Source organism: Callorhinchus milii, unplaced genomic scaffold, assembly GCF_018977255.1.
Source record: "Callorhinchus milii isolate IMCB2004 unplaced genomic scaffold, IMCB_Cmil_1.0 Scaffold169, whole genome shotgun sequence".
Taxonomy (NCBI): domain Eukaryota; kingdom Metazoa; phylum Chordata; class Chondrichthyes; order Chimaeriformes; family Callorhinchidae; genus Callorhinchus; species Callorhinchus milii.
The window spans coordinates 47807-110186 of NW_024704910.1; the positions used below are offsets into that span (position 1 = coordinate 47807).

At 42.8% G+C, this 62380-nt stretch overlaps 1 protein-coding gene across 1 annotated transcript; it reads left to right on the forward strand.

Moving 5' to 3' along the window:
* Positions 1 to 16778: 16778 nt before the first annotated feature.
* LOC121851864 (oxidation resistance protein 1-like) lies at positions 16779 to 57321 on the forward strand (the record flags this gene model as incomplete). The annotated part of the gene is given in 13 exon segments (XM_042345954.1): positions 16779 to 16851; positions 41676 to 41755; positions 42721 to 42828; positions 43648 to 43681; positions 43684 to 43760; positions 44110 to 44274; positions 45370 to 45573; positions 46775 to 47501; positions 47756 to 47975; positions 52806 to 52968; positions 54816 to 54896; positions 55648 to 55776; positions 57169 to 57321. Coding segments are annotated over 12 exon segments (2100 nt in total), but the record flags the coding sequence as incomplete, so codon positions are not given.
* Between the last annotated feature and the right edge of the window lie 5059 nt (positions 57322 to 62380).

Sequence of the window (62380 nt, forward strand, 5' to 3'; positions counted from 1 at the left end):
CTGACAGAGAGGGGAGTTGCAAGTATGCCAGTACTCGCAATCGTCCTTCAGGCTCTGTCTTCTATGATTACAGATTGGTTGGTGGATGGAGTCTGCATGATTTCTGCCTACCGTATAATGCTCGCTACTGCAGTCACGGCATACACGTTTTGGGAGTCTAACTGAAGAGGAGCGTCCCGAACCGCAAATTCTTAATGCACCTGGCTTCCGGTATAAAGCCAACAAGAAGCGAGGCTATGTAGAAGGGTATACGTAGCGAACTGCCCCTAGACCCACGCATACATGGCATCCATGGATTCAATAGTGGCAGATGCAGCCCACTCAGTCCCTGATCCACCGCCCACTGAGTCTCACATATTCTGACCCGGGATATTTAGTAGGCTAATAGCGCCGGACAACGCACGGCTAAATGGTCTATTATGCGGCACTCTATCAGAGAATGAGTAAGGACGCAATCAGCAAATCGGAAATCGGTTTCGGTCGTGGTAAGTGTGTATTTCGACGAATTTGATCGCAGCTGGTAATTGTTGGTCGGCCTCGTCTTAAGCGATCCGCTTCGTCAGTCCGTGCTGACCTTTAGGTATGCGATTGCCGCAAGTGTACTTGTCCAAGAGACCGGAGATCCGCGAACGGCCGATCTCCATTAAAGAAAGAGTTAATTCAATAGAAGTGAATTGATTCGAATCGTTGTGAGTTACCCAAAAGCGAAAGCAGGAAAAAGATTGTCAGATCAGGTCTGCACAAGTGGAACCTCCGGATCATTAGAACATAAGGCGGTTCTTACGGGGGGGCGATCATGAGTCGGGGCTAACTGGCTAAGTCAAACGATGCAACACCTTCAACAAGTCGTCGGGAATGGAATGTCAAATGAGCCCGGCGACATTTGCGCACGTCTCCACCTTCGCGCTCGGCTTACATTATAACAATTAGTGACCGTAGCGAGGAGTGCTCTGAGGCAGTATGGTCGAATGTGTGATACCCGGAGAGAAGGCCTATCGCTGAATTGACGCCCGTTACAGTTTCTTGAAATAATGACAGATTTGGTATGAGCACTTAGTGTGTCGGGTTCCAAAGAGTTTCCACTGGTGGTCACCAACGTTGTGTCGCAAATGAAATCCCGTCCAGCATGAAGATATCGAGTACATGTGATTTCTGGTTTGGCCCAATCAAGTGCCCGCCATGTAACTGGACCAGAAGAAGCAGTGTGTGACGGGAGGAGGTGCGTTTAAGTCGGTGGCCCAGGTGCTAATGAACTACTTGTGACGGGTAGCGTAGTCACGCCTCAGACCACGGCCCTGAATTGTTCATAGACCAGATGCGCGTGGGGTAGTTAGAAATTGGTGCTCGTTGCTAACCGTATGGGCTCGGGGAAGGGAACGCCCCAATCGCAGGCTCTGTATGGCGTTGCAAGTATCTAATCATAGTCAACACCCTATGCGTCCAGCCGCTCAGGGCAGGCAAATGGAACTGGATGACTTTGGTGGTCCCATCCACGAAGCAATGGCTGCAGACGCTTAGTCTAGTGTTGCTCAAAGGTAACCAACTTAGATGTAACTACTAATGGCGTCCTGGCCGAGCAATCGGGTATAAGAAGAAGGCCACCCGTGAGTCGATGTCGGCCGAACCGATATTTGAGACTCACCTAGAATGTTTCAACGGTGGCTTCTGACCTAAGTATCGAGGCGTAACAAGTTCACGGGGATCATCAGGAAGTGCAGGCTCCCGCTGCCAACAGCTAGGCCCACTGACTATGTCAGGCGATCATTGTCATATATGTAATACTTATTTTAACTTGACGATTTGTGGAGCTTTTATCTGGGATCTCAAAACCCCAGGCTTCATTTGACCCTTTTTGCTTCTTGTGGAAGCAGCACCCACAGGCCATCCGACAGCCGTTACGACGAATCCTCTCCGACATGCCTCACGGTGGTAGGTGTGATGTGACTATGGGTTTCGGATCCACGCGAGACCTGCTTAGGGGACCAACTCGGTAGAAACTGACTGTGGGATTATGCGGCGGGCAAGCTCACTTCGGCCTGGATCTCATCAAATCGTCTCGAACCACATCCACTCCGTCATAAAGTAGTGAATAATTATACATAGTCCTCAGGCACCAATCACGATTTGAGTACCTAACAACGCACGCGTACGACTCTGCTGGCGAGGACGTATCCGTTAGTCTGCCAGAACTCTGCAGCAATGTAGCGAAATTCTAAAATAGTCTAAAAATCGCCACTAGGTCCCTTCCTTTCTGAACGTGGCTTGCCACCCTCAGAGGAAGAGAAAGAGACACCTCGACGGAAATGCAAAATGCCAGTATAACTAAGTGTAAGGGACTTTCGTTTATGTTGCAAGGGCGATTTGGCGGCAGCAGAACGCATGTGTTGTCCAATTTGTATTTCGCCAGGACGGACGACTTATTCGACTTCCATCCTACCTCTTCTAAAAGCATACAACTAGGTTTTGATCACCCTCGCCGTATTTCCAGACCCATTACGTAAGATTGGTATCCTTTAGGAACACACTTACAGTAGACTGTCGGCGGCTAGATGCCGTTGTCGCAGGTCGATATGTCCCAATGCTGAGGTTGCAGACTATTCTCGGTGCAACATTAGGTATCGTCACAGTAATATTTGCGCTCTGATCGTCTGTTGCGTTACGGCAGGCTAAACGACAGCTGTCCTGCCGTACCCTTCGAGTCGTAATACCATAGTAAATAGATTCGACCCAGACTCTAACTATAGACCACATCGGGAATGGGGTGTTCCTTGAGTACAACCCCCGTAGGTTCCATGCAAGTAGTAACAAGAAAACTCCTTTATTCAGAACGACGCGAGACGGCATTGATTACGGAATTCAACAGGGCGAAAGGCAATTTCATCTAGACATTGCCTAGACTTCCTCTAATATAGAGTGTTGCGAGAGACGTCTTGATCACGTCGGTTGGCTTCTGCTGGCCCAGTCGGAATTTGGAGAAAATACTTCCCAGTCCAACCGACATTTGTCGAATCTATGAGTAGTCGTAATCTTGTCCCTAAACGATAAAAGCCACTCTGAGTCTAATGTGCACGCGCTTATCCCGATCCAATACCCCAAATGGAGAAGGTTCGAGCCGGGCGGCCGACGCCTTCGACTTCGGTCGCACCGGGCCTAATATTGCATGATAGCCCATGCGGTGCTACACACCAATGGGGCGCTGCCTCATGACCGTTCAGAAAAAGTCCACGCGCTGAGGGAAACGTCTAGCGTCGCAACTGTGCTATGGACACGAACAAGGCACTTATCTGCGGGTGAATCCGGCACAGTATACTTCCTACGTAAGTCGCAGCCCTCGAGCGAGGTATTGTAACAAACCTAGCCATCCACTGTATTGAAAGCGAGCCAAGCATTATCCTATGTGTACATCCACGGTTATTTAGGTACAAATTAACACTCGGTAACAGTCAGGACGGAACACAGAATGATATTATACTGCGTATATTCTCTATAGCATAGTTAAATTGCCGTGCGAATCAGACTAGAATACCAATGACTGCAGTGACAGAATCTAATAATGCGAAAGAGCGATGGGAACAGTATACATTCGGTAGCGGTGTATAGTAAACCATCAAGCCAAGTCAAAACGTGGACCACGTAACGATACTCTCCACAAGGCTGTGCGACATATTAGCTTCAACAATGGCCTTTTCCCGCTTATATTCGAGTTGTACCTCAGCCCGCTCGGTTAAACTTCTCGTGGTCTTGTGCTTCATCCTAGCAGCCTTCAGAGCGGTATTAGCACCAAACAGCATTCTAAAGGGAATTTTGTTCGGAATAGCGGTGAAAGTTTCTCCCACGAACTACACAGATCGAATAGTTTCGGGGTCGGCACCTTATAGTTCAGCTAATGAACGTCGTACGTGATCCAACCCGGGTTCACGGACCTGCGTGCCTCGGGAAACCGAGCAACGTGCGATCACGTTAGTACCGCACGTACAACTGCCGTTGTCGAGGGTAGCGGGTACGAAGAAAAGTCCTTATATTTTTTGGACCTGAGGCTGCATCACGTCACTAATATTAACATGCTAGCCTCAGTGCCTGGCTACGTTTTGCTGAAAAACTAACCTGGACTCTTAGGCGGAGGGATGTGCATCCCATGACCTCACACGGTGGAAATATCGCAATGGCGAAGTTTATAGCAGAGCAGGAGTTTGGTCTCGATGAATATGTGACGCACCAAGGTATGACGAGTTGGGCCCAACAGTAGTATGGCCGTCGGCAGTTAACGATAGCCGGTTGGCTAATTCTGAAGTTGAACGGCCAGCTTGTAGTAGGAGTACAAAAATTCCTCGCCATTTAGTTCCGTCCTCACTTCTACCTTTCGTAGAACGGCGCCCATACTCCTATCCGATGCGAGCCTGGGCGCGGCTTTTTCTGAAGATGGGCCTCTATCAACGAGATGGCACCGGTGTAGCACTCGACCCGTAGGAACTAAAGCAATATACGCTTCGTATTCCGTACTCGAGTAGCTTTTCGTCATGAACACTGTCCACATGCCCCCAGGGCTCGCTGGGGGGACACAACATAAACAGCTAGCTATAAATCGTGAAGTTGCTACAACTGATGGTCATTTATCGGAACCTAGGAATTAGCAGATTCTCTCTGTTAGATCTTAGACAGCTGTGCCCAGCTTGTAAAACACGCGTAACATCGGCAGCTCCCATGATGAGACTGGACTGACTTTTTGGCAATAGTTCACTGTAGCGATGGGAGCAATGTCCAGCAACTATCGGCTTCAGCGAATCGAATCCATTCGGCACCTAAACTTAGAAGAAACCATCTACCCGATCGATCAATTCAACTAGTGATTGCACCTGAATATTAGTGAACTGATGAACTGAAAGTGGCCCCTGCGGCGTGTGGCCAAGTTCATTCCTAACTCGAGGACGATTCGGCGGGTAAGTCATTTCTAGTACGTAGGGGCCGCAAGATATGGCCGTCCAGCGTTAGAGAGCACAGCACCAAAAGTTCTCCTGCCCATAAGCTACCTCTATAATTAACGTCGAGCTCCTGATAGAGACCCATTCAAGCCGTAGCGTTCGGCTGAGCATGCATGGTTGTACAACCCTCTTTAGAACGAAGGAGGGCATGTCACGAAGCATGGAAACGTCCATCAGCGAACGCTTTTCAGGGATAGTTCGACTACAAACTGCTTGGCTGTTTATTGACTTCGTAATGGGGTGAGAGAAACCGTTAGCGCCCTGGGTCCCCGAGAACCGTCTTCCTGCGAATACCATACAGCACTCCATCCGCAGCTTTGGGGAACCTATCCAAGCGGCGAAACCGAAAATTTGGCATTATTACTTTTTAATTTCATGGTACCGCGGAAAGTGAGGGGATCATCATGGATTTAAAACCTTAATTTGTATTCGTAAAAGATACTCGTTGGGAGCTCTGGTACACTGTTGATCAAGAGCGACGCGACTCCGGAGTAGTTTCCATCACTCGGCCGAATCTAATAATTACTAGCATACAACGGAACAAACTTGGGATAGAAGCACATGGATAGTGTTCAGAAAAGTGGCCGGGCCGACTCCTAAGCTCTAGATGCTATCTACTTGACCGCCTTTCCACTGCAGACCCGGACGGGTAAGTTATGAAGGAGGAATTTGTAATGCGGCCGCTACCAGGGAACCTATCATCAAGGGGTAACACGCTCACTCGCCGTCGGAATCCATGGCTCCTAAGCATTCCCGTTCACTTCTTCTACGGCCCCGCCTGGAGAGACCAAACAAAATCAGGATTAAGTGGTTTCCGGGTATTCGATGCCGTGTCGAACATACCGTTGAATAAGGATGGTCTGGCAGCATTTTTACATAGATGCGTGATGTCAGTGAGCCGGGGGATATATACACCGCTAGTTAATATGACCCTCCAGTCGTTGGTGGCCTCATAACGCCGGAGCATTAGCTTTGAATGGTTTTTAGCCTTCTTGGCCTTGGCGCTGGCGACTACGTGCGATGAGACATGTCGCTTCCTACCTTTAGCTCTGCGCCTCGGCGTCTACGGATTGGCAACACGCACAGATCAATACCTGCGTTGGGGTGTAAGATAAGCATCATTGTAAGAAGCATGAATAGGGTAAGCTCGAGACCCTCGATCTCTATTCTCTGGGCGCGATCTAACCCGGACTCATAATAATCATTCCAAAAGATAAAGCCTTTAACAGTCGTAGTTCGATTAATCTGAACACATCTACTCATTGGGTGGGCAGTGAGAAAAACACCAGCTCCAACTCATGATCCTAAAACCCTTCTTTGAAGTTATTGACGGAATAAATGGAGCCGTCCATCTGTCATGCAGGTGACCCTCTTAGCTGTTCCTGTAAGTGTAAGAATGACCTGTAGAGTGGTTGGACCATAACCTAGGCGTTGAACCATACAGAGGGTTGACAGTCACCCTGCTTTACACAAGCTTTCGCAGATAAGGTCTATTTAACAAAGTCTGGTCTCCAAATAGACTTACCTGTCTGGATTTCGAGCGCTTGTTGATATGCTCTTAGCGCCTCATCATTAGAAGTCAAGAACTAGGCTTTGGGTGAAACTGCCGTCAAGTGACAAGTGCGACAGTGGGTTGAGCGACGGCGTCGTAGAGTCACATTTTTATGCTGTGTGCTTGAATATGACAGCCCATTATATGAGGGAATCGTTTTTACGGCATAGGTACTCATTTAATGGTTCTGTTGTTTATTAGCCGTCATCAGGAGGTTAGACATCGACAATGTCACTGTCGGTCATTGTTGTATCGACCGACCTGAAATTTGGTCCGGTCGCGGAATTCTCCATGTGCGTGCCCGTGGGGTGGGGAGATACGTGGAGATACTGTCGGTCCTGTGGCTCTCTGTACACATTAACTCCGTACCCTATTTAACCTTATCGCTACAAATGCACTTCTAGATTAGGTGGACGTATGTTTCATTCGTAGCGTTATTGGCAAACAACCTGGGGCATATGAGTCTCCGCTACTGCGTTTTCTAATGGGGTGCTGTATACCGCGCGTCCTCCCCCGCAAGTACTACTCTCCAAAACAGGAAACAGGTCATGGCGTTAAATTTTCAATTTAAGTCATTATTGATTAGGGCCTTCAGGAAAGCTGATAACATTGTCTCGACAAAGCATAGTGTACCTTCACGATGACCTTCCCTACCTGTCTATGCTGATGGGGCAGGGCGGGATGGAAGGCGGGAGTCTATGTATTGATGTACTAGCGCCCCTGACGTGACTAACTGGCCCTAATTACCAGCCGCTTCGAGTTTCTAGCCCCGTCATAGTCTGACATCTCATAGATGAACCCAGAGTGGACCGTGGCTCAAACATGGCACGATTCCATATGAAACGCCTTACAGCCGGACCTGCTGAACTTGGGGATTTACAATGGATTCGTTAGGCATCGGCTCATATGGGGACCCAGTTGTCTCACGAAATATGGGGCGTTACCAAGAAATCTTGTCATGGCGCATAGTCCGATGACGGAAAGGTCAATCTAAAAACTGACACCTGATCAATGGCTTTCAGCGAACTAGCACTATATAACGGGGCTGTGGCCGACAATACTGGAGAATCGGGTGTGCAACAGCTGATGAACATTGAAAGTAATAAGTAAGTAATGGGGTCCTGACACGAACTAGATAGCTGACCGTGATACTTAGCCGCATGAAAGCGTCCAATCTTACGCCCCGTAGTCAGCGAACAGAATACAGCGAGAGGTCACCTAGTCTCCAGTCTGTATCTATAAATCTAGAGAACAGGGACTATTACTCGAAACCATTAACGGGATACTCCGGCACCTCAAAAAAGAAGTGTCGGGCGGATTGTGAGTTACGCTTCAATGTGAGCCCATTGCTGTAAAATCTTGAACGGTGTAGTTGCTCGCAGTTAAGTAGTCTTACAAGAAACTGTAATGAAAGTCGAGGGGCTAATCACCGCCAGCCTTAAGGCAACGGGCAATGCATGAATAGTGCTTGAACGTGCGCTCAACGGCAAATCATACTCTTTCTATTGCGCCTCATGCATCCTGGCGTTGTGAATTCCCTAATCTGCATAGTCGGGTCAGGACATGACGGTTGGGGGGGGCGTGTAGCGTTCAGTCCATAACCTATAGGCCTAATATAAGGAGACGTCTATAATACTTCCTACTAGGCAGAGGCCAGGCTAGATAGGAAGCATCGTTGAATTCGAAAATTGGAAAGAGACAGACAGGTATTCTCTTCAGTGATAGGCCCTAGGGCGTGGTGTATTATGACCGGGTGCGCTAAGTTGTATTGGTAGAACCTCGTCAAGGTAGAGGTAAACGTGGGAGACTCTAACGGGTCGAGCCAGAGGTATCCCGCAGCCGACTAGCCGAGGTTGATACTACTGGATATCGCGTAATGCCTGGAATTGATCATAAACGGACATGTCCCACAATGATTCGGAGTACACCGGATCGCGGGACTGCATGGGCGTTTACTGTCTCTCGTAGGTACCACTATTGGTACGCAAGGTTTTCCATACTGGCGCCGCCCGCTACAAGAATCATATGCACGGACCACGCCTATCAGGACGATTTGCAGATTCGGGTCGGAGTTACGCCATTCAAAAGTTCAAAACTAAAACCCGGGCCTCTTCCTTCAGTGAATATTACTCGTTCCGTAGGCTGTCAGAGCGTTCTACGTCGTGAGGCTAAGTGCACCTGGAGAGCCCATTGCCACTATTCCTCTTCGTGAGTCAACTTATGCTTAAATTAATCATTTATTTGTATTAAGCCAATATAATGACATCTGTAATGTTGCGGCTCTTACTGTCAATTCCCCCGGGATGAGTCAGTCGCGTTTATCAGGGTCAGATGCAGTAATCGGGATTTATTGTACAGGGTGGTCCCGCATGACGTCTGATAACGTAAGATCGAGCTGACTGCTCATGACGCGTTAGGACGTATGCCGCATCCACCATAACGGACCGGTGGCCGTAGACCCAGCGACATACTAAGATCAGTTCGCGAAAGATTACATATCGTAGGCCAGGCGGGCTAATTGATTTGCTTGTGCCGTGAGTCGTTCAGGTCCAGCGGGACGAAACCTTCCCTATCTAGGCCAATTCTAAGCCATTAGATAGGAGGAGCGTTAGGTTGTCCTGACTCACTGGTTTAAATGTTGTCGAGTGCGGCTTTGCCCGAGCTTTGAGTTATCCACATGATGGGATGGACACCTGACAGTCAAGATGGAACCTCGGTTTGTAGTAATCGTGAGCAACAAACATCCGGCCCCTCAGTTACAAGTTGTTGCTGGCGGACCTATCGACGTCCATTCTAAACCGGAGACGAACCTTTTTATATATTTAGGTTCGCAATTGGGGGAGCGGCTTATCATGACCAGGCCTGTCCCAGGTTGTATCTCCCTTTGGGAGAGAGTTAGTCCCCCCACTTTATCAGTCCAATTGCTTTACCCACAGAAGCTTGTTGTACACTAAACGCCGTCAAACCGCATTGCTGAACTCAAACCTACCTAGGGGCGTCTCTCTACTGACCCACCTTTCTTGGGTCATTCACGATACCCTGACGCTTTTCACCACTTGTCTCGTTATTCGACAAACAGTAGCTCGTGATGTGGAGAAAGGTACTTTCCATGTAAAGCAGCTGGCTGTCAGGTAGGGTCCTCAGAACAATTACGACTATAGCATGTATGTCGCGAGCGTGAAGTTTTGGTCTTAATCAGGGTAGTTCTCCGACGATCCCGAGCAGTGTGTTCCCATACGTCTTCCCGAACTCTACATCAAATTCCGTCCAAGTGCTTGGCGCCGGGGCCGAAACCCTGGGTGACTTATGCTATAATAACAGTCGGTCATACTTTAGTGTGGCTCCAAAAACTGACCTTCTACAGCTGACTCATCGAATAAGACGGCCCATTATGTTCATAGCTGCGATTACCTGTATACCACGTGCCGTACCATATTATTAAGTGCTTAATTTATTTGAATAGCGAGCAAAAGTCCCTGATAGTATAACCTCATCCGAGTAACCTATTCCTTTATTATTAGGGCTGGTGGGCAAGGCAATTGGGGTAGGCTAGGCTTGATACTGGTTGCTAGACCTGTGGCAATTAACCAGAGGCTGGGGGATCCCGGACTTACCTAGACGATTGAGCTAAGGTCGGTGTACAGCAACAATCATCAAGTATATAGGAGCGGCACGCCGTTTAAGCGGACAACAGGATCGCATCTTAACCCTGCGAGCCTAACATGCCGTAAGATGAAACGCTGAAGCGTACGTTCAATACTGGTGTCGTCGCCAACAAGCTTTTGTCATACAGTATAACCGAGAGCGCGGTCGGTTTAAGTTGGCAGACAGTGGCCAGATGGGTGGTCCTTGAAATGCGTGATAAGAGGGGAAATTAGAGCCGACCCATTGCCAAGTCTCGTGCCTATTACTCGGAGGTGGCAGCTCTCAAACTACAGATGGAAATTTTGCCTTTTCAGTCTCGGGCTCCGTCCGAATGCTATTGGGATCACATGGATAGGATGATTAGGTTCTCCTTTCGAAACTGACCCCCACCACATGAATCGTGCCACATTGTCAAAGAACTCGTTACTAACCGAAATCTATGGCATTCAAACATCTTGAGGCCCTCGTCGGCGGCACGCTATGAGCCCCGCTATGTACTGAAGATCAGGGGACGTACCGTGGCAAGACCTACCCTGTAGGTCAAAGTCCGCTTCTTGCATGGGTATGGCCCTATATAGAAATTGTTTCGGCGTGAAATACCGGGTGAGAGCATACGGCATGTAAAGAACCTGCCTCCTAGAGCATTAAAAGCATACCTGTCGATAATATAAGGATCAAGTCCTACCTGCCTGTTGCGTGACACGGTCAACAAAATTGTCATCTATTGAGCATTGACACACTCTGCTGATCACGCCAACCGGTCAGCTGCAGACAGGCCTGAGGTTCCTAAGCAACGAACCACCGACGACATTTATGTCCGACGGTTTCGTAGAAAAGTAATAACCTCGATAGTTGCTGAATTACACGTAAACACTGCATGAACTCTTTCGCCAAGGTTATTCATAGCAAGTTTCCTTCAACGGGGGATATCAAGTAAGGAAGTCAGGGGATGTAATTATACGGAGCCAAATCCTCACATCAACATGTACAAGTAATTGTTAAAGACACGCCCAAACACGGCGTAACAAGAACGAAAGGACTGCGACGCCAGTCATGCCTAATTCGGGTGTCTATTAGGTCGGCCGAGGAGGATCCTTATGGCGTGACGGATTAACCCCCGGGTGGAGTCGGATACCCCAATTCGCGGAAGTACGAAGGGAGGTCAAATCTCTAGACTTGGGGGTATCTTAGTGAGGGTTTGGGACAGTGAGCATGTTTCCATTGCAGAACTTTCACGTTTCGGTGCTAAGGGTGGTGATGGAGGAATAGTGGACCGTATCCGCTGTTTATGAGTTTGCGTTAAGCCGCATACGGCTGCTTCCAGATCCGTTCCTCTTCGATGTTAAAAACAGCCGCGTGAGTAATAAGGACTTGTCCTCGGATCCAGCACTCGAAATGACGCATTTGAAGTAGGCGTCTCTCTATAAGAATTTTCTTTGGCACGTGAATGCTGTACTGTAGAAGGTGCGAGAGGCATCAGGGTGAAATACAAAACCAACCCCCGATTTCGCGGAGTTAGCACGTACTACTGATAGACGCATGTTCATCTTGGTCAGTCCTAACACCACAATGTCCTTCTCCCGCTCCTTACATGCTTTCCGTAAGATGTTGATCACTATAGCGTACCTTATCATCGATCACCCAGAGGGGAATTATGGTACCACAGGAGAAAAGCTTAGAAGCCTCAAGGGTGGCGTCGTGCCAATTAATACTTCCAAGTCAGTTCAACTCATAAAGTAAATTCCTCTCCGGACACCCACTAAGATATCGGGCGGTTTTCTCTATGCTACTGTGTCGGCCTTGCTGAGCAAAGCTAGGTGCAGGCGCCTCACTCTAACGTAGGCCCTTCCCGGCATAGTATGCTCCCCCGTAGCAAATGACTCGCATATGATGCGACACGGGGTGGACGGGTTAGAAGTTCGGATACCCCTTCCCGACACGCGAAGTCTAATCCGAATTCAGCTACAAAAAAATCCACGGGAAGATATTGCATGGCCGTAGTTGTGTAATCTCGCAATTCCGCGTATTTAAGATCAAGCAGCCCGTGTGGATTTTAAAGAGCCGGGCACGATTAGTGCATATGACGTGCAATATCAATATAAAATATCGCCCGCCTACATCCATGAGCATGAGATCCCCTCAGACACCGGGGAGGCCCCTTGTCTCGCGCACGCCTTACAACTGTCATATCTGAGCACTCGCTTGTTTACACAGGGGCAGTATACCATTTGGTGGGCTGAAGCAGTACGTAGACTCGACCCTCAGAGCTCGCCCAACGAATACGCGTACTCCCGAACTGTTGAATTGCTGGTACTGGAATGGCGGATACATAAAGTGCATGCGACGAGGACACAGAAACAAACGTGCGTATCAACGGTCCCTCTATAAGCGCGACGAGATTCTATGTTTAAGAACCTTCCTTGATAGATCGTGAGCAAACGCGCATCGTAAAGCTATCAGACGGGTGGGCGGCAGGTCGTGGATCTGGCATCACCCTTTTACGACGCCTTTCTGTAGGTATCTTGAATGGCTCTGCGTTGTACGTTCACGCTGCGGCGATCACCAGGCGGGGAGTCAAAGCGATAAACCCTGCTTCTCGGTCCCGTTTTCGATCCGATCAATAGAGTCCGTCCAGCGGCCCCGCGGCTACGGGGTAGAGATTTAGCGCCGAGGGAGACGCATCGTCACGTGAAAAGAGAGGATTTTAACATTGTGAACAACTAGCTCGTAATCGCCGGGTGATCTAGCAGACGAGTCGGCATCTTCTTTCAAGCACTAATGACCTACATGCTGCATAGTTCTTAATTGAGAAAATGTTGTCTTTGGGGGAACGATCAACTTTCCTTACATAGAACGTTAGGCACCTTCGAGGTCGTCAGTTGGAGGCTCCATGCTATATGACTTTTGCATGCGTGATCTAGTCACACTGCTAAGGCTGACAATTATGCAAGAAAGGTCAACAACTGTCCTCCCGGCTCTTGTTCCACCATCGCGCGACCCCCCTGGAAGTAGTGAATTGCCGTAGAATTGCATTTAGGTTTCCAGGATGTGATACCTTTAGAGAGATGGCTAGTGACAGGGGATCGGCGTAATGGATACGGTCGTTTAGGTGAACAACATTGCCCGCGTTATCCCCGATTTTGCGGGTCGTACATTGAGGATTTATTATCCCGGTCATAAGCCGGCGGGCGATAACTATTGGATGAGGTGGCGATTACTGGGAACTCTAAGCCCTCAAGTGTATCTGTAGGGCCGAGATCTCTTCTATCAATCTATGGCGCGCCCGTGCATGTCAGTACTACCAGATACTGTAGCATTCAGGGCCGAGCGCCTCAGAAGTAGTGGAATTGCCTCAGGTACCTGTTTGGTCGCTCTGCAACTCGTAAACAACTTTATTTTCGAACCTCTGGGCTACTCCCGTGGTAGAGGATGACAACGTTCACCGGTATAGTGTGTCAGGATTATTGGGCTCTCGTACCAGGGCAGTTAAAAGCTTATCGGACCATCATTACCGTGGAACCTGCTCGGCTCCAGCTCTTGACTTAATCCTGCCAGACTCACCGGCAGCCGCTATCCAAGGTATTGCGGTTACGCCACTACTCCATCCGTGCATAAGATATATCCTACCCCATAGGGGAGTCTAATAGACCAGTTATGTAGAAGTCTCTCGAAGGAATCCTGCTTAAGGTGACAGGAGTAGCATACCTAATCTACACCGCATCGAAGTCTACACGCGGTATCGCGTAGGCACGCCGAAGTCGGCTGATAAATCATACATCACGGATCGTACATTTTCTAGGTCAGCCTAATTTCCTTCTCATAACTGATCGTCTAGCTTAAGTCAGTCTGTAATACCCAGTCCGGGTTGCTGAAACGCGGTCTATGCCTTGGGAGTACGGTGAGCGGGAACGCATAATCCTTACCGCCGAAGCAGTTGCTCGCCCCACGGATTTAGTATGAATCAGACCGTTCACTGATGGCCACGAGTTAAGAAGCGAGAGCGGCAACATAAAATCATTCTCCCAAATGGCTGTCAGGAATAGAGAACCACCGCTAACTCGTCACATCCGGAAGACCCTTCGCGAAGTAATAATTTTCGTGGTGGCCACATCGCAGTATCCAGGCGGGAGTCATCTCGGGAGCCGAGGTGCTGGGGCATTCCTTCAGATCCTCTTGCACAGTATGGGGTGAGAGAACCATCTTATACAACGAGTTGCTGTTCTAGCAGTCCAATCAAGTAGTATCGGGGAACCAAGACTGGGTGATATGAAATCCGAAGTCTACTCCAAACACCAACAACTTCGTGTTCTGACCTTGTAAACGCTAGGGTGGATTTAAGCGCAAGCCGACTGTGTAACTGGAGTTCCTTGGATATTCCGAATATGTAGTAGGCTATGCGAGCAAGGGTCGTGCCCATGTACAATCAGGTTTATGGTTGCCCCGCAGTTACGATAGGAAGGTTGTACGTACACGTTACGGATTAAGGAGGCGATTCATTACATAGGGTTGCGAGCATTCACTAGGTCGAGGGGAGATTGCCCTCAGGATAGATGGAACATCATGGCGGTTATGGGCGACTATATGTGCGTGGAGAGCGGATGAACGGGAGGGCCTGCCTGCGCATAGTCTGAGTTAAGGTTGCAAGTATATTGCCAAAGGACCTAGTTAGATCCTAGCAAGGAATGCAGGCTGAATCTAAATAGGTTAGAATCACAATTGCAATAGGATACCTCTCCTTGATACGTTTGTTTTTCGCGGATCGTCACGCAATCGAGCCGCGATCCCGCCGTTCAAGGAGTGTCGCTACATGCCTCTGCAAAGTCTCGCATTGGTCGTGTACATATAGTAACGTACTCTAGCTGCCAAATATATACAGGAATTTTAAGATTTGACAAATATATGCTCCAAAGAGGTCAACATTCAATACACGCAGCATTTTTTTGAGTAAGCACATTCATGGGCTTCATAGATGTTTAAAACATTTCCTTGGGAAATGGGTATATGGATCTCAAAGGCTTAAATATTCCGTTGTTACTTAGGCGGCAGTCACGGCGTGAAGTCTGTGTTCATTATAGTTGTTTGCAATTTTATCCCTCGAGCCAAAATATTTTTTTATATTTTTCACAGTGCTCTGTTTACATTTCAGTTGCTTGCTTTCATTGACCTTCTCAGATGTCGTCTTGAAGACTATGTTATGTGCCCAAGCACATATAACATCGTCTCTATCTCCACTTGTAGCGCTACACATAGATTATAACAATATTGGCCCGGTGCGTTTTTTTTTGTAAATTGTGATTTTTAGTAGCAATGGAATTGGTAGGTTTCTTATTTTAGTCGTTATTGTTTATATATATAGATCAATTATAATTTATAATAATGTTTCAAATGTGACCTTTGTTTCTGCTGAACTAGCACATCATCTCTAGTTTGAGAGTTAGATAAATACATTACCACTGCTTTCGCCAGGCAAAAGTTTTCAATAATTATGATAATTAACCTGATTTGATCTTTTTAAATTTTTATCTACGATCAGACACTTAAGAACGAATTCAAAAATGTGTATTTGAATTGTTGACTTGATTCTACTTATATTTAAAGACGTAGCCATCGAAAAACTGCTCAATATAAAGATACCGTTGTTTTTTATAAAAGAACAAAAAATGTATTAACTTAATACTCTATGACAGGAAGCTCCTATCTTTTACCGTTTCCGAAGTATTCAGATTTGAACATCATAATGCATTTTTTTTGTTCAAAACCGCTTGAATCTGAAATATCTCAAAAACAATAAAAGATGGAACAATGGTTCTTGCTATAATTTTATTTTCTGGTTAATGCTCTATTCAACAACAAAAAACTGCAGTCTTATATTTTGAACAGTTTCTAAATAACACACACAAACATGTTTATGGGCACTTAAAATCGAAATTTGGGGCCTTAAAATAAAAAATCTCGGATTTTCAGATTTGTCCTTTTTTGTGTCCTAAAAGCTATATGTATCAAATTTCAGCTTTCTACCTTTTCGGGAAGTATGCTAGTGGTTTTTGAGACATACAGATACGGTCTTTATTTATATAGATAGGACTCAAGGTCTTGCAATTGGTAAAAAAATTAATATAAAAATATCGTACATGAAAGTGATTCATGCTGATTGACCTTATTAAATATAATCATTATGCCATTTTAAAGAAGCTACTGAGGCAGCTGTATTATTTCTGGCTAGTGTAGGCTATATGTTCTTTGGCTGAGTAGTTAATTAGTTTTTTTACCACACTTCAGTGATGGGTGCATAATAGCAGCATTAAGTAGCACGATTGAGTTGGCCTTTTTTTTTTACCACATATATCAAACAATCTGTAAATTAATCATGTTGTTTTTGCTTACCGGCTCTATTGGCCAATGCTCTGTCGGCAGGCTCAAGAAGAAGTCCCAGTCTCTGGACGCGACCATGCAGGCCTTCACCAACCCCGCCGTGCTGAACCCAGCAGGCCGCTCTGGCTCCCCCACCGGCCCGCCTACCCTCCACCTCGTCAGCTAGCGGCAGCGTGGCACCCCCGGTTCCTAGCGCCGCCAAGCCCAGGCAGGGCTCTGCTGCGGAGGAGGAGCAGAACAACACGGCCAACTCGCAGAAGCGCTCCTTCCGCAGAGCCGAGCTGCGTCGCTTCTACACCATCGGTACGCCGCACCTCCGACTTGCACGGTTGGCTACGTACGGTGCGAAAGCAGTTCTACATACATATGCTGCCCATCTGCATGTGCCAAATTGTGCCGTGGTGGCTAGATGTTCACTACCTCGCCCGGGATACAGGAGGTTGTGGGTTTGATCCCGGCGCCTGTATATTTGGAGTTTGCATGTTCTCCCTGTGGTCGTGTAGATTTTACCTCCAAGTCCTCCAGTTTTTCTGTCCACATTTAGAATCAACATGCGTTTAGAGTATTTGGCTGCTATAAGTTCCCACATGATGAGGAGCCACTTTTCTTGAGCTTTCATTTATGGCCAGGTCGCTTCTGAAAAAAGAGCTATATAGTTCAGTGGACTTTACCTGGTAAAATTAAAAAAAATTTGAGTTGTAAACCGTGCTGGTAAAACCAGTGATGAGGAAGTGGGGGGGGGGCTGATGATGTGGCCCAGCGGTAGCACGCTTGTTGCAGAGGTTCGCGGTTCTATTGCAGTGGTTGTACTGCTTAATACTGCGATTGTATCACGAGTGATAGTTTTCAAGATTCCGTAACGTATTTTTTATAGAGTAGGGCCACTGTCACGTAGAAGGGAAGTAATAAAATAATAAAACATAATAAAATAATTCTCACGACGTTTTGGCTACAACGCAAGCAGCCGTCTACGTGACTTTACCGAAAGAACCAAGAAGATGAATCCCTGCAGTCACGAAAGCTTTAAATCGAAATTTAGGGCCACTGTGTCGCGGCATCAGAGCATGCTAAAGTACTCAAAATACTTAGTTGGGAAGCCACATAGCAACATCGCCACTTACTTGCAGCTTAATGCTCATTTGCTGTCTGGTGCTGCTTTCACCTTGTACCTCAAGTGGACAGCTGCCACTGGTCGGTCTCCTGCTGCAAGTTACGTCCTTGTACTGCGTGGGAGGCGTGGGTTCAATATTGAGTGATTTTGACAGTGTGATTCTTGTAAAGAGTGCGTTGTTTTTAAATCCTTTATATTAAGTTCACTTGCTTGCTTGCTTGCGCGCTTACGACCGTGCCAATCTTTCGGTCGTTTTTTAACCCACTTCCCGTGATCCAATCGAGCTGACATTTTGCACACAGACTCGTTGTGCGTGACAATTTATTTTCGTGAAATTTTTTTCCCAAAATTTTCCACTTTTTTTGGGAATTTTTTTTCATATTTAATTTAAAATACTAATGTGATAAAAATGAAACTCTTACTCAAGAAAAACAGAAATGAATAATAAAATAAAACCGATGCCACACATATAAAGGATTTATAGTGAAAAACTTTGTTTTTACGGGTTAATTTTTTTATCACGTCATTTTCATAAAAAATCGTCAACGCCATCATATTCCACACCTCCGATTAGCACGGTTGGCTTGGTATGGGGCGAAAGAAGATCAACATACATATGTACATATTCGACAATGCGGTCATCACCACAATCGTCGATGCTGAGCTTGCTTTTTGGGTGTAGCTTTGGCGTCGCTGTTGAGTACGCAGATGGTGCAACGACGACGATGCCCACGGGTCACAGGAACCCAGGTGCTGAGCTACAAAGGGGGTGGGGGGGGGAGGAGGAAATTGGACACTATAATTATAGGGCACTATAATTGCACATCTTGCAACTTGAACCTCCTTCCAAAACATCTCTTTTCAACCATTTCAAGGCCCTGCTAAAAATCTAGCCAAGGGGACCGAGTGGTAAGCTGTCCCTGTGCGGCACCAGGATTTATTTCCAATTGAGTAATTTGCAAGTGATTGATCAAATTTGGCAAATATGGGCCATGACACCTGGACATATGGCCTTCTCTTTTATCAATAATATAATTTCCTTACACCCGGGCCCCATGCCAAACAAGCTACGCCACTGTGGTAAAGGTCTCCACAAGTTGCTATTATTATTGCTTTGATTTATGACCGAGTTGTGCAAACAATGTCATTCATTGTAGCAGTGTTTTTTACATGCATTTCCCAAGGGTGACTGATGTCTCAGATTTGTCATCCATATGCGGTCTCCTTTGTCACTTCCAATTAAAACGGTTACCTATCCACTCTATTAAGAACATGTTCCTGTTTTGGTCTATTTGACTTGAAAAATTGTCGTTTGCTCCTCACCCATTGCTGCTGACGTGCGAAAGGAGACATGTAATTTAAAACTTTCAATTTTGCAATGCTATTTATTCCACTAAATGTGTCTTACTTAGGTCTTCCCTGTTTCAACTTTACCTTCAATGCTTAGACCAATTTAACAGATGTACCCATTTCTGGATGGTTACAAAAAGAATGAAACCTTATTATTCGTGTTTACCAACGGAAAGACTTAGAGAGTCGCAACTTTTTCAGGAGAGCTCTGTTTTTACAGTCATGCTGCCATGCATTTTTTTCCAGAATTGAGATGTTTGGCCAATACCAAATAATTTGAAAGATTATTTTTGCGATATAGATTTTACTCTAGATATTATTCGAGTATCATTATATCTGCAAGCGCATCCCTTGATAGGTCGTTTTGTGCCACACAGCTGCCTGCTAGATTGAAAATCGCTGGCCCAAACGCTTTATGGCTGAGGCAGGGCATAGCATCGATGGAGGACAAACAGATTTACAAGCGAGTGCCACCTTTCCTTTGTAACAGTTTTTCAGGAAGCTTTTCAACGCTTCGAGACCAAGCAATGCAGCACGTCTCCTCTAACTCTGTGCGTGCACTTTGCCATGTCTGTTCAGAATACAATATCCGTTCCCAACAGTAGCATGTGCAGTTGCAAAAGCAACTACAAATGTTTCAGCAACAGAGGTGGAATGGTCCATAACAAACCACCGATTTATTATTGATGTGTAAGCTTGCGATACATGCATCGAATTGCATGTGCATGAATCGATGTATTTCCATTCATATGCGTTTATATAATCGGTTCATGTTGTCCCTGGAGTTGCTCGAGGTGTTACCATTGACCGTAGCGTTGAATCGCACTGTCTTAGTGAATTGCAATCCGGACTCGTGACAATTTGTCAAATTGCTGGGGAATGAGGGAACGCTCCAACTGATTTAAGAAAGTACCAACTCTATTTTGGTTGTCACGTGTTGTTCTACTGTATTTATGATTGTTATTTATTTATTAGGTATTCAAACATACATCTTCGAGTTTTATTTTAACGAATTGTACTAAATGTTGAAATCCCATCACATGCTTTCTCACTGTAATGGTTATATTGTGGTTCGTTGTGTACAAATGAAAGCTAACAAAGATTTATTTATTCTGAGCCACTGAAGTAAACTCTTTATTTTGCCCATATATTGCATCTTGCAGGTCATGCAAATAAATTGGCACATGTTGTAATTAATTGCTCGATAGCATTTACTATATTTAAAAAGTGCAAATCTAGTAAGTAATTGGCCTCATACATAGTAGATGGGCATTGTGTATGCATTCTGTCAGGGCGTTTTGAAAAAGAAAATGCTTCCTAAAGAGTGGTTGAATGCTGTTATTTATTTCTGCCATGCCAATAATTTTCAATTAAGGTGGCATCTGCCCATTGTATAAGCACTTCCAATCTGTTAAGAAAGTATTTAGATTATTATTGCAGAGACTGTGATAACAATGCAAAACATTATTACAAATTACATTTAGTGTGCTTGAGTTACCTCTCCAAATCAAGTAGTGACTTTTGCTTAAATATAATTACTGTCTGGAAATATTACAAAGCTCAAAACGGCCTTGATTCTCAGTACCTGCATACCCGTCTGCCCCCCCCCCCAGACGTCTGTTAGATATTTATACCTTGCGCTCCTCAGGCCAGGACCTGCTATCTCAGCCTACAATTTAGCATTCTACGCTGGACGGTAGGGCATTCTCGAGTGTGGCGCCTAAGTTCTAGAACTCTCTTAGATTTGCCCGAGCGCCGAACGGTTCAGAAAACTCTGCAAGAATTATTTTTTCTCTTTAGCTTTTCCTTGTGTGTGTCCTCATTTTGAGATTTTTTTTCTCTGTCTTGATTTTATAGGTAGGACAACCTTCGTTTAATTCATACTGTAAAGTATTGCGATGTCCTCTTTATCGAGGGCGAGCTTTACTCAAAAAATCATTTGAATTAATGCATTGCAAATTACTAAACGTTGAAATAGCATAACGCTGCAACGTCATTGTTAAGCGGAACAATCTAAAAAAACAAGGACTGGAAATTGTTTAGCAATGGAAATTTTGAACCTATATTATTTTTGATTTTGGTAGTGAATATATGCTCACATGCTGCAGAGACGAGCGAGCTTGCAATTAATATAACTGTAAAAAATCCTTTTGGCGTGTATTATGGTGTGACAATGGTAAGGATATTCAATTTATATATCTTTTTAAAATGGCAGTCATCCAAGAGGTGTTTTAAAATGTGAGAATGTCAGTAAGTGCAAAAAGTGCCAGGTGAAGCCAAAAAGACCGGACAAAAAGTCGCTGGACATCCCACGATGACCAAAGAACTGTTCATATACCTGATAGAATGTCTCCGTTTTATAGTGTTCAATTAACACCACAAGTAGGACAAATCTGGGAACATTTTAATGATGCATTTTACTATTCGTTTCATGATTAATAGCGAGGAAGCTTACAGTTCATTTCCTGAGACCAATAACAAGTCTAGTGATATTCAGCAAGATGTAGATTCTCGAGTATTGTTGAGGGTAATGCACATCCTGATTAACAGTGTTTTTTTTTTAATAGCATGACAGTTACACTAATCGGCGATAAACAAATGGCACACTGCAGTATAGAGACCATTGTTGTACGAGTATGCAGAGTGAATGTCATCTTAGTGTAGTCATTTTTTCAAGCAATTGTTTTTTATGTATAAAAGGCTATGTCAGTGTGTTTAGGAGACTTCACAAAATTCTGCAACGTGTTGGTGCTCCTTTGGAATCTAATTTGTGCATCACCCTGCCACTTAAGTGCTCTATGTTTCCGAGATTTTTCCACTAGATGGCAATGCATCACATGATAAAATACTGTATATTGGCACCCTTACTCAACTGCACAGTAAAATAGCAGCAAGATGTGAGAGGGGAGTTTATCCTCTGCTGGTGTAAAGACAGCTTCACTCACAATATTCGCTTGTTTATTATGGCAACGGAAAGTGTTACACCAGTTCATGCTTCAACTCCAGCCAACATTATTCGCGTTGGGAAATTTGTTTGGAGTTACGAGTGAGTAGGAATTACGGACATATCAGCAGAGAAGGCATATAGTGGGATAGTGGTTATTCAATAACACCATCATTAGCTGATTATCATCTATCCACTGCTAGATAAAGGCCTCCCTGCACCATGATCATTCCTTAAAGGTCCGGTTAGTTTTTTTGACACAGTCCACATGCATGTTCTATGTTGCGGGGATCATATTCGTGTGTCCTGTTCTGAAATTATTATATTGGAATTCATAAAATTAAATACAATATGTTTGGAGGATGAGTATATGTCTATAATTTTTAACTATCCAAGTATAAGTTTATAAGTAAAAAATTGCTGTGATAAAAAAAACGTGGTTAACTAACATTTGGGTAACTTATTATGACGTACAGACGTTGTTTCTTTTCATTTAAATGTATGTATAACGAAAGCAATGTGATGGAGCAACATTTTACCTATACATTAATATATTCCACGGAGCTTTCCAAAACGTTTGAACTTTAAGTCATGCTGATTACATAGCACTGCCTGAACGAATGTGTGCTAAGCTGTAAATCGGATAGCTTTGAGTATGTTTTGGCAGGCTATCAACATATCCAGTAGCCGACCCTCTCTCTCTCTATTGCACGTTTAACAGTATTTCCATGCAGCGAGCGATTGGCTCCATGTTTGCATGCAATTCAGGATTCGTGTGCATGTCAAAGGACTCGGATCTTTACCAAGCATGCACACGGACAAAAGTGGATGGTCAGCCACAAAGGCGTATCCTGGATAATGTTGCATTGTGCTTTTCTGCATGTTTGTGCCTATTGCAGTTTGTAATTATGTTACACACGTATGGTTGTGTTGTTATGAGCATTATTAAATACAATGACTTTGAAAACGGCTCTATCCATTTAGCCATGTTTTGATATTGAATGGTAAACTGCTCGCTGTTGCGGATAGATCACTCAACCGTTGTGTTGAACTGTATGGGATAGTGTCTGCCATTCTCCAATCAAATAAGGCTGGTACCCTGACCGTTTGCTCTTGCAGAGATGTGTGCGAGTGTCAGTTCGAGTTACTGTGAGTGCAATCGATGTGCTCGCATCTTCATGGAACAAAGATGACAAGAAGACAAAAATCCCGCTGTTTCATAATGCACAAACACACTTTCCTAATAAAAAAGAACTGTTTGTGCAGTTCGCTGTAACCTTGGCATAGAGTACATTCCTGAAACAGACCACATTGAACTCATACCTATTTCAACTTGAGACCTCGGTACTTGATAATGAACATATTTTTTTTCATTTAAATTGTTTTCAAGTTGTTTGATTAATCACTTGGGTGTTCCGTTAAATATTTTACACGAGCATACGTTTTAATGTGATGATATGTAAACATTTATATAGCACACATTTGCTTTGTATTTAACTTCAAAGAAACAATTACCGAATGCAATACATTTATATTTAAATATCAAAGTCTACCTTTGTAGATAAAGGACAATTTGGAACCTTGTTATTTTGGAATATGAGATTGAATGTGTGCTTGAGACCCAGAGTCTGACAAGATTCGCAAGGCCCTCTGACCTTCCAGCTGGAATTCTCTTTGGGAGTCCCATACGAGTCAGTGCCACTTCTGTACCTTGGAGCCAAATACAGTGCATTGCTTTTCATAACACAGTATCTGCAAATGTCCCCTTTTCATTGAAACAGGGCATCTAAATATTCGTGCAATATGTGCTTTCTTACATGACGTAAGTTCTTATTTAAATGACTTGCAATCCATAGACAATTAATCAATCTGAGAATTGCTTTTCCACATTGTAAATATCTCCATGGGCCAAAGTTAATTTCTCTTTTTTCACTGTCATCCATTATTTCTCTGCGATTCCAGCTTTATTCCTCCATGCAGATGTGCTTTCAAGTAAAAGCCTTAATCCGAGCAACTAGAGCCCATTGAGTGCACCACTGAATCAGTATCTGCAAGTTCATCTCAAGACACGTCTTTGGGGGCCTGCAGCTGTTCTTCGTTTTCATGTGCTCAGCATGTTCCATATTGATCCTTGTGGCAAAACCAATTACCTAAAACCAATAACTTGATATTTTGAGTGTGTAAGTGGCAGTTAAAATGTAACACTCTCTATAAGTAAGCACTTTGGATTAGCCTGGTCAGCTTTGCACCTCCGACATCTCTGCGAGAGGCAAATTGACTCCTGATGAGGTGCCTACCAGTAGGTGGTAGCAGCGCTTAAAGAAAATTAAAATAAACATTCAAAATTGTACATGCCGCTGTACATTATACATTTGTTGGCATCCTCTTTAAGTAACGTTGCATTTTTATTTTCTTAGTTCTTTCGGTAAAGTCACGCAGAAGGGAAATAATAATAAACGTCGTGAGAATTTTATTGTTTTATTTTCATTATTTTATTATTTCCCTTCTACGTGACTTTACAGAAAAAACCAAGAATATGAATCCTGCAGTCACGAAAGCTTTCAATCGAAATTTAACGTTGCATTATTTAGACTGTGTAAAGGAGGCTGGTTTCTGCACGACTGAGTCTGCTGAATGTGCCCTGACACATGGCAGACTGCTCGTTTAAAGAAGCTTTGTTTCTCTCTGTGTGGAATTGACTTTATATCAAGGCATAAGACATGCACAAACTAAGTTGTTTGCCTCTGTCACTGCATGAGCAATGAGCATACAAATTTAGCTTGTTGACCTTTTCCCACACCTCCTGATTAGCACAGCTGGTTAGTACAACATACATACACACAAATGCAACATTGTTTCATGCACATAAACAATGTACACACATTAGCTGATTCTACAAAACGAGATTGTATGCTTTTGGTGCCTTGCCTGGAATCACGATTCTAACCTTAGAATATAATACGACTCTTAATTAATCGTGGATCGGCAAAAATTGAGGGATGGCCGGGCTGTGTGGCATTGAGATAATTGTGGTCTCTATCAATTGTCATTAAAACGTGTTCGATAGGCATCTGCCATACGATTACAGCCAACTGGTATCAATCAGAATCACCATGAAAAAAATAATCGATATCCAGTCCACAGAAATCGCACGATTCCACCCTGATTCTAGTCTGGCATTCAGAAAAATGGGAGGCCCCATGGGACCTAGATGAAATAGTGGATTTGCAAAAGCAACCGATGTTCTAATCCCACGTAATAAATTCCCAAAGAGGTTCTGGTTGCTACTGGCCAGCTGGTATTGGGGTCAACCAACTGGACTACCACCGTGGCCACTGGGCCTATCACTGAAACCTCCAGGACTACCACTGGGACTACCAGGACCCAGCGAGTTTATCACTCGCACCACTAGAACCACTGACATTACGGCAAGAACAATAACAACTGGCACCGTGACCACCAGAACTTTCATTCGGACCACCGGGACTTCCACTTTTATTTCTGGGACCACTTGACTACCGCCATTTAGAACAATTATATGTAATGTATCCTGGAGCCAGAACGAAGTATTTTTGAAAATCAATTAATGATCAAAACCATGCATGCATCAAATTGCTAATCCAAAAATGTATTGGCACCACAGTAGCAAAATGTTAACTACCTCAACTGGTATACTGGAGGTCGTGGGGTCGATCCTGACCATGACACCTGTATATTTGGAGTTTTGCATGTTTTCCCTGTGGTCACGTGGCCTTTTCTCCAGGTCTTCCAGTTTTTTTCCTCCATCTTTATAAACACGTGTTTAGAGTATTTGGCTGATATACATGTCCACATGATAAGCCACTTAATTGGACAATCATTTGTGGCCAGGTTGCTTCTGAAAAAGAGCTACATAGCGCAGTCGACCTTACCTGGGTAAAATACAAATTGTAGTAAATAGATTGTAAATGTGAAGTCTCCAACTCTTATCCACTCTGATAGAGGTTTTTTGGGTTAGATCGCTTAAATATATAAATGTGTCGTTAAACCCGCCACCACCCGACACAGCCAATTAGTAAGGTTTGTTACGTAAACAGAATATACCAATTCGTCACTAGTACAGGACACCGGTGTGTTGGAGAGCCAAGCCACAAAATTTACAATCTGAGTACGACGTTTCGCCAGTAATTACAACTAGCTTCATCAGGCAACAGCCAGATTTGTGGAGAAGTCCACCTGTTTCGTTCCTTATTTAGAGGGGTAGATGTGGTGACCATGCTTCTGTGCTCTTAAGTCAACGTATATTATGCATATGCATTATGCGGGCCCATCAATTTACGCGATCTAACCCAAAAAACCTCTTATGGATGATATTGGTCGCGAAAGCCTTCGTGTTAATTTTATCCACTTTCTCTGACCTCTATTTGTGTGCTATGAAGAAGGGCCATGACCATAAACGTTGACTATTATACAGCATCAGAATCTTTAGTTAGACTGGAGGAATCCGATGAGCTATGAAGCTCTTTTCACATCAAACAATACACAAAAACCACGATAGGAGAGCAAAATGTAGAAAAAGGTAAGCAAGTCGTTTCATATAAATAAATAATAAATCATTCAATGATTGTAAATCTAATTCATCAAGCTTGGACAAGGCAGCAAATACAACAACAAAACAGTCCCAGACCACACCAAGATAACACAATCGCTCAATAAAATGGCACATTAACATTGAACTATCGATACACATGTAAGGATCAAAGGATCAAAGTTACAAATCATAGAAGTGGAGGTGGTACAAGATAGGACAAAAAAATGCACCAGTGCACAAAAGACATACAGTTCAATAATGTACACATGAGATACAGATGAGGACGACATGAGGGTCATACTCGCCTCTCAATCCTGACCAAATATTGTAAGTCCACGTGCAGTGGAAATTTTTGGAAGAAAAAAAATCCAAGGGGAATGAGTTATTAATTTTGATAATAGGGTTTTCCCCTTTTTTCTGGCAACAAAACAGGTCTTAAGATGTTAAAACACCAAACTGAAACCTTTTACAAGGAATCACGTCTGCATTAACCACAATGCTTGCGGTCAAAATGCAAAAAAAAACATACTCTGATAATTCATGCATTGTCCTTGAAACTGATTGGTCCACACCAGAGACAGCTTTCTTTTGAGCCTCGTCTCAAACGGTGTTAGACCAGAGGACGCCAAAAGGCGTACAGCTCAAAGACAATGCACTATCAGAGTAATGAGAGCTCGGGGTGAGCATTACATCATGGGATCTCTTTGCCAGTACCAACATATGAAAATAGGTTTTAATAGGAAAACCCTATTTTTATAGGAAAACCCTATTATCATATTTTGGTACTGGCAAAGGAGATCCCATGATGTTATTAATTTTGGTTATTAGCAGTGGCGTGACAAATTAAATATTCATAAATGATAAGTGGAAATATAACTGGTATTGACTAATAGGAAAAAGGGATTTGATTTAAAAAATCGAATGATTCATTGAATCACAGGGAAGTTGATTCCTTCCAGGCCTTATGCAATGAATGTGTTCTTGTGCGATTTGATACGTAGACCATGAGCAAAATAATACGTTTTAGTCGATACATCGATACATCATCACATGCCTAGTCTTTATGCAAACCTTAGCAAATCAGTGGAACAACTGTGCCCTGTTGTAGCCTACTTTGTGGTGTCATCCTTCTGCCAGTTCCTCTGATGTCAAGCCTAAATGCCAGCCATGCCATGTCACCCACCTCCTTTGCTCTCAAACAACCTGTTAGGTTCGCCCTCTTTCTCACTTCTGTTCTCAAAATAGCATTGCAAATACATTGGGTGATCCAGCTGACTGCTGCTTGCCTATGCAATCTGGCAAAGAATTACGTATGTCATGCAGTGTCTCCATATCTATTTTTTTTTTGCTTTAAAGTGTAAGTCACGGTGCTGTACATTCTGCGATGCTGTCTTGGTTCATTTGCACCGTCTATTAAAACAATAAAGCATTTGACTTGTTATGCAGTGCAATATCGAGGACATTACGTTATTTTCCAAAATTTTTACTCCAATGACAAAAACAGTTCATCTGGAATATTAAAATGTGGCACATTCATGCAAGTGGCATGCTTGTCCGGCAGTATGTGCTCCTGTATACACGTGTAATCGTATTACATTTAAGTGGTGCATGGCATGCGTTCAAACGGTGTGATAAAGAGTCAAATTCACGCGAGTGGTGTTCGTCGGCGGCTTATGTTACGGACATATAAGGTTGACTTAACGTGCCCACTGTAACTACATGTGCTCGACGTTTGTTGCAAGCAATCGGGGTAGGGTCTGGTAAACACCATTTGCAAAGTTGGCTTTAAAAAGTGTCAACAGCAGCACTGGAACCTGTCCTGACGTTAGAAGATCTTGCTGTTGCTGTCAGCTCGAGGGAGTGGAGGGGGGGATTGTTTACTAAAGCACCCGGGAATCGAGTTGTGCTCCACACACGATCATACACGTGTTACTGGATTCACATTACCTGCCGTTTTTCTCCCCGAGAGGAACTCAATTGCGTCAGGAATTAAATAAAACCTAAAGAATTACAACGCACCTAAAAAGAAAGGGTGATGCGGTAAAGGTGCAGCCCTGCAATTTGCTTTCTCACGCCACTGCCGGCAGAAGGGCCTCCAGTAGAGGGAGCTCTAGGAGGTACCTTTGCCTGCTCTTCCACACTGACCAGACGTTGTTGGAAGAGGTAAGGAGTTTCCCACATATTACCCCGCCACACGCGACCTGCCTATCGACTAACTGTGGTTTATCCATTGACACTATTAGATAGACAGATGTATTTCATACATTTTCCCCATTATTGCAACTGCTGTGTGCTAAGCATTACACTGCAGTAGCAACCCTGCATGCAAGTATAAACATGTATTATTGTTAAGAGGGAACCTTTAGCCTTTCCTTTAGCACAGGCTGCCTTAAGCTGTTAAATATCACGTGATAACCATGACATTTGGAGGCAATTGTGCCCCAGTGCTGTGGTATCATAGTCATGCCCTGGCTCCTTTCTCTGGCACTGGTAAAATTAGCACCGATTCTTTGAATACCCGAGTGGAGACAGCCAAAAATGTGCCAAAGGGGGCTAATGTACAGTTAAGGTTAAGCATATGTTGATTTGTCGATTATGACATTGGCATGGTGGGGGGGGGGGGGCGTTTAAAATGCAGGACTCATTACCATATAATTATAAATCATGTGCATTTGATTTTGAGATGTCACGACCCTTATTTTTCATTTTTAATCTCTCTCTCTCCCTAATCTCCCCCATTAACACAACTGATGTGCTTGCGTGCGGGGATGGGACTCCTTTCTGGCTCGGATCCCGCTTGCTTGCCCTTGGCCAACATACATAACCTCTTGTTGTAGCAGCTCTCTCGCTGTGTTTTCCTGGTTCAGCAGTTCTACTGCTGGATTATTTTTTCCGCCTGAGAACGACCGCTTGTGTTGCGATCGAAGCATCATGATATATTTACGGTGTTGTTGGATCCTAGCCCATGTTCAACCCATGATGCTGAAAATTAATATTTATTATCAATGACCTCTGCGCAGATCTCAAAATGTCCATTGGGATTTTATTTTTTCGAATTACGTTTTACTTGGTGTGTGGTTCCCAGCAGTGCCAGTTTTGGAATAATATTAAAAATAACCCGTTGAGGAGCACTGGGCTATCGGCATTAAATATCATAACAGGTGGTGCAATTGGCCACACCACCTGCATCCTCTTGGCTCGGTGCCTGCAGGAGAGTGGCTGTCCAAAGTCAAGTCGAAGCCGATGGACCGTGACCTCAACATCCGTGCATCTTGCACTAAGCTCGAAGAGGCATGACTGTTTTTTACAATGTGAAATATTTGACTCGTAGGCATGAGCATTTTTGCTGCGATTGGAATCCTGCCCACGTTTATGCATCATTTCTTTATTTTCTGATTGTTTAAATGTATTATGTTAACACAACACTATTTGCAATTCTCCTATTTTACATCTTGACTTAAAGCTTTCGTGACTGCAGGAATTCATATTCAAATGGTAAGGATTTTCAACTTATATAAAGTGTAAAATAGGATATTCTTTGGGTCTTTTGCTAAAGTTACGTAGATAGGTTTTTTTACCTATCTATGTGACTTTACCGAAAGACCCAAAGAATATCCTATTCTACACTTTATATAAATTGAAAATCGATACAATTTGAATGTTCAAATCATGTTGTATTAACATCATCGTTAGTATTAAAGATTGTAAAGTTCCGAGTGCGCTCTATACGCGAAATTTTCTCATAAGAAATTAAACCCCCCGCAGGGGAAATCTTAGGTTTGAAAATTAGCAGACGCAAGGGTAGTTTTAACCAGACGACATTTTCTGCAGTGGGAACATATATCTACTGTTTGGGCTAACAGCCATGGTGTTGATGCAAGAAGGCTGTAGAGTATCCAGTGTGGGCCAGAACTTGGGTAACATTCTCATTAAATACAGTTGAATGCCCCCATTTGCAACCTGACATTTGCAGACCGATGCCAAGCACCAAACCATATGTATTACTGGGTTGAGACGTACCCTGAGCAGAACCAACGTATCCTTCCCTCTCAACCAATACGGGTCCCTGAAAAAAACATTAAAACACTTTTAACTTGTTTCTGAGATATCACTCGCTAAGGTGTAATCTGTGGCTCACGATCGAACTCTATTTTCAAGATTCATAGCGCACTGTGCGAACCACTATACCCTACTCTCACAAGTATACACATATTTCAAGAACAGGGAAGTAAAGGGAGATAAAAAAATGATTTACTCTGTTTTTATATAAATTGGAGAAGTGGTTTTATTTACAAGAAAAGAAGTATATTTTATGTTTGAGTCTATCTAAATCTTATACGCGAGGTTTATAAATCGGCATGCAACAATGTGTTCCTCCGTGGTGTGTCATCATTCGCGAAGAGTTGCGATTTAATTGAGGAACGGAATATTTATTTACAATTGTTCTCCAGGAGGACATTGTGTGCTGGGGTCATGGTCTAGTTTTGAAACATTATCTACAAATTAAGCGTTGGAAATATTCATAGCAATCATGGCATCCGACGGCAAAACTTGGCAGGGCCCTCTTTGAAAGAGTCACGAGACACAAGCTTTTCGGGGTAAACAAGAAAATTCTGATAAACTAAAATCATCATAATATAAACTAAATACTGTAGTGAAAAATAACATTACTATGACAACTATTCATTAATCCTGTGCTTCTATGTGTATTGCCCACTTAGTGGGGAGTGGTAGTGTAGCGGTTAGCACGCTGCGCTACGAACCTGGCGACCCGAGTTTGATTCCCGCTCATGGCCACAATCAGTGACATTTATCTGAACTGGTCCTGGGCCTCTCCTAGGTCGACTCAGCCTCAAATGAGTACCTGGTGCGATGTGTAAACATCGCCACTGGGGAGACAAAGGCGGCCGAGCGTGGTGCTGACCACCCACCCCCTCGTGTGCCGTTCTTGCCTTCATAGGTGCTCGCTAGCAGCACTTGCTCCAACAGTCTGTTACAGGCTGTTCAATGGCTGGATGAAGACCCCATGCCGTACAAGTAATGAGGGTTATTTGACCATACTTCACCAATCTGGTCAATGAGGATTGGTGAAGGTAGGGGGCAGAGCAGAGCAACAAGACATGTGTCCATACTCTTTTCCTTCTGTTGCCCACAACACCTCTATACCTGTATGCGTGGTGGTCATCCACTCACTGTCCAGACTCAACTCTGCTCAGCTTTCAAAGTCGGTGCTTTTCTTACATGCAAAGTGCGTGCAAATGTTTAACAAATAAACCATAATTGCTGTTGGATTTTGGTCACCTGATCTATCACGGTGAATCGTTTTGTTGACCAACTACACATGTAATGTACTTGCTTTGCCATTCCTCATTAGCAAAGCTGCATAAGCTGAATGGGAATTTCTGTAATGTTTTAATTTATCCAAATTTCGTTCCATTTGTGCTCGAGCTCGGATTACTTGAGCTGATGAGGTGCACATTTAGAAACATGCGTTTTTACAGTATTTGCCCACAATACATTTCCACATGATAAGCCACTTGGTTGAGCTATAATTTGTGGCCAGGTCACTTCTGTATAGCTCAGTGGGTCTTATTTGGTAAAATAAAAATTGTAGTTTAAAGAATTTTTTGAGCTAAGCAGCTCTCTTACAAGGACGACCACAGACTTAGACCATCAACAGTGGCGGCAGTTACAGGAGATTGCAGGGAGGGAATGTGCAAACTACTGAGAAAAAACGTAAACTTATTTACATTAAACACACGCCAGAACTTACTGCAAACTGGGTAACTGATAATGCTTAAAAAATGTAAATACTGTCAAAAATCATGTTACGAACGTATGTCAATAATCTGTATTATCACCATAATGGCATGAGACAATGTATATATTTCAAACTGTGTCAGAGAAAAGCAACCAACAGTGTTAATGAAGGAACCACAGAACGTAATATCACAATACTGCTGTGAGATCCCTTCAAATTACCTTTGTGTATCCATGCACTGAGCCCACTGTTGCACTACAGTTCAGCCAATATATTTTTAATTCTCAGAGCTAGAATTTATTCCAAATTTCATGTCTTGGGTTTTTATGGAGTCATTGCTGACAACCTGGATTCATTATGGGTGGCTGAGACCTGGATTCAAACCCAAGTACTCAGCAGGGCTGACTCATTGTCCTGAGCTATCTGGCCATGTCAATCCTGTCATTTTGATAGTTGGATATTGGAAGCTTAGAGTTGCCTGGGTTTTTGGGGCCATTGGATACTTCGGAATTTTAAAAAGGCAAGTTATGGATTTTGAAGAATATTTACGTGGCAGATTGTAGGCTGGCCACATTATCATTTAGCGTGGCTTGAGGACTTCGTAACATATTGCATCCCCGGCAGGACACTGGACGTGACATTGCAACTTTGAAAGAATTAGGGCCTTATATCAGCACATTGGCTGCTTCTCGCAGGTTCAACCACTCTCAGCTGGGCAGAACAGGATGCGTGGAACTGCGTTTGGTTTTGTTGGACACGGTTGAGCAGCAGAATCCTACAGACCAGGTCGGTTCAGTCTCTCACTCGAATTTAGTTTTCACATTTACTAACATTTAGTGTAAAATGTTTTATTTATTTTAATGACTGTTTAAATGTGTTTAAAAAGTGCTGCTGTTGGCAACACGATGTTTGAATATGGTGCTTGTTCATGATTCATCAGGTTTATTATCCCATGGTTCCAACACCAATGTGTTTCAAATCGAAGTTTGAGATTACTGTGTTTTTTAATTAAATGTTCATGTTAGCATGTGATGCATGATAAATTGAGCAAGGTAGTCTGCCATATGATAGTGTCATGTCACTTTGTCAAATAACCTTGTCTGTATTTTAACATCACGGGTAAGTGAATCATCTTGTTATGCCTATATCCTTATGCCGTGTAGAGAAGATTGGAACTGCTTTCTCTAAGTTCAAAGGGTTGTATCTCACTTTAATTGAAAGTCCTATTCTGTTTTGTTGTTACGTGTATAATCACTGCTTTTAGTAAAAGAGAGACGTAGAAGCGGCAGTGTAAAAACCTGAAATGTATTCAGGAATGAGTTTCGTACGCATGTCGAACTTTTGCACTGTAAGTAGCCAGCCGCGCTAATCGGAGGTGCGCACGAAGGACAACAAACTAAACACAAAAAGCTGTTCTAAAGAAATTGGTTTTCAATCTCGATTTAAAAGCGCTTCCTAATATTGGAAGGATGAGTGTTCCAGACAGCCGCAGAACCGCATCTTAAAGTGTGCGATGCAGTGACCGTCTTTGTTCGATGGTAAGCCAAATTCACTGCAAGGATGACCAGAGTTTGCGTGATGGTCTATGCTTCTTAACGAGAAAAGTTTTACTTTACTAACACCTACTTTTATATTGTATCGGTGACGTATGCCATGCTTACTTTTCAAAGTCTGGTCTTGAACAATAACACAGACTGAGAGTTGATAAAAAAAAAGTGCATTCACGCACTCTGATATATGTGTGTATATTTTTTTTATGGAATAGTCAAGTCGAAGTTGTTAACATTGAAAGAAAAATTCACAAAACTCCCTGTATTTGAATAAAATTCCGATTCAGCTCTCAACACAAATAATCGTTCACAATAACCTTGAAGTAGTTAATCGTTTGTATTAATATTGCTCTCTAAGCTAATCATGTTTATATTTACGTGCATATTTATACATGAGATGGGTGTGCATTACAATTCACTTAGTGGAGATACATTGTGTATATTTACATGTGCCGTAATATTATATATACATCATCACACTATATTAGAACACAAGTTTTGCTGGCTGGATTTATGCCTGGAATCCTGGCTGGTGAGCAAGTTGCACGTGCATTGTGCAGACATCACGTCGCCCCCCCCCAACTCTCCATCCCCTCCATGGATCCCGCGCAATTGAGGCAGAGTGAAAGAGTAGATATTTGAAGAAGTGAGACAGAGGAGGAAGGAAGAGATAGGGAGGAGAGGGCAGGGGGGGGAGAGTGAAACGGCATTCAAGGCAGAAGAGTGCAAAATAGAAAGAGGAGAGTGAGGGCAAGTGGGAGGGAGAATTCTAAAGAGGCAACGGAGGTTTGCGATGGCAAAGGGAGAGGTGGGAATAAGGAGAGCGAGGGTGAGAGGTGAGTACGATACAGGGAGAGAGATAGGGTGAGGGAAGTGGGTGAGATACAGTGGAGCGGGAAGAGGAATATAGAGGGAGGGGAGAAGTAAAGAAATTAACCCGTAAAACAAAGTTTTTCACTGTAAATCCTTTATATGCGTGGCGGCTAGAGTCCTCTCGTCCTCTGGCTTGAGATGGCTGCCACCTATGGGTCAGATGATTGTCTGCAGTATTAAACAATTGGTAATTAAATATTTAATTTGTTTTCCCTAAACAGTGTAAAATTTAGGAAAACATTTTCACGAACATTAATTGTCACGCACAACGAGTCTGTGTGCAAAATGTCAGCTCGATTGGATCACGGGAAGTGGGTTAAAAAACGACCGAAAGGTTTGCACGGTCGTAAGCAAGCAAGCAAGCACGCAAGCAAGCGAACTTAATATAAAGGATTTAAAAAAGGGGCCGGAATAGAGAAATATTAACAGAGACGAAACGAGAAAATGATCTAAGAAGACAAGAGAATGGTGGAGAGGGACAGGGCTGTGTATGAATTCAAGTTTTGCTGGCTGGCTGTGAGGGACGGGCAGACGGTCACATCCAAAGGACGTGTGGGTTTCTGTTGTAAACAAACATTTATTTTCTAAATGCTGAACATGGAAATAGTTGCATCTCGCAGTAGCAGGTCTGAGGGTGAGAGAGTCAAGTCCCTTATTTAATTCGTGTCATTGTAGATGATATAAGTAACGTATGTATGTTGAACTTCTTTTGCACCGTATGCAGCCAACCGTGCTAATCGGAGGTGCACAACAAAATCTATAAGCAGACAGTTCACCATCCCGTGTCTGTCCCTACACATGGGAATAAAGTAGTCTTTACACATCCCATCAGTCACACGGCCTTCTGGGGGTACATCATTCTACCACCATTGGTTCAAGAAAGTTTGACGGCTGATGACACTGTCGAATCTGGTCTCCAGTTTGCTTGTATTGAACCAATGCTGTTGAAATTATGCACTTTCAGAAGGCCGTGTGGCTGATGGGATTTGGGATGGAGGGCATATTGGCTGCTGCGTTTTCATTTGGTGTATGAATTATGGTGGCCGAGATATAATAGCACATTTACTAATGTGGTGATAGCTCAAGTTGTCCTTGATGGAAATAGCTTCACCACTGTCTCTGCTCTTGGGCATGCAGTTTAATTTCAGGAATGCAGTATCTTGACAATATTTGCACTTTTTATATGCCTGTCTACATATCAGTGTATAGCGTGTAAGTGGAAGTGCTGGCAAATTATCTTACACACATTGATATATTGGCATACTGACAGGTCTCAACCCACACCCCTCTGCACAAAGAGTACAGTGGCTGGATACAGTGCGGGTTTTTTGTTGAAGGAAGTGGTGTGCACGTGATGTTTACAACTCCACGTTAGTCCGAGGCTGAGCGAAGTTTGTTATCTCACTCCCACAAGGCGAGAGCCACTATAAACCATGCCCACACTTGCAGCGCCTGTCTGACGTTTATATTACTTGCCACCGGTACACCTGTGGGAATAGTTTTTGCAGGCGACAGCCGGGAACGGACGTAGCTCAGCTCGTCATGGAACACTTTCTGAACGCGGTCATCAGAAGCACCGCCGAGTTTTTTCAAAACTCTGAGGTTGAATTCATCGACGTGGACCAAGCAGGGGACAAGGCACAGACGAGTCCCCCAGCTCCACGGATTCGCCAAAGCCTCCAGACTCGCCCCGTGCCACGCTCACTTCGTGGATTCCGCTCGCCGCGTTGTTCAGCAGCAGCAGCAAGAGAGATGAATTGGAGCCGATCGTGGAGGAGGAAAGCTGCGCTGGGGCAAAGGGGCACGATGGCGTTTGCACCCAGGAGCAGGCGTCTCTGCAGTTAGCCCCCCGTGCCACTGTGGTCGAACTTCAACCCGGTATCCGGCAGTATCATTATGGACCTCTCAAATATGATTATGACTCGCCTGAAGGTAAATGTGTTTTTTATGCTTTATTTTACCAGGCAAGGCCCACAGAGATGTTTAGCTATTTTTTCATAAGCGACCTGGCCAATAATTATAGCTCAACGAAGAGGCTCATCGTATGGAAATTTATAGCGGCCAGATACTCTAAAACGCTTGTTTCTGAATGTGGAGGGAAAAAACGGAGGACCCGGAGATAAATTAACGCGACCACGGGGAGTAACATGTAAAGACCAAAAATACAGGTGTCAGGGTCGGGCTCGAACCTATGACCTTCTGTATATCAGGCGAGGTAGTTGACATTTCGCCCCGCACTCCCCCAACACGAGTGGGGTTGTAAAGTTAATATTTGGTAGAATGTCAAATAGAGATCTACTCTGCTTATAAGCTGCGTATATTTCCTCAATGGGTGGGTGGACACACATGCGTGCTTCGCTTGTGAATTTTAAGAATTACTGAATAGGTGCTTGCACCCATCCTCGCTTGAGTTGATGTGTGGAAACATGATTTGTTGAATGTCACAGGTCAGACGAGTGCGTGTAAGCTTTTCAAGTCGGATGTAATTGCAATTACATTTTCTCTTAATGCCTTGCGTCTTGACACATCTTGAGGCACATTGATGTTTGTGCTAGATTCTACCAAATCCCACCAGTTGCTGTGAACTCATCAAACTACTGTTCCAATATCTGATGCAAGGGCTGACTGTTACGTGAAAATGTTTTCACGAACTTTGGTGTATTCTCTTGCAAATGACAAGTTCATACAAATTTGTATTTCTGAATGCGTACTGGTGTAAACCAGTTTGATAGAGACGAGATTCAAATGTTGACAAAATAGCCTAAGCATATCTTGGCCATGTGCTCATTATTGTTAGTAGACACATGAATGTTTTGGTCAAAATGTTACAACAACAAAAACATTGGCTAGCATGTAAATTGGTCTCTATAAATGCGTACAAAATATTACGTATTTATATAGTGAATTACCCCAGAAGGTCAATTGAAATGTATAAACCTACTGAATTTGTAAAAAACATAAAAGTGCCATGTGTGTTATTAACACTCTTGCAAAAGCAAATTAACAAAAGTCTAACGTTTTGGGCAATGGCCTATTTAAAGAACACCATTTGTTCAAATTTGTATCAAATACTATATCTCATGAACAAATGTATATATATTTTGTTATTATACGTAGTTATTGAACGTGTTGAGTTAACTAACCATCGTGTGATGCCTTTTATGACAATTCTAAAATACGTTGATAAAATTATATTCGTTGTTCAGCAAAATTGTCTCATATTTTTGGGACTGCTCAGTGAAAACCTAAGACTAGTCAAAATGTTAATATCCAAAATAATCAATGTTATACAAGCGTTGTCATTTGTAGTTGATGCAATAAAAAAACGTACAGCATCTGAAATTGCAGTCTAACATGGTGTGTGCATAGCACAGGATAATTTGCTGCACCTTGATATGATTAATGTTTGATGTGTTTCGTACCGTTTGCTTGTGCCGCACTGGATGAGCAAACAGCTTCGTTCACATCATTTTTAAACACCAAATTAATTGTCATATTTAATTTTTTCGGGTCTCCAAACTTCTGACGGATGCAAACAAAGGACTTAGCATAGAGCTGTTTGCTGTAAGGTAGACAAGTGTTAAATGTTTTATAACTTTCAGAAGAAATAATATGACCGCAACCACAAAAAATGTTCCATGATGTTAAGTATAACTTTAGGCAGGAGTGTTTCTGGCCAAGTACATGCGTCATGTTTGGTTATATATTAATTGTAATATTGATGAATAATGTATAACCTTTTGTCAATCAATTGCTTGAGAAAAGCGTTGCTATACCCTGGCATGGTGTCGAGATGTTAACTACCTCGCCTGGTATGCAGGAGGTTGTGGGTCCGATCCCGACCTTGATGCCTGTATATTTGGAGTTTGCGTGTGTCTCTCCCCATTTTCGTGTGGATTTTTCTCCAGGTCCTCCAGTTTCCCCTCCACATTTAGATTCAACGTCATGCGTCTTAGAGTATTTGCCTACTATAAATTTACACATGTTAAGCCACTTTATTGGGCTATCATTTATGACCAGATCGCTTCTGAAAAAGAGCTATAGAGCTCAATAGGCATTACCTGGTAAAATAAAAAGTTGTTTTATCATAACCTACCACAATTGCAGATGGTTGGTTCATATATCACTTGGCAATGATGTTAGGAATTGAACTTGGGTAAGTGGCTTCATTGTGCAGTGTCCTACCAACTGAACCACCACTCTCATGTACATATTCATTTAAAACTACAACATTTGCAGACTCCATCATGGTTCACAGTGTGCACAGGTGACGTTTATGATTTTGTGATGGTTACAGCACGTGAACTGGCTCCAACCACATCGTAAAACCAGTTAGCTTGCAACTTTATCTTGGCAATTACTGCCAGGCATGTGCTGCAGTTTATGATGGAGAAGCTAATCACTTTGCTACCATTATTGGCATGAAATGTATGTCTGCATACAGTAGCAGCATTGTTAACATTCAATGAGCAGGATGTACTTTGCTTTCAACAGTTATCTCAGCATGTGTATATGGTAATCTAAATAGTTGTAGAAACATTTTTTATTGAAACAGTTGTATTTTATGATTGACAAAAATCTTTATGTTTGTAATAACATGTCAGTGCAATGTCTGGTAGATTAAAGTAGTGTGCAAGGTCGAAGCAAAAGAGTGATTGAGTAAGGCTACAGTGCCCTTCATCATGCACAAATTTCCTGTTTTCTTGATATGATCGTGAGTCATGTGTTGTCACTCAACCTAATGGAGGCAGAGCCAGCGAGTCTGCAGAGCCAGCGAGTCTGCAGGGCTCGCGCGTGTCATTGTCAGTCTTTTTTAACCATCCATTTCAAGTCTCCGTATGCTGATAATGCCACCCGGTAACCTGTGCTTGCAATGTATCTCACTTTCCCACCTGTTCCCCTCTGTGATAATCATTGCCTTCTTGGCTTTCCACTGAGTGGACTTTCCGGCATATGGCCAGATATGTTGATCCCTTTGAATCGCCGCTCGTAATGTCTTTTGGCCAAATTAAGTGTGTGGTTGATACCCCAGCCTCCAATGTGTACAGTGATAAGTCTATGGCACGAGATGAAGTGTCTGATATGTTAGCTCGTCGGTGAAATGTCTTTACCAAGAGCTAAACCAGAATGAATGCAGCCATTGCTTTTGTCATTTAACCTCTGGTCACATCGCTATGAATCTGCAATCATGCAATGTTGCAGTTAGTTATCAATTCCCTTTGGGCGGAAAGGTAGTGCAGTGGTAACACTCGTGCCCGACAGCACCTCCGTTTAGCACGGTTGGCTGTGTAGGGGACGAAAGAAGTTCAAAATACAGCGAGAAGGGTTTTGATTGCCGACTCAGATGCTGCACTGTGGATTTTCTATATCCGAGTTCTCTGATTTCTTCCCATGGCCAAAAGAAACATACACCGTAACTGGTATTAGCCAAACATCCAAATGCTGAAACATTACCCACAAATTACTCATTCGGAATTATATTTTGGATTACAACGATGCCCCTCGGTATATATAAATCTGGCAGGGCCCTTCTGACAAAGTTTTGAGACTCACTGCAGCTCTCCTGGGTAAACAAACACACTTTTATATTTCCAAAGGAGCTTTTATCAATCTATATAAAAGCTGTCTTGTTTAAGCATTTTTATATTCGCCTATGTTCACGTGAACTTTTCAGGCCCCTTCATCCTCTTAAGATGCCCAGCACTGATGACTTATTTTAATGGCCTTAACACCCAGCAAGAAGACGCTGCCACTGCTGAATAATATTTACATTTTAACAGCGTGATTACATTAATACAATTTGGCCAGCAGACAGTCCATTGGGAGTTTTTTTTATTTATTGTGACGCTATAAGATAATTTATACTGACTCATCGCCTCATCGCCTCATCATTGCCGTTGTTTTACCACAACATTTGTTTGACCCAAAGCAAGCTTTAATTGCACGTGGGCTGTTACACATATATTAGCCACTGTACGTCGCTAATAAATAAACCCTCTGCTATATTGAGCATGTAATTATTTTTTAACGCACAAAACGATTGCTCAAGATTATAGTGCTGCTGACTAAAGAACCCTGCGAAAACTTTCTGCCAAATCTATCTCGCAAGAACTAAAGACTTTAGTTTCTTCTATTCAGTCTTCCACTTTTAAATAAGGTGGGTTTTATTTTCTGAATGATTAAAGTCCTTATATATGAGCTTGTTCATGTACGCTTATACCGTATTTCAAATCCAAATAAATGATAATCGCAATCTGTCAATATACTGTTGGATGGAGGCTTCACCACGCCGTATCGGTCTTGGGGGTTGTTTGACCATACTTCACCATGCCGGTTGACGGACGTTGGTGAAAGGTGTGCTCGTGACTGCTTAAGATGACACTAGCAATTGATGACAAAATCTTTGTGGCTGAGAAAATGGACTCAGGTTTGCCAGGTTCATTGTATATTGGACTAACATCGTTTATGCTCCATCCCCCGTCTTTAACGGGTAATTTGAGATGCTTATAACTTGTGCAGGCACACAGTGTTCTGCAATGCATCAGTATAAATACAAAGACAAATAAGCATTGTAAATCGTGGAATTCTGAAATAAACCACTGAGCACGCTATTCTAATCCTGGAACAACGAGCAGATGCATGTGGGGCACACCCCTCTCACTGTAAAATATCTAATTTTAAGCTGCTATGATTGTAGCCTTGATTGCCATTTGTCCAGTAATTATTCTTATGCAGGTATCCCCGCATCAACAATTGAATGGGCCATCTCGTATTCCCCACACTTTCCCCCTGGCAAAATAATCAAAAGATCCTAAATTCCCCATTTGTTATATATATATAATCCTTGTAGTACACAATGGGAGAAATTTACTGATGGAATTGATTGTGTTTGTGTATTGCGTCTAATTAAACATAATATTACATTTCCCTCCCCCCCCCTTATCGCTCGTCTTTTGTGGGGGTTGCAGACACAGGCCAGAAGAAGTCAGGCGAGCGAAAAGAAAGAAGAATGTCCTTCCAGAAGCCCAAAGGCACGATGGAGTACACGGTAATGAACACGTTGAATCAGATGTTAGATTCAACTTCCTCAAATTCCGCGGAAATGATATAAGGGGGAAACAAACCAGGATGTAAACCATCGTCTGCATGTTCAACTTTGACCCGCATATCGGGTTGCACACACAAACCCATTGTGGGTGATATGAACACTTCCACTTATCTCCAAATAAACATGCAGTGTATTTTAGTTCATTGGACAATTGACTTCTGTGACATTTGTCATGCAGCACTATTCATGTATGCAAACTTTGGACCAGTTTATTCAACCTTTGAGACTCGTCATCAGAGTTGGGGCTGTAAGCAAATGCTTTTGGGTTGCCAGATGCTATTTGCAAGAGGACTTCATCATCACAATGCAGTCCTGTTCAGCATAAACAACAATGTTGGATGATAACGTTTTGTGCCGTTGTGGAAGATTATGGGTTGTACAATAATACGGCTTCGTGTATAAATACAATAGTTGATTTAGTCCAACAGCCTATGGGCACTCCAAAACAACATTATACAAATATTTGACCAGAAAGCCTAATTATGTTACTAACCATACACTTCACAACAACACGTAATGAGGTGGTGTCGTTGCGATTCTCTGTATGACGCAGTAAGCGGTGCTGTTTTATATTGTTTTGCTATTGCCATTTTGGGTAATGGTGTTTTATTCTTGTTCTGTTTTCTACATCACTTTAATCATCTGTTGTTTGCACGCTATTGAACGTACTTCAACAAACGTTCCACCAAATGGAGAAAGTGGTCTGGTAAAAAACGTTGTCTGAAAATTATTTATTTTTTACATTTTTTAGAAGAAAGATGCCTGCTAATTTGAAGCCTTTTTTTATATTTTATAGCATTCATTACAAAAGTTATATATCAAGCCCATCTCAGGACGGGTCTTAAAGAGGTTTCCATTCTATTAGCTTTGTGTTTTACGCCGGTTTAATTGCCTCCCCTCTGCAGGCAGGTGCCCAGGATACGCTGAACAGCATTGCTCTCAAATTCGACACCACTCCTAATGAGCTGGTACAACTCAACAAACTTTTTTCACGCATGATAGTTCCAGGACAGGTAAGCAAATCTCGCAAATCCCCTCCACACTAAGCCTACGAATCATTCTGAAGAGCGCACAAAACATGTCATACACATTTGTCATTTTCTGTTCGACTCCATTTTAAGATGTAAATTTCCGGCCCGTGAATCGTGTTGTTTAACAATAGTTACCGATGCATATCATTGGAGAAAATATGTCGTTTAAGATGGTCTCTCGTTTAAATTCAAATTGTGTTGCAATTCTGCTCGGAAAAGCATGTCAGTGCCGCCAGCAAAATGCGAGTTGGGGCACGCATGTGTGAGCAGCCTCCACCTGCCGTTCTGTAGGGGGGAGGCATGCCCTAACATTTGTGAACGTTATTCATGATTCTCACCGATCTATATTTAATCAATAGCATAACGTTTTTCACCGACAGCATTTTTAATGAGTGACGGTAACCTTGAGACTTGTCTTGGCTGTAAGTAGTTGGCTAAATACGTGTATTTCTGAAAACAACAGTGAGTTTTTTTTTTTCCCATTCGAACTCGTGTATGTGCCACACATGTGTTTGACATTGTAGGGATGTTTAAAAAACAATATCTTATTGATATTATCATCATGTTTTTAATAGTTTCACACCTGAAAATATTGTTTTGTTTACGGTTGTCAGCGGAGATGGTACCAGTAGCTTACAAAGACAATGATCCCCCGTATAGCCTTAACAGACTGTAGGGGCAAGTGTTAGCGAACACCTATGAAAGCCGGCATGATACACGAGGGAGTGGGTGACCAGCACCACTAGCTCACATGCACACACACTGCGTACATGTGTGTATGATTGTTTCTCTGTTCATCAGATGCTGTACACTCCAGACCCAGACTATATGTCCAGCGATGGAGTTCCCCATCTGCGAGTCCTGTCAGCCCGCTGTCTCCTACGTCTTCAGAGGCCGAGTTTGAGAAACTGCAGGTATTAACATAGGGGTTGAAGAGGCCGGCGTTTGTTTCAAGTTATATTTACGCCGTGATCTACGCACGCAGTTAAGCCATTTGTGTACGCGCATTGCCATTGACATATCCCCGGCTTGCCGAAGAACAGTGTTCACAAATAAGCCTCAAGTCAAACGCGATTGATTTTGCGAAAAAACACTCAATACGTCCGGCTTTAACTTCGCCTGCTGTCGCGTCCGCGGGCGAATCCTCGCCGGCAGTTTGTGCGACACGCGCGCTCTCGCTCACTCTCACACCGCTCTTGCGGCCGGGCCTTCGCCACACAGCTCTTGCGCTCGAAACCGACCGCCCCCGCCTGCCTTTTCCAGGACACGGAGCCAGCGACGCAGCGACCGTCGGAGAGGCCCGCGCCCGCAACGTCATCGCCCAATCCTGCCCGGTCGGCTCGCGTTGTCTCGTCCACGTCGGAGGAGGAGGAAGCGTTGAGCGAGCGCTTCCTCAAGATCAACTGCAAGTACATCACCAACGGAAAGGTGATGCGCTGCCCGGACCGAAGCGTGCACGGTTTGCGTTTGGCGCGTGAAGATGATCGCTTCTCACGGTCGTGATGCATGTGTGTGCGTGCACTCGTGTCACATGGGAAATCATCCACTTGGTCTCTGGCAATTGTGTTCAAGGTTTTGTAGCAGCTGTGACCGGCACACGCTTGTTGTAGGTTCTGTATCTGTGAAAAGTGTGCTGCGAACCAATTGGCTGCATAGCTTCGGTGGACGATTAAAGCAGTCTGGGGTTTTTTTGGAAATATCTCCCATGTCCTTAGTTGCCGCAGTGTTCCTGTAAGATAGAGACGTTGCTAATGAGTGCGGAGAGTGGTGGGCACTGGGTGGTTATGTGAAGGCGAGTGGGATACTATTGAGTTTGTGCTTGTATGTATGTACGTACGTTGAACTTATTTCGCACCGTACATAGCCAACCGTACTAATCGGTGGTGCTTGATCGAATGGTGCTCACGAGGAATAAGAATTATGTGATTAGCGGCAAGCTGCGTACAACAACAAAAATGCTAACGATGCAGTTATGGCGCCGGCGGAAACAAACGACTCTAAAGAGAAATGATACGAGCGAGATGTGTTTTCAGCACAACCGCGCAAACCTTTGCAGTATTAATGCATATCAGACGGGGAAAAAAACCCAGACTAAAGCGAATGGCTTCTCGGATTTAAGAATTTAATCACGGACCTAAATCGTAATAAATGAATCTAATTACTCAGGGGGAGAGAGAGTTATGTTGCATACAGCGTGAGTTTGCTGGCGCATGCGTGTTTGCTCATGCCGAATTAAAGTAGGCATTTTTAGAAGGAGTCTCAAGCACAGGGTAGCTTTTCAATGCTGTTTACTTCCATTTTTTGTATATCAATGCTGTACGGTTTTGACATATTTGGTCAGCAACCACTTCCTTCCTTCCTGAGTAAACATGCCTTGAACTGGCACCTCGAAGTAAAAGTGTGGTATAGTTCATAAACGATGCTGACAAATTTGAACAGAAATCAGTCTTACGTGTAAATTCGGTGTTAATGGCTGAAACGGGTTTTGTAACCTCTGACTGTGGACATTTCTGTTTCTTGCAGGGAGTGGTGGGAGGGGTGCTTCTGGTCACACCAAACAACATCATGTTTGATCCTCACAAGCTTGACCCCCTGGTGGTAGCGAACGGCTGTGAGGAGTATGGAATTATTTGTCCAATGGATGAAGTGATATCTGCAGCCATGTACCACGATATCGTCAACACCAAGATAAAGGATGTCACTCCGATGTGCGTTAACATTTTCACTGTCTCCAATTGGTTTTACCGTTCGGCAAAAATAAATGTTTGCGTGACTCTCGTGCGGATGAGCGCATGCGGAACTCATGATGTGACACTCTTTGAGCCATCATTTGTGGCCAGGTCACTTCTCAAAAATAAGTTAATACCTCGGGTTTTTAAAAAGTGATTTGTTTACATTTCCTATACTTGGCACTCCTATCATGTTTTTGTATTGTTTGTTGTTGTGACGTTCTTACCTGTCCTTACTGGACATCTGTGAAAAAGAGCTTCATAGCTAAGTATTGGATTCCCCCAGTAAACACATTCCTGCGGAGGGAGCTGGTAGGAACGTTGGGTTGCTCGGTCAATGGCCAGGGTCAACGGCGGCGTGGTGTATTCCGCAAATATGGCCGACTGTGAGGGCGGGTACAAGCCGGCGTGTGTAGGTTAAACGTTGAGTTTTATAAGGGCACCACGGGGTGACCAGCCCCTCCCCACCCAGCCCCACCCCTCCTACCCCCCACCCAGCCCCTCCCCACCCTCCCCTCTCCACCCAGCCCCACCCCTCCCATTTTTGGATGCACGACGGACGAACGGACGGACACAATAATCCCTGTGGGCTGGTGTAACCAGGAGGTTCCTACCAGTAATACATATTCTGATATAAATAAATATTACTGAACATCTGTGAAAAAGAGCTTTAGAGCTTATCAGATTCTTCCAGTATACATACAAATTCTGATATGAATAAATATTCTGAAAAATAAATATTCGGAGAACATGCTACTTTTCCTAAAAGCTCTGTAACGTGTGCAATATTTCTTAGTTGATGGTATGTTTTACACGCTTTTTATTAACTCACTCTGTTTGTTGTTGTTGTATCCTCAAATCTTGTAACTCAATTTTAACCCACTTCCCAATGTGGTATCGACTGCAAACTTGGTATACTTATGTCATACTGATGACAATACTATATTCTATCATAAAAAATAAAATTATATATTTTTTAACATTCTTTTATATGTTATGTTTCGGCTTGGGTCTAATTGTCCACGCTCAACTGACGTTGGCTGTAAATCACCACGGTCCCTTACGTTATGGCAAGCCTCGGGGCCACTTCCTGGAGTCGTGGAGTTCTGCCATTACTCGTACGGTACATTTTATTAAAGCGTGTTTAAAAAAAAAGTTTTCAAAATATTACGTATTACTCATTCAACAGGCCTGAAGAGTGGATGAACTTGGCATTGGGGAAGAAGACGAGCAGCATCAGACCACACGGCGAGGAGCGGGAGTCCCGGCTCGTGGAGGCGGGCAACGACAGCGCAAGCACCGCACCAAAAAGCACCGAGGAGTCTCTCTCGGAAGAGGTGTTCACGGAATCGGAGTTGTCTCCCATTCGGGAGGAGGTCGCCTCTTCGGATGAACTCGAGCAGTCATCGAGGTCAGCCGAGGGCCTTGCCAACAACAGTGGTTCTGACAAGACGCTCACGGCTTCAGAGCCGCCGGAGCTGTGTGCGGGTTCTGCTCAGGACGAAGCTCGGACCACGGGCGACAGCGGTTTCGTCACCAGCCATTCGCAGGATGCCGGTGATGCATCTCTAGGGGGCCGTGATCTGAACAGCACCGAGAGCCAAGGCTCCTCCAGTGATACCACGACACAGACCACCTGCCACGAGGTCTCTATTGAAGCGGACGGAGACGGATCGAAGTCCTGCGATCATTTGGACGGCAGCGAGAAAGCCAAAGACGAGCGGGCGTCCGCTGAACCAGAGACGGGCGCCGAAGCCCCGGCAGAATCTGAACCAAACGCTTCAGTCGAAAAAGAGCCTGAGAAAGTTAACGAAGGTGCCAAGGGAGTTGTAGGGCAGACAGAAGAACTCGAGGAGCTAAGAAAGATGTGGAAGTCGCACACATTGCAGCATACGCGAGAGCAGAGAGATAACATACAGCATGCAGGCGAGTGTCTATCTGTTTATCTTTTGCAATAACCTAAGAAATACTAATTTATTTTTGAACACAACTCTGACTGTTTTTCCTAGAATATATTTGCCAACCTCTAACCCCTTTTGGAGCACTGAACTTTCTGCGGAGAGATGAGTGGAATGGTGCTTCGGCTGGAATGTTACTCTTAATACTTAGATTTTTTTTAAATGGCGGTACATTGATGTATTAAAACCGCTAGCAATGTGACGTTTATGCATTTATTGCAGAGCAGCAACCCACTGTCATGAAATTTTCCTTCTGTTTTCCTGTCATCCCTGCAGATGTCTTCTCCAGTGAAAAACGGGTGAAGAAGGCAGTCATGTTCCTGTGCTTGAGAGTGGGCAAGCCCATGATGAAGACATTCGTTACGCATGCACAGGCCAGCATGCAACAGTATGCCCAGAAGGATACTGAACCAGAATATTGGTTTGCCGTGCCACAGGAAAGGTAAGAGAAAAAACACGTGTCTGTACACGCTCGGTTCGCACAGCTGCCCTTTCAAACGCTTTTGAAATGCTGTTCTAAAACAACAGAATGTTCCTCTGGACTATTGACTGTCTCAGGTTTGGCAAATGGGGACGTTTTGGAGCGACATATGATTTTGCGTATTTGCTGTAAAGGTCGCCGATGTTATTTGGAATTTCCTGGGTGGTGTCTGCCGTGATGCCCAACGTTTTGCCCATGTGCTGAGGTTCTGATAGTATATCATGATTTCATCAATATTATTGTAACTTCTTCAGCAATTGAACTGAAGCATAACAATGGACATATCCAACAACACGCCATACAATGCGAAAACACATTTGAGAGTGGACTTCTATTTTTTTAAGTGTCTTGCGATATAGCATTGGGTTGACAGCAAAATCCCAGCGTGCATTCCATCATTTGTTGTCAACATGCCAATGAATCAACAGATGTGTGAAATACATGATGCACAATTTACAAGCTCGTATAATAGATGGGTTGATGTAGAAGCATTTACTCCATCTGGCCTGCCAAGTCTGGGTTGTTTGTCCTTGTCTTAAAATATTCATGGGTATAACCCATGTTCTAGAACTCTGGAATTATGCAAATTTGAACCACGAGTTGTCAAAAAAATGCTTCGCTTTGTGGTGAGCATAAGGGGCTTGCTCTAACTTTATAAAAACATGTTAATTTCCCTAATGTGAGTACCACACCCAAGGCACACTTGTGCTGTTAGATACAGTACAATTTTTCTGTCCACTAGACGGAGCTGGCGTATATCCAACACAAAATTATATTATTTTGACAGTTTTTGGAATTTGAAGGAGTCCTGCCCTTTCTTGGGATAGTGGTGCATTATATATGTAACACGATTGTGTTTCTAGGTAGTAAGTGTTATTTTCCAATTGCTTATGTCTCAAAAGTATAGAAAATGGCGATTATTCCCCACAAACTTTGCTTTTGTGACCAGGACTTTATGTGAAGGAATGACACAAATGCACACGTTTTCCCATTGAAAATAGGTACATTTCAAAATATCACTGTCCTGGTCACAAAATCAAAGTTTGTGGGGCATAATATCAATTTTCTGTACTTTTGAGGCATACGCAATTAGAAAATAACACTTACTACCCAGGAACCAAAACATATATTTATTTGTTACACAGCGTAATGTTGATTTAAAGCTTTCGTGACTGCAGGGATTCATATTCTTGATTCTTTCGGTAAAGTCACGTAGAAGGGAAAAAATCAAATAATAAAAATATAAAACAATGAACTTCTCACGACGTTTCGACTGCAACACAAGGAATCATCATCAGGTGTGAAAAACACAGCAAGAAATTTTTAATAAAACGCCACTTTTTTCAAATTTGTGTTGCAGTCGAAACGTCGTGAGAATTTTTTGTTTTATATTTTTATTGTTGTATTGTTTCCCTTCTACGTGACTTTACCGAAAGAACCAAGAATATACAGTATAATGTGTCGTCGCCCATTTTTTCGGTGCCATTTTTAGGCTTTGCTACCAAAATCCAATCGCACGTGAAAATTACATCTGACAAACCGGTAAAAAGAGATTTAGCCTTCGGTTGCCAGTGACACGGGGGTTGTCGCTGTACATAATAAGCAACTGTGATGTGGTGATGTTATCGTGTCTGAAAGTTTGTTGTTCTTCCATTTGATGGAAATAAATGCGGCGTTTGCATTTATTACGCGTACTGTACACGTTGCTCCCCCTGTGACGCGTAAGACTTCTTCGTGTCGGTATGTACGGCTCTTTAAAAAGTGACCGGCAGGAGGTGAATTCAAAAGTTAGGTTGAATTAGTTATTTCAAGTTAATTAATTTAGTTTGTTCATTTAAAAGTTATTTGCTTGACGGTCTCCATTAGGATGACGGCAGCCGTTTTCACTCGCATGACTTCACGGGCGAAACGATGTTGCTGTAGTTTTGAGAAATATTTCAACTTGGTGCAAAATTAAAGGGTTCAAATATTTCCACGTTGATTTTCATGCGCTAAACGGCACAGCAGCTTTGATTAACGCCACTGCTGATTTATATTACAGTGAGATTGCTGTATCGACAATTGCATACTTATTTTAAATTATAACTGTACGGTGATTGCCAATCCGAACTGCATCAATCGTTTATTTCAGGAGGTGAACAAAGGAAACGAAAAATAGCCAAATGGTATAAATGTCTCATATGGGAAAATTACGTATTTTTTATTAATACTTTTACAAAATGTCCCTGCACACATAGACACACGCATGGGACTTCGACATTTGCAACCGCACTGCTGTATACGTAGTATAAGGCAGAAGAAATGTTAGAAAGCCCAACCGGAATTCCGGTTTATATCCTATACTATGCCCTTCAAAGGTGGTATTTATAACACACAAGTCATTTTGCCGGTGGTGTTAAAACCACCATTGGTTATTTACTGTGACCGTGACCGCTAGGGACATACTTGGTACATGGCAAATTTAAACCAGATGGGTCCCGCCCTCTACTTGTTGACTTTGCGGACACCCACGTGATCGCTTGGCCATGTGGAGTGGTCTGCAGTGCTGGAAAGCCTCGGCGTTTGATATTGGCACACGCACGTTATGCAGTGCACATCGGTGCGTCCAGGCCTTGACGGGAACACTTGCAGAGAAAACTCCTGCTTCGAAGGTAACCCAAGGTTGTGCTTAAGCGTGCGAGTGTGGTTATTGGAGCAGTCTGGACTTGGTGAGAACTTGCCATCAGATGGCAAGTGTCTCACTGCAGACTGGTTGAGTATTTCTTTGTTGGGGAAACTGCTTCTTATTTTGGTGCCATTCATCAATTTTATTGGTTCTTTCGGTAAAGTCACGTAGAAGGGAAATAATAGTCCTGTTCTTCACCGGAGGACGGCTGCTTGCGTTGTGGCCGAAACGTCGTGAGAATTATTTATTGTTTTTTTTTATTATTTTATTACTCCCTTCTACGTGACTTTACCGAATGAACCAAGAAGATGAATCCCTGCAGTCACGAAAGCTTTAAATCGAAATTTATCAATTTGTTTATTCATTTTTTTTTCTTTTGCACGGTAGTAGTTTTCCTTTGCTTGGTAGTGGCTGTATATGGGATTTGGTCCTCATTTATAATTAATGTACAGTGTTATGGGATGCTTTTTGCAAGAATGACGCTGCAGTATATAACTTGAAAGTATTATAACTATTGTGCAGTTCATGGATACGCTGTTTTTATTAATACCCCTGGCCCGTACATAATGATATAAAACCTAAAGCAAGTACAAGAAAACTTAGCAAATATGTTGTCATCATTTATATGGTAGTTTTGTATATTTGCTTAAAATCTTATATGGGTGGAGGGGGGGTTAACCCAAATGCGTATGCTTGTGTATAGGGGTCTGTACGTACGCCTCTACAATACTCCGGCGGTGGACTATGTGTTTGCTTAAACACGTTAATATGATTAATCCTTGATCGTTTCTGCGTGGATTAAATATCGGCCGTTCTATAGGAGTCGTGGAGGGGGTGCGTCAAACGTACGTACGCACGCAGGTGGGGGGGAGTGTAAAAAGTACGCATGCGTACAGGGAGGAGGAGTAGTCAAATTGTGACAGATTTTTGCGTACGTGCTCAAAGGATAGCCCCTTAATTGTCCTACCTTTTATAGCTCGCAATGCAAAAGAGCAATAGAATAGACAGCCATGGCTGGTGACTTCCTACAATGATGTCATCCCTAATCCAACTAATTCATGTTGGGCCCGCTATTTTACACAAAGTGTATTGTTCTCGGCTATCCATGGCCATTAAATGGAATGATTTATAGGCTGCATATATTGTGCAACAGTAGCACAGGATATCTGTGCATTAACCAACACATCCAGTGCACCTGAGGTCACAACACACACACACTCTTAATGTGTATTCTGTTACTCAGTGTTATATTTTTTTATTGAACAAAGCCCTATTAGCCTTAATTTGAGTTTACCGTGTCTGATTTGAGCCTTAATATAACACTATGTTTTATATTGCCCTAGGCCTTAAGATCTTTTCCCATAAACTATATCTCATACAAAGGTTGTTAAATGTGTTATTACATTTGTCAGGTGAATTTAATTGCACGCAATATTTAATTTCATGCACAGAATTGTTTGATTGTAAATTAATTTTGGAGCTAAATAACTGCACTTTGTTCAACATATATCCAAATATAATTAACGTAACCATAAAATGTACCCGTAAATTTTCCGGTTGACATTACTCCTGGCCATGCGTACCTAATTGCATTTCTCTTTTGTGGATTCAAGCAGTAGAGGTTGTCTTGGGAAGGTGACAGGCATCTGAGTGGTCTCCATGAGTCTGACAGCCAATGGGAAGACCTACGACCAGATGGTGGGATACTTTTTGGGCAGATTTTTTTTGAGTCACAAGACTTGTGCAGTACCTGTGGGGTGGTCTGGCAGATGGTCGAAAGAGTTAACGAGGTGCGGTGGCATCAACAGCTTTGATCTTCACGGTGGTGAGATGTTAACGACATCGCCTGGTATACAGGAGGTCGTGGGTTTGATCGCCGTGACAGTGTGGATTTTCCTCCGAGGCCTCCTGTTTTTCCCGCCATATTTTTAATTAACACGCGTTTAGAGTATTTGGCTGCTATAAATTTCCACTTGACAAACATATTCGTTGAGCTATCATTTGTGGCCAGGTCGCTTCTGAAAAAGAGCTATATAGTTCGGTGGGCCTTACCTGGTGAAATAAAAAGAAAAATTGTTAAATAGATATTTGTGACGTGGCTGCTCCCGCTGTCCGTGTGTCTGCAGGGCGGATCACCTCTTCGCCTTCTTCGTGCAGTGGAGCCCCGAGGTGTACGGCATGGAGGGAGGCGAGCCCGGCAAAGAGCCCGGCTTCGTGGTGGTGGAGAAGAGTGAGGAGTCCGACATGATCGACGACGTCTATGACGAGGCCTCTGGGAAGGAATGGGAGGTAAGTTCCATAGCCCAGCAGCCTACCCGTAAATACTAACCCACCGGTCAAATTTTCAGAGAAACGTTCATCATCGTACAGTGAATTTTAGTATTTATGACAGCACTTGAACGACGAATAGTTTCCTTGTGCTTTGTTCAACTTGTCACATTGGAAAATGGTTCTAGTTTTTGGACATTGTGTAGGGTTTTTTTAGGGTTTTAACTGTACAACTCTGTCTATAGTTCTCGGTTAGTGAGTACTTCAATACTTTTCTCCCCTGGATGGAAACGTGTGTCGTTTCAGGACCTTGGGGGTGGTAGAATACATAGAAAAGTTATCACCGAGAAAACTCATGCTTGGGTTACACCTGGCATTGCTCACCACGAGGCCACGCATTACTTCACTAATAAATCACATCTGTATATAACAGCAGGTGAGATCCAATTGAGATGCAATAGTGCCCTTCCAAGGGAGAGCTTTGATTTTTATAAAAGTATCCTGCCTGTCCCTCTGATGGCATGCCTTTATCTTGCTTGCTGGTGAACATGAAATACTGACAACATTAGGTTATTGCCCAAATGTCATGAACAACGTTTTCAAGATCTCTGTCTCTGCAATCGCACATTTTAGCCAACTTCACACTGCTCTTGAAATGTGTTCATCACTCCAGAACATGACTGCATTATCGTCGTAAAAAAAATGCAGTTTAAAGTGCGTATCAAAAATGTAATGGAACAAATCACTACCTGCTTCATGATGGATGTGAATAGTAAATAGTTAAATGATGCCGAATAGCCGCAAGAAAACAAGTGTTCTGGTTTTTCCACTCGTGTTTCGTCATGGTTACTTTGCCTAACCTACAGAAAATGACTTTATAATGGCACTATTCTTAGCTCTGTATGCATATTTATTGTTTTTTTTTATAATACAGCTTGCAATAACATGTCAATAATACAGCTTCATTATATTTGATAATGTGTTTTCGCTGTGAGCTATTTGACTGTGAGCCCTTGGGGCTGGCTGAGTCTGATGCTGTCTGCCAACATTGCATAATTAAACTTATGGCGGTACCCCCGGGGTATCATAGCGATGCAGTCATTTTTAGTCTGTTGATGGTCGGCGATGCGACAATCGACTCATCTCGACGAGCTGTACGCGATGCACCACCACGTGGTGCGTACGAGCGTTCAGGGTTTCAGCGCAGTCGTCCTCGCTGCGTTTCGACATCGCGGAGTAGCACCGATTTCGGATTGATTGGTACCCCAGTCGCGGAGTTAAGTACACCCCTGGAAAAAATTGTGTCCCAGAAATAAAATATTTAATTGCCTCGGCCATTTTGTATTATTTGGTAACCCGGGGTACCGCCATAAGGATAGTTAACGCAGTGTGTGCACAAGCCCACATCACAATCGATTGATCTTGAACATAGTAGACGTAACACGGGGCTGTCTCTACAGGTTTTGATATTTTTAACCGTAACTATGTTAATACATAGCTTGTGGCCGCCCTATACATGCACGTGTTTTTATATAGAGTACATATATATGTATGTAATGGCGGTAATAAATCTTGAGAAATTAATATTAATAGTGTGAATAGTTGCCCATTTGAATACATTAATATGCCAAGCTTGCGCTTTCAAATTTCTTCTAACATGTAGTCTTGTGCATATTTGATAAAGGAAAAAAAACCCGACTTTTCGGATTAATGTGATAACTTAGTGATCAGCGTAGCAGCTTTAAATGTTGCTATATATGTATGTGTTTTTTTTATTTTATTTCTTGTCCATGCCAAAGTTGTCCATTTTGTGGAGCCACGTGTTTGTCTTTTGTTTCCTTGTGCCCTCCTGCGTCTTGTTTGTTTAGGTTGTTTCTGTCAGTGAGTACCATCGCAGAATTGATGAACTTAATTCGGGAGAACTCCGTAACCTCTGCAAACGTCTGAAGGTGGCAGGACCTAGGAGTGATTTTTTTTTTCATCATTGTTGCTTTCATTGTTATCACTCATAATACTGCTTGCTGCGTCCCGCTGTGTTTTATTTGTCAAATTATGCATGTCTTTGTGGTTATTTTGGGTTTCTTATTTTACTCTAGAAAATTCCCTTATGAAATACACCATGCATTCCAGGAGATGCTAATGGTAAAAACTGTTTGCTCCATGTTACTAATCAATTAATAATCTGCAGACACTTTTGAAGTGCTGCTTAAATGAATTGTGCAATGGAAAATAGCTGAGGGAATTTTCTACGTAATATCATGTCATCAACACAGTCATCAGCAATTGCAAACAGATACCCACAGAATCTGTTGCATTGCGATGGCTCGTTTAATGTAAGCCTAGCAGCTACTGTACACTTTTAGGAAACATGGCTTGTGCAAGATGATGACACTGGCTGATACACACTGGCTAATAATCATTTTCACTCTATGGTGATGGCAACAATTATCAATTGAATATGGTGCATTCAATTGATCCTTTTTTCACTGTCATACCTTGGTGTGCCTCACATGTCAAGACACACAAGCGTGTACAACAACAACAAAACATATTTTGCAAATAACTATTAGAATTCCCGAGTGTGTTTTGAGTGGGGTAATTTCCTTGCACGTGATAGTGTGTGTGTGTGTGTGTGAGAGAGAGAGAACTTGAGTGTGTGTGTGTGTATATGTTCTAATACTTGCTTACTCGCACACATAGATCGTGACTGCAGATGAAGCAAAGAGGCAGCATGGCCCAATGGCTTCGACCATTGATCTAGGGCCAGAGGCATGGAAACCAGTCCTCAACAGCTCCAGCTCCATACTGGAACAGGATCACATAAATAAGGCATGTGGCGATGGAAAACCATTTTCATTATCTGTCTTAACTCTCCTACCCCGAGTGTGAAGTGTGATTGATCCGCAGCCAGCTCAGGACTCAATTAATTGAGTTCATGTAATGGCCCATTGCTATGAAAGTAAAACAAGAAAATATGTTTTTGCTAGACTCTAAACTCCAAAGATGAAATGTTAATTACAGGAAGGCCACATGATCTAAACATCATTGTTCGTATAATTACTTTGTTGCACGTTTTAATAATATATGTTCAAATACCCGCTCCCAGTTCCTTTTATTGTTATTTAAAAGTAAGAGCAGTTGTTAGCAGCACGCTACCCATGAATATTTGAATATGCCACAGCTCCATTGAGCTTTGCTTAAATAAAGGTCCAGTCTCGATGGGTCAGCCACACACATCTCCCTGCTCAGCCTTGGCTAATAATACATCCTGCACTGCATATACTGCAGATTTTGAACTGAGTGAAAATAATCTGTCACCCTGCTGTTTTTGGAATCCTATCAATGAAACTGTGTGAATTTGTTCGGCTTACTCGAGCGGCAGTTGTTCATGTTCTCACTATTCACACGTTTAATATCAAATAAACTTTCAATTTATGTTATGTTGAAATTATCTTCATCTCAGTCTTTAGTGTTCTAGATTTGAAGCTTTCGTGACTGCAAGGATTCATACTCTTAGTTCTTTCGGTAAAGTCACGTAGGTAAAAAATGAAATTAAAATAATAAAATCATGTTTTTATTTTTTATTAATTTTAATTTCATTTTTTACCTACGTGACTTTACCGAAAGAACTAAGAGTATAGTCTTTAGTGTAACACAACATCAAGTCACTGTGGGGACATTCACATCTGTGGGTGGACAGAATGGAAGGCTGTCGAAGGCACCCTGTTGATTGGGACTTAGTCACTGTTGCATGGCATTAGCGATGCTGGTCGTTGTGTTTTTTGTTATCAATGAGTTCCTGTATCAGAAAAAAAGGAACCGGATCTGGTGGCTGTATTCCCACGACATTAAAACGAGACAATCCTTGAAAACTACAGAACAAATCATGTCAGCCACCATTGACACCTTTTATCTCTATGCATTGCCATTGCCAGAGAGTACTTGTATTTTTATTAATATAGAACATTATATACCACGTTTAATTAGTAATTACACCAAAAGATAAATATGGGGAATCAATACTGATCACTCTAGTTTAAACTTTTCTGGTCCACTGCACTTTATGCATATTTCCAGGTTCATGTGAAAATGATGCAAAATAAATTCTGTGAAATTCACGTGGCAGTCAGTGGCCCATTTAAACTTTATTAACGGGCTGAAATCTGTGAATACATTTGATACTAATTCGACAAAAATGCTTGGTGTGTCTTCGTGTTGCAGCTGGCAGCAAACCTTCCCCCTCGCACGGTGGGATACCCATGGACGCTCGCCTATAGCACATCCAAGCATGGCATGAGCCTTAAAACCCTCTACCGCACCATGGTTGGTCTGGACTCCCCCATGTTGCTTGTGATTAAAGACACTGACCGGCAGGTAAGCATAATTGAGTCGTCAGTTACGATATAAAACTTCCCTCCGTGCATTCTTCTTCTTCTCAGTAGGTCCTTCCGATCGCTGCGAGATAGAACGATGAAGGTCTACAGCTTCTAGTCTCGTAATGTTTGCCATCTCCTCCGGTTCCAACTCATTGTCTCTGCAGAGGATGTCAGCGTTGGCTTGTGCCTCTGTTGCTTTGTTTCTTCTTCCATTCTAGATTTGAAGCTTTCGTGACTGCAAGGATTCATACTCTTAGGTTTTTTCGGTAAAGTCACGTAGATAAAAATAATAATAAAAATAAAATAATCGAAATAATAATAGAAATAAAATTAGAAATCACGACGTTTCGGAGGCAACACAAGTCTCTGTATCAAGTAAATGATACAGTAAATCTAGCTGTGACGGTCCCACCTGATGACGGAGACTTGTGTTGCCTCTGAAACATCGTGATTTATATTTTACTTCTATTATAATTTCTATTATTTAATTTTATTATTTATTTTATCTACGTGACTTTACCGAAAAAACCTAAGAGCATCTTCTTCCATGTTCTCCACATCAGCAGCTTGCCGATTTCTTTATCATACTTTATTTTTCGTTGTCCGAAAAACTTTGAGCATCCTATCCTTGAGTTGCCGAGTCAGTCTTTGCCTTCATAGATTCCCTTGCTTCTTGATTTGATCCTTTCCGCTGATGTTGAGTGCTGCCGCCACAACCTTAGCCGGTCCTCTCATTGAAATGGAAATACCGTGGTTTAAACATTAGCAACCTACTTGGGTTTTTTTTACGCAATTTTTTTTGTCACAAATATGTGGACGATGCAAAGTTTGCTGCTGTCCTGTAACTTGGGGATGTTAAAATACCCCAGCACTTCATAAGAGTTCAGCTAGAAAATAAGGTTTGTCAGTGTAAGCGAACATGTCTGATAAATATGTAACAATGCCCCAAAGCAAAACAGAATCTCCTTTACAGTAAAGCGGTAGATATCCCAACTGAGCAACGTTCTGCTTCCACGTCACAATGTGCCGAGATAATTCATATTGAATAGTGAAGTGTTAAAAATGCTCACTGTAGTCACTTGATTTAAAGCTTTCGTGACTGCAGGGATTCATCTTCTTGGTTCTTTCGGTAAAGTCACATAGAAGGGAAATAATAAAATAATAAGAATAAAACATAATAAAATCAATCTCACGACGTTTCGGCCACGTCGTGAGAATTATTTTATTATGTTTTATTTTTATTATTTTATTATTTCACTTCTACGTGACTTTACCGAAAGAACCAAGAAGATGTAGTCACTTGCTGAACTCAGGCATGTTGCTGCTCGCGAGAAATTGTTATGCAGCATCAGGGCCTTGGCACAAATCAAAACGCTCACCACATTCGTAATTAATGCTTCATATTCTTAGGTTTTTTCGTAAAGTCACGTAGGTAAAAACATTAAAAGTAAAATAAAATAAAAAATCACGACGTTTCGGAAGCAACACAAGCTTCCGTCTTCAGGTGGTACCGTCACAGCCACGACAGCTGTATCAAGTAAATGAGAGATTTCAGAAGCTACCACTCCGTTTATATAATGGTTGGAGAAGGTGGTGGGGTAAGGGCCACATACTTTTATTAATATGGTAAGGTGAGGCTTAAGACTAAGAATAGACTGCATAACAAAGGCTGAGCCTTTGTTATGGAGAGGTGCGGTTTGTGACTCAACCTGTAACAGGGAGACCACCACTAAACATGGTAAAACTGTGATGGTTGTCTGTCAAATAAGATTGGCAAATAAGTGTAGTTAAATCTATAAGTAATTAATGCTGTCTCGTAAAACATATAATCGGCTCACATTTCTGTCAATGATGACCTTTCAGGGTATAACAAATGTGCTGATTCATAGTTGGAAACAACGCTTCATACTGGTGCCCTAGCACGTTGAAGGGAGATGACATGCACAGCTGTGAATCAATATCGGACGTTTTTTCCCCTTGTCTGTATGTACGTTGAACTTCTTTCGTACATTACTAGCCAACCGTGCCAATCGGAGTTGCAGTGGAAGGACAACAAACTAAATAACAAAAATTACTTTGTGTTTAAGCAGTCAGAGAGTAGAACTCCAGTCCTCAGATATGGATACACAAACGGATGTAAATAAATATTTTCATTTGAATCTGCAGAATTGCATCATGGGAAGGGGATGACGACATAAAATGAGAGCAGGAGAATGTGAGAGGCGTACAGCTCAAAGACAATGCACTATCAGAGTAATGAAAGCTCGGGGTGAGCATCTACATAATGGGACCTATGCTCACCCCGAACTCTGATAGTGCATTGTCTTTTGAGCTGTATGCCTTTTGGCGTCCTCTGGTCTAACACCGTTTGAGACGAGGCTCAAAAGAAAGCTGTCTCTGGTGTGGACTCATCAGTTTCAAGGACAATGCATGGTTTATCAGAGTATGTGTTTTTTTGCATTCTGACCACATTCTGACCACAAGTATTGTGGTCAGAAAAAAGGGGACAAACCTATTCTTATAAGAATATGACTTATGCTGGGCCATTGTTATTGGTGCAGAAGCTTAATGCAGCTAGCTTTTATCAGAGCTTCAATAAACATAATTTAAACGTCAGGATATTAAAGTTGCTATAAATATAGCAAGATCCATGAAATTTAGCAACTTAAACTGCAGCCTTTTACATTGAAAGATGATAAAAAGGGCTTTATTACCCTTTATGGCATATAAATACAGGTATTAAGATGTTCAATCACCAAATATAAAACTATTACAAAGCATCAAGTCTGCATTGACCACACATAATTGGAAAAAATGCAAACAAACGTGCTGTAAATTTAACACGTAGGCTTTCGCGATCAATAATATTCATAATATAGGTTTTTGGTCAGATCGCGTTATTTATAAATGTGTCGTAACCCTCGACCACCCGACACGGCCAAACAGTGTGCACTGTCTTTGAAACTGGCCTACACCAGAGACAGCCTGGCAAAAAAAGTGTCCCAGAGTAACGGCTTTGCATTTAACCAGAGGTGGCGGCTGGATTGATCAGAACTTAGCATTTACTCAGTGGCCACACGAAGTGCAGCTACAAAAAGTCGTGTTGCTTTGCAAGCCCGTAATACATTAGTCGAGGCCTGATAATTTATTAGTTATAATTTAAATAAATATATACAGTTGATAATAGGGCATATAGTAATAGGTTTTTACCCTTTTAACTGGTACAAAATCTGACACCTTTATACAAGGCATATGTTACTCAAATGCATTTGCATCATTGAAAGAGTCTCTCTTATTTTTAATGGCAGCAACATCTTCATTCGGCCTTCCGCCTAATGCTTTTTGCAATGCCGTAAACGATGTCCTTTTCTCACTTATTTGCTAAATGTAAGTGCATGTTGCTTTCAGGACTTCCTGATAAACAGGCTGCGTAGAACTAATTGAGCCAGCCTTTGTATAGTTTTACAAATTACATGAGGAAAAATGGAATTTAATTAGGAATGAATGAGCTGTCATTTACGTAATGACGAATGAAGCTTGCGAGCCATTAAGTTCACACCAATTCAGTTGCACAATTTACCCAGCTCTGAGATGATTTCGCTGGAGAATTATATATTATGCAAGCATTCGGATTTCTGCAAGGGCGTTCGTCAAAGACCCCCTGCGTAGCATCATTCTCAAGAGTCATAGCTTGCGTAGAAAAAATGTGAATATTAATAAAAAAATGAAAAAATGGGTGCGTTGCATAACTACGATAATCTCATTTTTGCGTGTAAAGGAAGTATGACATCTTGATTTGAAGCTTTCGTGACTGCAGGAATCCATACTCTTTGGTTCTTTCGGTAAAGTCACGTCGGTAGAAAAATAAAATTCAAAATAATTATATATAATTATATATTATCGTGAATTATATATATCGTGACTTTTTATTTTGCGAGTCCATATCTCCTTTAATGAAGAATAGGTTGTCTCCAGTCCATTTGTAGCACTGCAATGGGAATATGTGCGATGAGGCAAAGTCAATGGGATGAACGTGTATGTGTAATTTCCTCTTACCGAATTATGAGGATAAACATCTCAGAGAATATAACCTTCGGAGGTGAATGTGTGTGTAGTTTTTTTCAATCAGTGACAGCAGGGAGCAAATCCTATTGAGCAAAGGATAAGATCTCATGCAGCCTGTTACTTGAGCCCTGTTTTGTCTCAAGTACCCCCTATCGATTTTCATTGATTATTGGAGATTCCAGTTATTGTCTTCGAACTGTGTTTTTTTTTGCAGAGCTTAGTGAAACGCTTTGTACATTTGCTAGCATGTGCTGCAATGTGTATAGGGACGTAATTCTGAACGTATAAATATATTGTAATCAGAGAATAGTAAAAATAAATGCCATTCACTGTATCCAGCACTGCTCGTGTGGATGTCATCAAGGAGATGTGTCAATGATGCTGATTACGGATTTTTAAAATATACAGCAGAGCATGACCAGTAGACTCTACTGACTTAGTGAGCAGTAGTTGCGTAGAGATATGTAAAAAAAAATGAAGGTATGTTTCGTAACATGTCAGATAGAGTTTATCAGTCTTCCACATAGCGAGAGAGCAGTGAGGAATATTAATGATTGTGTAACGATAGAACAGGCCAATGTGGATCTGTAATACGACCAATAACCGCTGGGAATAGAACATCCCCACCTCCCACAGAGCGAAGGGCACAGTGACTCGCACATTTCAAAATTAAATCAATCAGCTCGCCTTTAGTGGCTTGTGGCGAACACATTATTTTAGTGCAAAGGGAGGTTAAAATTATGCATTTGGCTTGTAATTGCTTTCAGAGAACAATGTGTGTTTCTTCACCAACCTGATACTCTGGGTTGAAGGTAAACAGGAAGGTCTCCCCTGTGCCATAGAAATGATCGCTCACTTTGAAGGGATCAGATGAAAGCGCTCCAAAAATCTGTACGGTAAGATTGTTGAAAAGAGCAATCAGTCACCAGTTTCTAAATGTCATACTTCATACTCTTTTGGTTCTTTCGGTAAAGTCACGTAGGTAGAAAAAT